At 35.2% G+C, this 72,089-nt stretch overlaps 1 protein-coding gene across 7 annotated transcripts; it reads right to left on the reverse strand.

The window, feature by feature from the left end:
- Positions 1–2,355: 2,355 nt before the first annotated feature.
- Rcor3 (REST corepressor 3) lies at positions 2,356–46,734 on the reverse strand. Of its 7 annotated transcripts, none has more exons than XM_027934718.3 (12): positions 46,372–46,732; positions 45,916–45,972; positions 39,179–39,256; positions 36,572–36,624; positions 35,106–35,267; positions 33,479–33,603; positions 32,555–32,633; positions 24,111–24,329; positions 19,254–19,331; positions 12,955–13,012; positions 5,435–5,676; positions 2,356–4,960 (listed from the first exon to the last, which is right to left on the reverse strand). In XM_027934718.3, exons 1-12 carry the CDS (start codon positions 46,532–46,534, stop codon positions 4,616–4,618), a joined length of 1,659 nt encoding a protein of 552 aa, XP_027790519.1. In that variant the 5' UTR covers positions 46,535–46,732; the 3' UTR covers positions 2,356–4,615. The 7 variants fall into 7 exon arrangements, with proteins under 7 accessions (XP_027790519.1, XP_027790518.1, XP_071456204.1 ...); XM_027934717.2 differs by having other exon boundaries at positions 46,369–46,732; XM_071600103.1 differs by lacking the exons at positions 45,916–45,972; positions 46,372–46,732 and adding exons at positions 35,428–35,502; positions 38,637–39,013 and having other exon boundaries at positions 39,179–39,260.
- Between the last annotated feature and the right edge of the window lie 25,355 nt (positions 46,735–72,089).

Raw genomic sequence — 72,089 nt, forward strand, 5'->3', positions numbered from 1 at the left:
ATCAAAAAGTGCAAACAGAAAAGGCAAGCGTCTGCTAGCAAGATAGGGATCCTAATATAATCTAATCATATAAGTAACATCCATCACTGTTTCTGGATTCTGTTGGCTAGAAGTTAAGTCACTAGGTCTATCCCTATAAAGGCATGAAAAACAAAGAGGCAGGAATCACTGGGAGCTGCTCCACATCTTTGAGGTTATTAGGGGATACTTTAAAAAGTGTGACTATTTTCCCATGCTATTGTTTACCTTTATGGAATTGGGACATTCTCTAATTCTGAAAGATTTTGTTTTAAGTTTGTCCCCTACTTGCTAGTAGGATCTCCTCTGGATATCCAGCACTGTTAAGGATTGGATTATTTCAGTTTTTGTGTTTATTTCAGTGAGACTTTGGGAGAAAAGAAAATAAGTATGTTTAACCCATCAACCTCACCTAGAATTCACTTAATTCTTTGCACTGAAAAAAATATATCAATGTCAAAATATACATTTTCCTTATTAAGAAGGCAGTAAGACACATATAGTTTTCTAAGTATACTGGGCAATTATAGTGTCTCTCAATTTACAAATGAAGAAACTGAGGCTCAGAAAGGTTATGTAACTTTGTTCAGGGTGAAATTGGAAAAGAGACATCCTGTAAGAGGTAGAGGGGCAACCATGCAGTATATGCAAACCAAATGGTGTGAAGAGCCAGCACGTGAACAAAAATTTGTTTGGGTGGGCCTAATTTTTTAAAAAATATATTAGTTGTCAAAGGACCTTTATTTATATGTGGCACTGAGAATCAAACCCAGTGCCTCACACATGCTAGGCAAGCACTCTACCACTGAGCCACAACCCCAGCCCTCAAGCCTAATCTTTGTCAAATAAGAAAGCTGTTAGGAGCAGTAAGCTAGGAAGCACTCTAAAAAGAGACATTTTATATTGTTGTATTATTCAGGATCTTATTAATTATTGGTAATCATACCTTATAATATAAATAAAATTAAATCGTGCAGAAAAATCCAAGCTTTCTTAAAATAATCTAAAGGAAAAAGACATTTTATATAAAGCATTCTGTAACATTAACTTGTATGTTGTTTACATTGTAAAGACTGCCCTTCAATCTTGCCACTTCAGCACCGTTTTTTCCTTAGATCCTGCTCATCCAAATTCCTCCTTTAGGATTCTAAAGTTTAAGAAGTTACCACAGTTGAAATACTCATTCCTTTATCAGTAGTTTAACAGCCAGTGGCAAATATCTCAGTCCAACAATAATTTCTAGTCTTATTCCCCTAAGCATATAGGGCTCAGAAAGCAGGAAAAAGGTAGATAAGTCCACATGACCTTTCAGACATAATTTCACTTTGCATTCCTTTTAATGTTTAACTTCCAAACACCATTGTTTTGCTGCAATAACATTCCTTCACAAGGAAGTTACCGAAGTTATGATAGGGATGAAAACGGGGTGAGTTCTATGTGACCTATTTTTTCTAAAAGAAAACTGTTTATATACTCCCATACATCAGCTGTCATAAAAATGAGCTAGTTTCTTTTCGATATTTTCTAATACAGTCAAGTTTCTCAAACTTGACACTTGGATTCTGTATTCATTTAGTCTATTATGTTCTTCTAAGTGATAAAATCTATAATCTCTAAGTTAAAAAAAATCAAAACAATTTGGTTTCTTTTCCTTATGTTTCCTGTAATAATAATGTATTTATAATTTATCTTTGGGAAGTATTCAGAGAAAAGCAAATTCTGCTTTGAGTTGTAAGATTATTTTCTTTTTAGGGAATCCTGATAGACCTGTGTTAACTAGTTACCAGTTTTTAATATTTGTGGGTAATGTTCTTTTGATAACAAGGAACATTAAATTAACATAACATTTAATAACTAAACTTGGTACTTTTAACCAAACAAAAGTCCTAATTTTTTAAAAATAATGACATCACATTCTTGGTTTGCTCTCTACATATATTCCTGAAAAGAATATAGGCCCATATTAAGACAGAAAATGATTCTTTCATCTTTATTTTATATTCTCATTTACTCACTTATTTGTAAGTTCACTGATGAAGAACATATTTTGATTATAACTTACCTTTACCTCTATCCATATTACACTGGAATTAAATCATTTAGAGAAAATATTTTTTCATTAATTTTACCAGATGCATCAATATTGTGATTTATTTTTAGTTATGTAATAAAACACTTTGGTGTAGATTTTCAAAAATGATAACCCCAGAATTAATGAAAATGGTCATTAAAAGATTTCTAGATTTTGCTTTTTTATAAAAATCAATATTTAGAATTTCACAGTGAAGAGGTCCTAATCCTCATACAACATGAAATTATATAAAAATAGAAGACATAGACATCTTTAAATCTTTAATCCTTTGATTAAGCAGCAAGCATATCACTCTTCCAGGCCAAACACTGCTTAAACAAAAAAGGAAAATGACGTGCAAAATATTTACAAAATATGCAAAGCACATAATAAAGACATCTCACTATATACATGTGTCATATTACTAATGAAGCTAAGATTTTCTACTGTGCGCTCTAATGTATGTAAATAAAATTACAGCACATCCCTCAGATACAGCACCTTGGCCCATGTTTGGGATAGAACAGATTTTAAATGAATCACAATATACCGAACAGCTGGACAGATGCTGGTGCTGACCAACTTGACTGACATATCCCACATACTGTGTACTGAAGGTCTACTGACAAGAGACAAGACAATAAAAGCTGTCAAGGTATAGTATGCACATATGCAAGACAATCTAAGTGCTTTTTAAAAATGTTCTAGATATTTTAAGATATATAACTGTCCCCCATGGCTTTTAAAGTAAAAATAAGTATAAATTCTATAATATTAAGAATTTAAAGTCAGTTAAATTTCATCTGGTTATTATCCAGGCCTCAACAATGATCCAATGAGAAAGAAAGACTTATCCTGCAAAATGTTTTGGTTATTCCAGAACACAGGGTGCTTAAGAAGAAACTGGTCTGAATGTGAAAAGAAAAAGGAACCGATGAAATTAAATCTATAGCTCTTTTAAGGCTGTAGAGCCAATGGAAGGGACTATTTTTCCAATATTTTGGGAATACATGACCTCTCAAAACATAAATTAAGACTTTTGAAGTTGACTATTTGGTGAAGTAGTTCTAAATGTGATGAGAATGTGAATGTGCAAACATTTAGTCTTATGTTCCACTACTATAGCAAATCTGTCCCTTTGCACAAGTCATGATTCCAATATGAAATCATTATATCAAAAATATTAGTAACACATTGTTGAAATACTATCACTTGTAAAATATTTTTTGTGGGTGCTTAATGATTATGTATTGAATTAAGATGACCTGAAGTCTTTTTCTTTATAAAAAGGGGTCTCAGTATTTAGTTAACAGCACAATTGTGACTATATACTAATACATCTTTAGATAATGCAGAACAAATTCTAAAAATTCATTTTATGAAATGTTGATGATTTAACCCTAAACCAAACCCATGAATAGGTTGGCTGCAAGGAATAAACAATTGTATCCAAATAGTACAATAGAGATTTATCAAGAAAACACCCTTCATATTAAATGCAAACTCTATTAATAAATATGTGGGTAATAACCTAAACACAAAAAGGGTAGTGGAAATAAATGCTTCCAAAACCATTGTCTCTACATAACTGACAAAATATAATTCTCTTCTAAAGACCTCAATTGTAGGCAACAACTAGTTAAAAGCAAATGGCATTTAGAAATATGAATTCTTTTCAAAATGAACTACATTTTCAAGGAACTTAAAGACATTATATTCCAATAAATTAAGTCCTCATTTGTATGTAAAATTATTATTCCAATTTAGTTATTACTACTGATAGATGACGGGGGTCAATGACCTTTAAATAAGGACTTTACACTAGGACCCTAAACTGTATGTTAAAGGGTTAGTAGATTCAGTACATTCTTTGTGATTTCATATAATTGCTTTGCAATTGATTAAATTGCTTTCTTTTAAAGGAATTAGAATTCCTTTAGAAAAAAAAGCAACACATTTTGAAAAAAGGGACATGCAGCTATAATTTCTTAAATATGAATTAAATGAACATATCAAAATCTGAAATGCAGGCTATTTATTCTTGCACTCCTAACATAGGAAAATGTTTTTAAAAAATTAAATAAAAGAAAAAAAATGCCAAACGTCCTTAACTTAAGAAACTTAAGGAGTTTTCACAATTACTAAGTCAACATTCTTGTACTAAGAGCCTTGACTATGAAGAGGCAGGAATATAAAGAACCTCAATAAAATAAATACAGTAAAAACAAAACAAAAAGACCCTTGGTATATATAGAATACTTAAATCCTTTTTTTCTTTTCCTTTTATGAGATCACATTGGTGAACACATATTCTAGAAAGGAGGCTATCTGGAGGCTTTTTGTTTTATAACATATTATTGAACTGAAAAATTTCTTAGACATTCACTTATGCCAGCCCACTGCCTCAGAACTAGTTTGCAGCCTCAGCATCTAGGAAGGATTATTCTTTCCTCTTTTGCATCAGTCAGATGAGCACTGGTATAATGATGGGGTGAAAAGTTACTGTAGCACTGTCCAATTTAATTTTTAGTGCAGTGAGGACTGTGAATCTGTCTGAATTCCAATAAGTGATGGTGGCTGTTGACCACCAACCGTGGACAACACTGGTCTTGGGTTTAGACGGGGTGGCATAGAATTAGCAGGGCGAATGAGAGGTGGTGGAGGCTGATTTAGAGTTGGCCGGGGCTGGATGAACCGAGCCTGCTGCTGGAGTGGAGGAGGCTGCCGATGAAGAGCAGGGGCAGCAGGCAGTGTTGGACGAAGAAGTGGTGGAGGCTGGTTCAGAGTGGCAATGGGGGCTGTTGGTGTTGGAGTGGATGATGGGGCAGGAGGTGATGGACCCAGAGTCCGAGGAGCCTGTGGGGTCTGTGCCTAGAGGTGAGGAAACAAAAATACATGTATGAGATGTAAGTCCTAATGAACTTAATACAATATAGATTGGGCTGTCACAGGAAAAACAAAACAAATCAAAACAAAACAAAAACATAACACCAGTGTTTATTGGAAGCACAAGCTTCTTTTATTTTAAACAAAACAAAAAACAAAATAAAAAACAAAACAAAAAAAAGCAATGAGGCTACCAAACAGGCATCTTTATTAGTAAACAGCTTAACACTGGAAATAAAAATAAGACTATGGAAGAACAATACACTCTCCATTCTGCTAGGATCAGAAATTAGCATGTCATTATGACTTAAGAGTCACGAGAGATGCACCACTGAGTAAGTGTATTGTCAACCTTTCATGCTCATTTAGCTAATCCTCTGACAAATTAACCTTACAGAACACCACACAAAATGGTGACTCCTCAACTCATATTAGCTCAAATTCCAGACACAAACACACCTCCTCTTCTTCATCAGTGCTCTTCCCTGATGGCACATTAGAAGCACTTTTTGTCTCCTCCCCTAAAGTAGAAGCATCACCATTAGAAGCCTGGGTTCCTTGTTCTGCTTCCCACTCCTGCAATACCTCCTCTAAGTTAAACCGACGCCTGTAGTTTACAAAGAAGTTCTTCACTTGGCCAACAGTCTTGTTGCCAATTACATCTGCAATAGCTTGAAAATCTTTACCATATTTGCGGACACCTGGAAGGCAAAGTAAATAATACACCTGTGAAGGATCAGTAAGGAGAGCTGTGTGTACTATACATCATGCACACACCAAAGATACCAGCAATGAAATCCTATCTGATAAACTCTGCTCATTTTTCAATTCTGAGACAGAGGCTAAGATATCAGGGTCACAGATGAAAACTATCAATTAGGTCATTTCATTGAGCCAGCCACTTGCCTTCAACTGAACAATCAGAAACTTACCATTTTTTTACATACTCAGTTATTTTCTCCAATCCTCTCTTGAACTCTCAAATACAGTCCATTTATTGTAAAGCATTGAATTCTTTGTTCCATCCTCAATTCCACATTCATTTATTTCCCTAGTAGCCAGTCACCTAAATTTGAGCAACACCGTTTGTAAACAAAACTGGATGGGAATGAGCCATCTCTTTTATCCCCTCAATGGACTGAGTGAGTAGCCTTAGGGTTCCCCCACTATAATTTTGGTCTTAATTACTAACCCACCAGGATACCAACAAAAAGAAATAAGAGTTAAAATATAAAAGTAGAATTATCACAATCTGATGGATTAAAAAAAGGGAAGGTATTTTTGAGAATCAGTTGGATGTTAACTCATCTATAAGTTCTAAAGACTGCGTGAGGAGGATTCCTAACTATGCTTTATAGCTTAAATAAGGTTAGAGTAGTGCTCTTAGAAGCAATGTGTGTACTCTGCTATTTGAGAACTTTTCATTAAGAAAATTTCATTATAATGAAGGATAGTAATTGATTTATGAAGCTCAGATTATGCTATAGAATTTAAAATAGATACTAATTTGCTCTTAAAGGAATTCTAAAAGAAGTTTATGGACCCATTTCTAGAAACAGATGCACTTAGCTCAAAATATAAAATATCCCAGCAGAAAGGCTAGTTATATTCTTACTGATATCAATTAATATGAAATCCCCAATTACCTGAAAGCACCCATGTGACCTGATTCTGTTTTTAATTCTGCTCCTGGGGAACAAGCATCTCTGGCTATATTCAACTAGCCAGGCTTGATCCACAGGGAGTTCCTTTCTTTACCTTAGAGAATTTGGAGGGAAGTCTGCCATCATTTACCTATAATTATATCCTATTTTAAATGCAGAGCTTTGGGTTTGTAAGCTATGCTCCTTTGCTTTGTTCTCATATTATAACAAAAAATAATAATGACAGACATTGTTTGCAATATTTTATCAACACAAATGAATTTATTTCCCTTTAAATCTCCAATTTGAACTTCACAGATAAGAGGAATTCTAATAGTGACTAGGTTTACACTGAGGGCTTATTGGACAATAGATTCCAGATTACTTCACAGTAATAGTTACTATTAAGATATTCAAGTACTTCTCCACTACTTATACTTTAGAGAATAGCAGCTTGTAAAAGACCAAGTTTCTGTGCTATTTCTAATTTATAAATTTGAGAGCTGTGCTGAAGAATATCTATTGATCAGAAATCAGATACTGTGCTCCATCAATGTTCTAATTTTTATAAACAATACTTAATTTATATTCTAGAAATGGCCAAACCTGAATATGGGAGATTACAAATAAAAACTTTAAATAAGAAAAGGGTTAGATCTTAAGAATAACTCTTACTCTAAGTCTGCAGATATAATACCTATCTGGTTTACAAAATATATTCCAAATATTGCAAAATAAATTCCAAAGTTGTCTCTTCCTGACTATCTTCCTTTTGCTCTTTTACTTCTTAATTTTCCTTGCTCAATGGACCTTACCGTGTCACCAATATTGTCATATTTACTTTCCATAAGAGCTTTAGTTTTTTCTGGAGACCTGGATGTGAAGGACCTCTTCCAAGCCACCCAGGTGTGTTATTATTAACTCCTGTATATCTATCTAAAACCTAAGGACTCAGATCATACGCAGACCTCTGATTTGGCTGGATCCCAATCAATGTCCTGAGAACAAGCATGCACAAAAAATAATCCCTTTGACTTGCAGGATGGCTGGCTAGGGGCTGTAATAGCCAGAGCTCCTAGGCAGTCTTAGGACTGGAGCAGCCTCATCTGTTTATCTGTGTTCTGACACATTTTATAATTTTCATCTGTATACACGATGTGAAAAAGGTTGGAAGTACTGACCTATGGGATGCAAATCAGCACAAGCATTACTGCAATGCTAAGTCTGCAAAAAGTGTTCAGGAAATATGATTTTTTTCTATTAGGCTTTATTTTATATTTTTGCCCCTTAAACCACAATAGACATGATAATCTTCTTTATCACCTTCACACTCCTGATGACTCTGTTCAACAATATGTTTTTGCTAGAAAATAGATGTAATTCTTAAAGCTCTATACTGTGGTCCTCAACTAGGCAAAGTCTAGTGAAATGCCAACTTGCTGGAACTGCTTTTTGAGAAGAAATCCCCAATTAAGCTTGTAGAGGACACCTATCAGGGGTAGTGATGAGGAACAAATGACTTAACAACTACAGCATCACAGCTATCTGAGTTCCGATCTGTACCTAGGGACAAGTGGCCCATTCTTTTTTTCATAGTTTTTAATCAAAAAGCAATCTGATTGCTTTCTCAACAAGGGAGTTAAAGATGATGATTAAGTCAATATCTTCCTAAAGATATAAAAGGTCCGTACATGTGAACCATAATTGCTAATTAAAATTTTCAAGAGTCAGTGGAATATACATTTGGAGAAACATAAATTTCCCATGAAGAAAAAAAATGGTATTTAATCAAGTTTCTAAACATCACTTCAAAGTTAAAACAACCTGACTTCCTATGCTGGCAGATGATATTCTTTACTATTTAATATATATTTTTAAAGTTTTGGGAATTAACATAAAAATATTCTCATTAAGATATTTTGTTATTTTATGAAAGCTCACATTTTCCAACCAGTATTCTACATTACCCAACATAAAACATACATAATTTTTTTTACACTTGTTGTTTATACTTTTAGTTTGCCAAAGAAGATATTGTTATTAATAGTAAAGACTTTACCATAGCCATTATCTACATTATCTCAAATTTTAAATTAGTGGAGTTTGTCCATTCATGTTTTGAGCTTTGGCTAACAAGATGGTACCTTCAGGAACATTTATATGCTGTTTCCCAAAACTGGACATGGAATCTGAATTTGTCTTTTTATTTAGAAGTGACAGTATGGACAGCTGCTTTTGTATGTTTAAAAAGCTAAATTTGGACTTAAAAAAACACTCCACACAAAAAACCAAAGCATTAACTGCTGCAAGCTGCTTCTAGGTATTAAAATTTCAGGGAATTTTTTTTCTTCCTATGCCAAAATTTCTTAAATGAGCAAGTACTTAATATAGTTGGGAATTATAAATAATCCATAATTATCAATAATCCAGTTTTAAAACAACAGTAATAGAGTGACATCTAGAAAGTAGGATTGTGGTTCTTTTCAATCACTAAGACATAAATTTTAATCACTTGGGAACATGAGTTTCTTTGAACCTCCTGTAAATCTCTTCATATACTCAATGTTAAAGAAGGTAGAAAATATCAATAGCAGCAGAACAATGAATCCTGTATATAATTGAGAGTTGAAAGTCAAAATCATGTATTTTCTTTTCAATATCTATCTTTTCTCTTCTAGGTCTCTTCTATATATGTATTCTCACCTTCCCTTGTTATAAGTTAAATTTCATTGCAAAAATGCTGGAAATTTTGAATTGTTGATTGTTTGAAGTAAGTGCATCAGAGGGTTTACAGTTCTATTTTTTAACCTTCATTCTTGGGGGATTTGTTATAACAGAATTATCTAAAGCACAAGTGTGCCTTTCAAATGCAAAGGTATGAATCTCCTATTTCCACCTCCTTTTGATCATTCATGTTTACTATCCTTACATTATTATCAAATGTCAAACGAAAGAAGCAATTTCTAGATCTGCAACTTTATTTCTTCTTTAAAATGATCTAATGTATAAACTATAGAAAGAGAATGTAAATTTTACTGTAAACACACCACTTGAACATAGTTCTGTCACTTTCTGTTTTAAAAGAACTAAAAATTAAAATTGGGATCTTGATAAAATTAGAGCATAAAAATTTTAACAGGGGAGTGTGTATGTGTATACACACACATATGTGCATATCTACATATGTATATTTTTATTAGCACTAATAACCAGGAAATGAATACATTTAAGAGGTGGCCTAAAATAAAAAACGGCAAATATTGTTTAGCATGCTTCTACCCCCTTATAAACTTTAAAAGAGTGTTTTGTACTATAATTTAAGATATTTATATATAAACATTAATATATGAGACACATATTTATATATATGATACAAACAGGGATAATAGTTTACCATTAACAAAAATATGGGAAGATCATGATTGGTCTTGCTCTTATTAATTTGTTATAATGTAAAATTTAGATATCTAAGACTAGAACAGATGACAGAAATTGTATAACTATTCTTGATAGATACTTTAAATGAACTAAATTAGCAGCATTAATGATAACCCACTTGGGGATCTTTGAACAATGTTACTAAAATTATAGGCAGAACTAAAAAGAGCATAATAAATCAATAGATTACAGAAGTATAAGCAGACATTACTATTCAATCTAAGCTTGATTCCTCACTCCCCTTTCAATTAAGAAAAAAAGAAAGAGAAGCTTACTCAAATGGTTATCATTTACTTGACAAAAATCTAAGTAGATAGGTTAGGAAAGTAAAGTGATAAAGATATATTTAAACCCTAGGAAAGAAAATGAACTTAATGTGTTTGGTTTTAAAAGAGTTACAACAAGAGAGTTTATGTAACAGTTATAATTATTAATAGTAGCACTAGAGTCATTATTTCTTTCTCCAGGTCACTGTAAATAGACTACTATGAGCAAGAAAATAAAGCATTTTACAAATGAGTGTCAAGGCAGAATACATGTATAAAATGTCTTAAATATAAAATGCTCTACAAATTAAAATGTGTTAATATCAAAACAATTTATTATTGCGTTGCAAAAGTAAAGTCATTAGTGCAAAACTACATAAAAATTTCTCATAAATAAAGATTAAAGAAAAATAATAAAAAAGAAAATACTGCCTGATAAATAGCTTCTTAACAGCAAACTACACATTAAGCTAGACACTGCAATTATATAACCACCAAGACTCAGGTACAGTCGATATTACTATATGAATTATACTACTTATAAGACATAATTCTGGGCATTATGTGGGAATATAAGACAAAATGGAACTTTTTAATTCACTCAAAACAACTATTTTGGACACAGATAGCTTCATATTGTTGTCTTTTAATATTTATTTTTTAGTTTTAGGTGGACACAATATCTTTATTTTATTTTTATGTGGTGATGAGGATCGAACCCAGTGCCCCACGCATACCTGGCGAGTGCACTACCACTTGAGCCACATCCCCAGCCCAGCTTCATATTGTTTTATCTCATGTAATAACAATAATAAAAACAAAATGCCCAAAATGAAGCAAAAATTCCAGAGTCAAAATAAATAAAAACGAGACATTAACACATTATTAAAAAAGATTCTTTGAAATTCTAAGATCAAGTATACTTCTATACAAATGGCTGCATTAGAATAATTTATTTAAAGGGTTACTTTTAAAATAAGCATTAATAATAGTGAATATGCCTGAATACAGAGGAAATGTTTGATTAAATGTGTTAATACTCTGTTCTTCCATTTTAATAAGCTATGTCCACATATATACACAAATCTTACCACTGCCCTTTCCTTGAATGAAGCTTTTCTTAATATCCAACCCAGCCGTAATTTTCAATGGACTCTACCACTTAAGTAGTACTGTACAACAGAATCAAATCCTGAGTGCTGAACAGAGAAATATTAGCCCAGGTTTTCCTAGAAAATCCTATTCAGAAATTGCTTTTCACCAGGATAATTTCTTATATTACAGTACAGAATTAAGATGGAGGGAAACAGGGTTTACTTGAATAAAAGGAATGTCTATTCAAAATAACTATGCTAGAGCTGTCAGTCATAGTTATAAAGGAATATGAAGCAGCCATTGAAAATGCTCACTAATGTTTTAAACGAAATTTAAATTATCAGAGTCTAATTTTAAAGCAGCTATTGTTGAACATTATAAAGTGACTAAACCTTGTTCTGACTCATTCAGAAACTTAGTTCTATGAATGTGCTTGATACTCACGCACAGCTACCTGCTTTCAGAGCATCAAGTACTTCTCTTTATGGGCTAATTCTCACGTTCTCTATTCCAAACTGTAGAGTCATCTATTAGTCAATCTTTAATTACATTACTTTCATATCTGAATGATGCTTGCATGGCATTTCTACAAATATATTCTGCCATGAACATTTGGAAATATTTTAAAAAGTGTACTTGAATATTCGTTTCATTGGGACCCTTATAATAGTTAATCTAGGTAAAAATGCTATAGATACTCAACACAAAAAGGTTCAGCACCACCACCACCCAAAAAAAACCCCAAAATGTGTAGACCATACATACTTAAAATGACTCAATCAGAGTCTGCAGATAGTTCTGCAGATAGTTCATCTTAAAGAGGAAAAACAACAAAACACCCCACAATACTGAATAAAAATATACAATTTGCTCTTAGGTAATTCAAACATGAGAAAATACAAGTTTAGAGCATTTTAAATTTGCCCATAGGCATTCAGAACACAAAAGGTCTTTTGTCATATAACTCAAAAAAGTTATACATAGTACATTAAAATGTTATATGTATAATTTATACCTCTTCAGTCTCTTTTTAAAAATACAAATACTTAAAGCCAGGGTTCTAAGCATTCAGTGGTACATCTCTTAAGTAAGGTATGATAAACTGAAAGTTAAACATACAGTACCTGACACTTATAAAATAGAGACTACTACACAGAGTGATTAGAAAAACCAAAAACATTATAATTTATGCTTTTAATTATAAATCATCAATGAGTGATACAGGAAAAATGAGTCTAATTGCAAGAATACTGAAGCAGACACCGAGCCCACATGACTTGGTCATGCTTGTCACCAACATCGATTATTCAGTGCTGAGAATGCATTATGTGCTGTTCTGGACCCAAAATGTACATAGACTCAGTATGTCACATCCACAAATACAACACAGAATTCCTGGTCACCAAAACTTTGTGATTAATACAAAATCCATTTTCTTTCTTGATCCACTTCTAAAGGAAGGGAAGAACTATGATAGTCACCTTTCATGACAAGTTAAATAATTATTAACAACAGTAACTGCTTATCTTTAATATACCTTGCACTGCTAGAAGCTGCTCCTCTGTGGTCCAACGGGCATTAATTTTCTGATTTGACTACAAAATTAAAGAGAATTTCCTAATGAGGATATGAAGACAGACATTTTTTCAAAGTGCTTATTTTTTTTTTAACTTTTCACCAAATCACAGACATGAGAGTACTAAAACTGATTTATGAAGACTCCATTTTTAGAAGGATTAAAATTTATACTGAGTTACTTTTTACCCACACAGAAAGGTAATGAAAGGGAAATGTACAAATCTGGAATGTACAACATTAACATTTATGCTCTGTATCAAAGATATTGAAGCCTGAGAAAACCTATTAGTTGTCAATTTTCCAACTACAATGTTCCTATCATTCATTACAAATGTTAATTTTAACCTTGTTTTTAACATTTAAGATATTTTATTTTCTTTAGAAAAGATCTGTGACTCTTAAAATTTCTTCCCTTCAAATTTATATTAAATCTAGCCTTTCTCACCCTAAAACAGTGTTACAAATCAGCACAGAATGTAGAATAGGCCTAAGTCCTAAAATATTTTTTTTAATTTCTAAAGAAAGTGACGGGCTGAGAAGAATGGATCTTTTTCTCCCCAAATCTTCCAATGTTCCTCCCCAATTTTTTGTTTAAAAAATTCTAGAATTTTGATATTGTAATATCAATCAGATTTCACTAGTATATATCCACTGACCAGTAATATCAAGGACCTTTGGCGGTAGATAAAGGAACTTTTTGCAAAGATAAAGTGACTCTATGTAACACCTTGACATGAACAAGAAAAAGGGAAACTGGAAGGATTAGAAATTGAGATGGATTTTAGGAAAGAAGTTTCTGAAAGGAAAACAGAAGGTATTCCATGTATAGGGAACAATAGAATCTATCAGGAAAAAGTGATAAATAAGCCCAGAAAGTTGGTAGTATTTTACTAAACTAAAATGTATTAAGGGTCACTAATCATAGAAAAAATGGCAAAAAACCAAGGGTGATAAGCTTGCACTAAATTTAATAAACAATGGTTGTGTTTTTGATGGTAAGAGTATATGTGAGAAGAGTATGATTTTATCCATAATAAGATTTTAACCCTGGAAAGCTGGAAGAAGAGCTATGCTGTTAAGAATCTAGAAGTCAAGAAATGTAGATTTGGGAGATGTAGAAAGGTAAAGCAAAGATGCATTTAATTTGGGATATGCTGAAAATGAGATACTAGGATAGGACACTCAGGGAGAGCTCAGGTGCCCACTTGAGGGTAAAATAAGTTTATTCCAATAAATTTTTGAAGGGTCTGGAAAATTTTCATAGGGAAAATAATGGAGTTATACCTTACTCAGGACTTACTTATTGGGCTTCTTTTTAAAAACTGTGGCATCCCCATTGCCAAATTACTCTTGAAATGTGCTTATTAGTGTAGCCACTGATAGGCACACGATCTCTCAATAGATCCATACAATCAGGTACTTCTCTCCAGCACTGAAATGCACCACTAGTTTTTCAGCTGAACCCCAAATACAACTGCCAATCTGTATAATTATATGTATGTCTGTGTATATTTTATATATATTTAAATACTAGAATCTCTCTCAGTTCAAAGAGTCATGTAGAAGCTAAAACAGATTGAAGGAGATGGATTCATAATTCTCAATTCATGAATGTTCACTCTGGGGCAGATACTCAATAAATGGGAATCAGGCAGAATTGCAGCAATACTATACTTGCTATGGCTAAACATTCTGTTTCTCTCTCTTAAATGGCTGAACGTCTATCCAGTTGAATTTGAATCATTTAAATGCACATAGGATGCAATTTTAACATAGTTAAATGGTGAGATTCTATCTTCAAGGGAGGAGGAAAAAAAGGAATTTTGAGGAGAAACCCTGGACAATGCCTACATTTATGTAGAGAAAGGAAAATCATGCTGAGAAGGGAACATAGTAGCTATAAAAGAGAACATAATCTCTCAAAAGTTAAGGGAAGACAGGTCCAGTGGCACATGCCTATAATCCCAGTGACTAGGGAGGCTGAGGTAGGAAGATCACAAGTTCTAGGCTAGTCTTAGCAACTTAGTGAGACCCCATTTCAAAGTGAAAAATAAAAAGGACTGGGGATGTACCTCAATGATTAAAAAAAAAAAAAAATGCCCCTGGTTCAAAAAACAAAAAGAAAAAAAACACCTGGAGGGTAAAAAAAGAAAAAAAAGTTACAGAACAAAGAGAAAGATGGGTAGTCACCTAAAACAAGAGCTCAGGAAAAGGTATGAAGAATAAAAAGTTTTGTCTTCAGTGACAATGTCAACCTTTAAGAAGCAGTTTTGTTGGAAAAATGTAGGAGGAAAGAGCTGAAACCAGATGGGATTAAATAGTTACTATATGACAAAATGGAAGCAGTAAAAAGAGAAGGAAGGAGAAATAGGGTCAAAAATTTTAAATAGACAGGATTCTTGTTAAGTTATTCATTTTTATAGTCTATTTTAAAGCCATTTACACTTTAGTAAAGATTTAATTTAGAAAAAGGACAATTCGAACATAACTAGGAATCTAAAACTGTGTTGATATCAAAATTAGCTGGGTGGTACCACAGACTATATCCTTCTACACCAAACCCTGATCTGAAATGTTGTTATTTAAAAAATAATAATATACAACAATACAATCTAATCATTGTATGAAAGATACTTCTAGAACAAACAATTCATGACTTCCTTAGTGAATTCAGCATTCTTACTGCATCCTTTCCCCAATAAATCAATTTGCCTTCAGGTATTTCTCACTTTTGTCAGCAGTATTATATGTATGCATGTGTATATTATATATATATATAAAGTCTGAAGAGCTGGAAATGATTACCAAGTTAAACCTTCTACTCAATGCTGAAAATTCTATCCAACATCCATAATAAAAGGGTTACCCACCTTTGCAAGAAAACATTCATGGATGGGAAATTTATAGCTTCAAAAAGCACTCATTTTTCCAGTTATATTATTCTTTCTTCTTGGATTAGTCTCCTTGTCTCCATCTACCTACCTCCATCCAAAACAAATCAAAGCATAACAAAAATTGCTACCTCTACCCCTAATATGCTCACAAACTTGAGGAGATATAAATTTATTTCCTACTTTGCAGTGTTATCATTTGCTTCCATTCCTATAACTAATACCCAACTCTATTCCAACCCTTTTACCATTCATCACTTATATACTTAGAAATAACAGGGTTTTTTCATTTGACTTAATTTGCTTCTTTTTTGCAAGGACTTCTGCACTTTGCCTCTTGCCCACTGATCTCTATCACAAAGAAGTCCTCACTCAACCTCATTAATATCTCACTCATATGGTTTTCATTATTCCTCCACATCCAAGTTTGCCTTCCTAAGTAGACAATACGATTCTTGAGAGAAGATTGTTTTATACTTCTGCTGAATTCCATACAGCAATTAGCCCAATAATGAGTTCATAGTAAGTGAATACTATACAGAAATATTTGAAATACCTGTTGATTGGTTTGTAAGAGTGCTTTTTATTTCCAGACTGTATATATATTTTGAATGTATTATTCAACACCTCATCATTATTCCTATCATTCTCTCTGCCTGAAATGTCCTCTTCTCCATTTTATGTGACAGTAAAACCTCCACTTATCTTTCAAGCCTCAGATGAAACATTCCTCCTTAAGGAAGTCTTTCCTGATTATCCTAGCCAGAATGAATAATGAATAATGCTGCTATTTTCCTGTAGCACTTTGTTTATAAATCTACCGTATAACTTTTATCAGTTTGTCTTACAACATCTATACGTAAGTCCTTTTTTAATAAAAGGTGAAAAAAAATCACCTCATTTTGTCCTTTTTCCTACCCTCCCCCACCATACTTCTCAGAGTGCTTCACACCATTGTGCCTTACATCAGATTATCAATAAACACTTGTGGAAGCAAATGGATTTTCTTTCCCTAAATGAAAATATCAAATAAAGCCAAATTAACAAGTAAAGCTCCTTAGTAATTATGAGGTAATTCTTTTAATGACCTATTATAATTATTCTGAAGGTTATTAGCATTCTCTGATTAGGTAAAATCTAACCTAAAGGTAACAGGATGGATGATAGGATTCTAAAGGTCTTTACTGTGATTATGAATCTAATATTTTGAAAAATATCCATTCAAGTTGCCCTCCTCCTGAAAGGAACAGGAAAATATGATAAATATAAATATACCCTGGGGACTTTCAATATAACAAAACATATAATATTATATATACTATTAAATCATAAGTTCAATAAGTCACCCCAAATACTTAAATTTCAGTGTATGAATGACTAAGTGATTTTATCGTGATCATTATTTTTATAACAAGATTTTAGAAAATGCTTGATAAAATTTAACTCAATTATTAAACTGTGAGAATCAAATAAGCAATTTTGCTCTTCTATGAAAGTGACAGCATAATATATGCTAATCAAGGACGAAGCAGGACTTTAAAAAATCTAAAATACAGTCAAGCATTCCAATGATTTACTACTTGTGTGACCTTGAGTAAGTCAGTTAAACTTTCTGAGTCCAGTTTCCTCATGTAAAATAATAATACCTGCTTTACCTACTTGTATGAATTTCTGTGAAATCAAGGAGGTAGCAGGCAGGTAGGATAAAATACTACTGTACTTGCAAATCTTACTTTATATAATTTTAATAACTGAGATGGTCCTATAATTTTATGATATTTTGGAATTAAGACTAACTTTTCATTAAAAATAGGTAGACTTTTTCTGTAATGTTACTACGCATGGTATATTCTTATGAGAAAAATGTTAATTATTCCATTATTTTATTTAATGACTATAAGTTATTTGGTTTTTTCTTTCTTTTTCAGGCAATTTTGGTAAGATATTTTCCAACAAAGTTCTATGTTTTAATTTTTCAAACTTATTGGCACAAAGTTCTTCCTGGTATTCCCATAATGTTTTTAGTATCTGTTGTATTTTAATTTTATTTTGAAATTATGGGAACTTTAATCTTTTCACTTTTATGAATTTAAACTCATGCTTAAACAAAAAACTAAACATTTCAATACAAAATTTAAAATAATTTTTACTGTCATAATATAGCAAAATAAAGCACTATTTTTTTTTTATATTATACTGGCCTTACATAAATAAATGCTACTAGAATGTTTGTCAGTTTACTCTGGGTTTAGAACATATTTTTCATAACCTAACCTTGAAAGAGATTATTAAAAACAACAACATTTTTTTTTAATAAGTCTTCCTTTCTGGAAGAATAATTCTAATGACTAAGATGCCACACATACATTATTTCTGAAGCACTATTGTTTTTTTTTTTAGTTGTAGTTGGACACAATACGTTTATTTTATTTATTTACTTTTATGTGGTGCTAAGGCTCGAACCCAGGACCTCACATGTGCTAGGCGAGCGTTCTACCGCTGAGCCACAACCCCAGCCCCTGAAGCACTATTCTTTTGTCTTCCCACAGCCCCTCACACATATTTCATCTGTAGATAGCTCAGTCAGCCTGTGATTTGGAAGGCGGGAAAAGAGTCCCATTATTAGGACCAAATAAGATTATTTGATTATCACATACACAGGAAGGCAAATCCAGGATATGAAGCATAACATAAAGAGTATTAAAAAAGAAAAAATATTTTATATAAGTAGAAACTTCTATAAAAAGACTTGACTGGTTCTTACAGGGCATTTAAGGAGTCCTATAAATACCACAAATACCAAAAAACATTTAGGTTTCAATTAAAATACAAGGCACAAAAATAATGGTTGATCTATATCTTTTTAGATATTTTTATTTTCAGGGACATAAGTACAAGAATTTAAATCCACATAGGAAAATCCTCATCTGAACTGAAAGACAAATGTCTGAAAATAAAAATCTGTTGAAATGAACTCCTTTTCTTATGATTTATTCTTGCTGTGTTACCAATTCAAATAGGCAGTAAAGGGCTTTGAGAAAACACTGCATAGTCCCAGAAATATATCAGCTTGTTTACGGATGACCTTCTAGTTTCACATACACTGTGCTTGCTCCTATAGCTATTTTCCCTAAGTATTTTCTCTATATGGATTGCTAAGGGCAGTAATAATTTAAATAAAAAAGCATTAGCCAAACCTCAAAATATCAACTACCTAAATGAAAAAATATATGACAAATTATCCATATTAGGAAACCTTCAGAGTAGTTACCAACACAGGTCACCAAAACAGTACTTAAACAATGACTGGATAACTGAAAGAATAAGCTTCACTATGTTTAATCACATGTATTTTTCAATATCATACCTCAGGAGGTTTGAATTCTTCAATTCCACCTTCCATTTTCTGTTTAAGTGCACTGTTTACTTGCTTAGCATTCTGAACCTTCAACAAATAACCCAAAATATAAATCAGATCATGTACTTAGGTAAATTTTTGAATACTCAAACAAATGACAAGGATATATATCAAAACTCTGAAATTTTATTTCAGGAGAATAAATATACTTATCACACTTAGGCTACTTATACTGCTCATTTAACTAATTAATACACACATCAACTAATATACACATTTAATAGACTTGAAACTAGATTTAAATATTTTTAAATATCATAAATCATAGTCTCTGAATACCTTTTTAACAATGTCTCTTATAACCAAAGGCAACCAATGTTTAGGGATTCATTTCCATCAAAAGTTCTCATTACCGCAGTGTTCTGACCAAATAACGATTATTCTAGTAAGAATAATGATGGTGACTAATATTAGGTATTTATGTATAAAAAAATCACTCTCAGTACTCTGGACAAAAAAAAATCATTTAATTTTTCACAACCTCCCTGTGAGAGAAGCACTATCTGCTATAACTCAACATATGCAATAAAAAATCACAGGTCTTATGGGGAAAAACAGGTGGGGATACAGCACTCAAAAACTTCAGTAATGACAAACAGGAAAAGAAAAAAACCTAACAAAAATGAGAGCACAGTTATATACATTCTAAATTATTAAGAAATTCATAAGTATGAGGCCAAGGAATTAATTGTAGAACATTAGCGTAGCATGGTTAAGGTCCTGGGTTTGATCCCTAGCACTTGCTACCGCTGCCCCCAGCTTGTAAGTTACTATGAAGCAGAAGAAAGGCTATTTGAAATCAGATCAAAGTTTTAACACTAGATGTATATGGTTCATAACACACAGTGAATTGAAGTAGCTGGTACATGTCTGAGGTATGTGTTTTCTCAAGTCAGCTGGGTGCACTTTTTGCTGACAAACTCATACTTGAGCGAACACAATTCATGTTATGTTTAAATTGTTCCCCAGTATATCAAGTGCAATGGAACAAATGAAAGCTTTCAAAACAAGAGTTAGTGTAGAACTGATTCTATTTCTATTACAACCATTTGGAGATGAAGAATAAAGGGCACAGAGAGGTTAAGAAACTCCTAACACCATAAATATAGGACGTACAATCTGAATTTAAACCATGCCAAGTTTTAAATAACTATTCTACTGGCAATACTGTTATTTGCCATTTAGAACATTAAGGGTCAGGACTGGTTACTTTAATCCTCTTTTATTTTTTTTTTTAATTTCCCCAGTGTGGACAACCAAATGATTTATAAAAGAATTTGTGAATTTTTTTTCACTAGAGATCTTAAATACAGCTAAAATATAAATATCTATGATGGTTCAAGGACAATTAATTGGCTACGTTAGACAGACATATAGATGTAAAATATAAAGTGTCCCTGTTCTCAAGGATTTCATAGATTTGTGGGAAGATAAATAAATATAAAAATGTGATAAATGCTAAAACGCCTAACGTAGACTTGGAGAGAAAAAACAGAGAAGAAAGAAGTAGATGTGCATGTTTGTGTTGTTGGATGGAGGGTGGTAGGGAAGATCAGGGAAAATGTTCAAGAGAAGCTGACACCTAAGGAGTTTTAAAAGATTAGCAAGAATTAAGCAGGCAGACAAGGTTGGGGGAGGGAATGCATTCAAGGCAGAAAAGCATTTAGGAAGACAAAAAGCCCAAGGGCTTGGGTAATAAATAAAGCTGAGGCCAGATTATAGAATTTGAATTTTGCCTAAAGAATGAAGGAAAACCATAGGATTTTTAAGTAAGGGAACAACATGACCACATTTGTCTCTTAGAAAGACACTTCTGGTAATAATATGGAGAAGTGAATGTGGTAAAGAGGATGGATTAACTTAACAATCTAAGTGAGAAATATTAATTAAGAAAGCTTTCATTAAAACAGAAGGTATGAAGGAATGATCATGGCAGTACACAAGGTCGGATAAAGAAATAACCCAGAAACAATTAAGATCTCTTTTGTAAACACTCGATTGTGGAGAATTAGGGGGAATCAAGGACAACTAGTTAGCTGAGTGAGTGTATATGGCACTCACCACTCACTGAGACAGGGAATACAAAAAAAAAAAAAAAAAAAAAGAGAGAGAGAGAGAGAGAGCACAGATAACTAGGTTAGTTGTGGAAATCAGTCTGGGCAATGTAAAAGTAGTAATAACTTATGAAATTATTAATGTAAACTTTTACTATGTCACACTAATGAATAACCAAGGAAGCTTAAAAGCTGAAACCAAAGTACCTTTATTAAAAAAACAAAAACAACAACAAAAAACTGTAAGAGGATGGGTAGCTCAGTAGGGAAAATGGTTGCCTAGCATGCATAAGGCCCTGTGTTCAATCCTCAGCAACACACACGCACAAATAATCCATATGTATAGCAGTAGTACTGAGGATGAAATATAAGCACAGGTACCAGTATATTTTATTCCTCCGTTTTCTTGAGAACTTTGAAAATATTATAGGTAAAGTGTTTTTGGAGTTTTCTAAAAAGGAGAACTGTGATTTGGAGGATGGGGAATCCTGCAAAGATGCATGGTTTGACTAAAGACTAAGCACTCCTCAAAGACATATTCAAGAAACTCAAGAGAGACCAGTGTCATAAGTCAAGGGAAAGAAATTCCAAGAAGAAAGGAGTGGTTGATAATGTCAAACATTACTGAGTAGTAAAGGGAGATAAGAACCAATAAGGAAGCATTAGCTCTGACAATTCTTTCATAAATGATCTTAAGATAGTCTTCAGTGGCACAACTACAATGGGATATGAGACAAAAACTAAATTGGAAAGGGTCAGAAAATAACTGGTGGTAAGAAAACTGAAGTAATTTTTTTGTATATATTCATTCAGGAAGTTTGCTAAGGAAAGAGAAACAGGATAACTAGGGTCAAGGGATAAAGAAGTCTGAAAATGTTGGAGAATCTTAGTCCTACGCTAAACAGTTACAAAGTTCTTATATTAAGTGTGAAGAGTTATATTAATTTCTATTTTATCAGTGATATTATACATTTACTTCAGAATTTCAATGTTTTTAAACTACTAATAAATGTCTTAATATTGCATAATATGAAAAGATAATGCATCAATTTTTCTAAAGATCAAGAGTATGCTAAATTCACAGTGATAACATAGGGATGCATCTTGTAATTCCTAGAACCAGTAGAAAGAAAGAAAGGGGGGGGGGAGGGAGGGGGGGAGAGGGGGAGGGAGAGAGCACACACAGGTGGAGCGAGCTGAAAAATGTAAATATGACATGACCATGGTACACCTCTTCTTAAAGTCAATCAGTTGTTTCCTAACTCAGGATGAATTTCAAATTTCTTAATATTGCCTTTTGATAAATCAGTGTCTACTATTACCTGCAAAAGACAAGTAGAAATTAATGATAAGCTTTATAACTGACAACTGTGTGTGTTGCATGGAGTTAAAAAGCAGACAGAAAGAATAAACAAGAGATAAGTTGTCAGACATGAGGTGATAAGGTCAAACAAGGTATAGTATAAATGAGAGCACCGATTGAAAAGAAATTTCAACGATAAAACTCATATAGCTGGGTTACCCCTTGGGATTATGTGTGTTGGGGGAGAGATAATGACAGAAAATGAGGCAAAGAAGTTCTGATGAGGTAGGCGTGGTGGCACATATGCCTTAATGTAATCCCCTCCTGTGACTCTAAGACAGGAGGATCAAGTTTAAGCAAGACCCTTAGTAACTTAATAAGACCCTGTCATGAATTGGGGGTATGTATGTATACTCAGTGGTAAAGTGCCTCAGTACTCCCCCACCCTGCCTAAAAAAGATGATTCTGGTATTTCAACAGAGAGGGAAGAGGAAAAAAAAGAAATCTTTAGGTGGAAGATCTGGCAGGCAGCTGTGCTACAGCTATTGAGCTTGGGAGAAAAGTCACAGCTTGAAAAATAGATTCAGAAGTCACTGGCATGTAGGGTACAGGGCTGGATGATATGAAGTAAGAAATGACAGATTTATAAGTACATCTAGATTTAAGGGATAAAGAAAAATAACAATGAAAACCAAAAAACAAAGAAGCTGGAGAAAGGCCAGAAATAGCAACAACTATTCATTGAGGACTTATTATGTTAGGCACTGCTTTTAAGCACTTATCATACATAATCTTTAAATAATCTTGTTTAATTCCTTCCAATCACAATATTTTAATTCTCATTTTCAGATGAGAGAAATGAAGCTGAGAGAAATTAAACAGCTCCCCTAAGGTTATACATGTAGAAAATGGTGTAGCCTAGATTTAGAACTTATAGGTTCCCTGATTCTAGGTCCTGCCTCTTAATCACCTGATTATGATGATATTTTTATTACAAGACTACTGATAATGATGAAAATGGCAGTCATCACTGAATATTCAAAATGTGCCAAACACTGCTGAACAATATATATTACAAACAATTCTCAATAAACTGCATGAGAATTTTGATTATCTTCAATTTCATACACAGAAAATTAAAGCTTAGCAAGGTAATACAGTCTGCCCAAGATCACAGAGCTAACAAGTAATAATGCTGGGATTCAAATCCAGAAATGGAAGACTTATCTTCCACAAATTTTAAAGAATGAAATTGGGTTGGAGTATAGCTCAGTGGAAGAATACTTGCCTAGCATGCTGGAGGACATGGGTTTGATGCCCAGAACCCAAAACCAAGAAACTTATATAAATGGGTGCTAAGAAAATCTGCAAGAGTACAGTACAACCTAGGTAAAAAGTAGATAAGCAAAATGGACAGAATCATTAAATATACTATTTTTATAAAACTACCTGACGTTTCAGAGAGATCAACTCCATGTCCAGTTGCCTCAGAATGGTGTTGGCTGCATTGGGACTACAAGAAACAGCTACCACATCTTCCTGGGTTAAATACATGCCCTTAGGTGGACGGCACTTAGAGCGCTGAGAATGATGGCGATGTTGTAAACTCTGATATTCTCTCCTTCCAAGTCCAATCTTGCTAGTTTGGACAGGTTGTTCAGTGTTTCCCTAAGAGAATAAAGATAACAGTAACAGGTCATTTGGTTTTTATAAATATATGAGCTGAAAACAGTTTCCAGTAGAAGTATTTGCTTCACTAAGTATACCTGAAAAATACTTCTAACTAATTATATTATTATGTACAAGTTCAAACCTATATACAGTACTCATCAACTGGAGGATAAGGGAAAGACTATGACACGATGCATCCTTGATTATTTCACTCAATCAAATGCTTAGTTTCTAGGCCCAGAAGACTACAAAAAAATTAAAAAATAAGTTTTTAACTCTAAACTATTCCTACTGCTTCAAGATTGGATATATTTTCCCTAAGCAACAGAGGGGGAAAAATAAAAACAAAAACAAAATCAAACTATAATTTACTAAATACAAACTTTTTCAAAAAGTATAAATAAGAAAAAAAAAAGAGGTAACTTAGGAATTCTGACATGCAGATTAGGCAGCTGGAAAAGATGTAACATTTCATCTTCACTTTAAAGTTGTTGAGCTGAGCATGGTGGCACATGCCAATAATCCCAGAGACTCTAGAGGCTTAGGCAGGAGAATTGCAAGTTTGAGGCCAGCCTCAGCAACTCGGCGAGACCCTAAGTAACTTAGTGAGAACTTTTCTCAAGATAAATAAAAAAAAAAGGGCTGGGGATAGGGCTCAGTGGTAAAGCTACCCTGGGTTCAATCCCTGGTAATCAATCAATCAATCAAAAGAGAAATATACCTCTAAAGGTTAAAATTATCTTAACCTTAACAATAATTCTTAAGTTTCAAATCTGTGAATAAAATATCAGTTTATACCTCAGAAAGGAAGAATTAAACTCAGTTCAGGAAAGCTATTCTAATAATGATGACCATGTTGTCTTAAGCAGTATTTCACTATTACCTGCAAAATTCTTAAAGTGTGATAGAAAAATACAATGGTATTCTGTGCTTCTGGGAGGGGAATCCATTTTTTTTTTTTAATGTGTCTATTACATGGAATTTTATTTACTGACTAGATTCAATAATCCAGTTCTTTAGGTATTAACTAAAATTCATAAAACCATTGTATAATGAAACATAGTTTTGCTTTATTTCTTAAAACTCAAAGTAATACATGACAGATTTGATATTCAGAAAATTCTTTCCAACATAACACCCCTTAAACTGCAGGGTCAAGTATTTTTTAAAAATCGTTTAAAATTCGTCTCTGAGCTGGTAGGGAGGTGAGGAAATTCCTTAGCGGCCAGAAATGATGAGAAAGCAAGAATCCAGAGAGATAAGCAAATATGCAGGAACTAGCATTTGCCTAAAGCCCAGGCTTCAAAGAACAACCAGTGCAGGGCATGAGAGACAAAGCCAGAACACTGAAAGGGGAATATCATCATTGTGTAAAGTAGAAAAAATACCCCTGCTCTGCAGAAGGAGAGGAGATTAAAGGCAGTCATGCCTATCTCACCCTTGGCTGAGTAAAAAAGAAAGCAATATTAAAAAGTCTCCCTTGAGAATCCCTAACTACAGGCCTCCCTTCAGGCAGATTTGGGAACTAAATTTATATGATCTTCTACCTGAAAAGTCTCAAATCAAAAATTTAAAGTGTTTCAGGTTGGTAGTGCTTATAGACACTAAGCAGAAACAACCACAGGCCTGCCTTCAGGCAGGTTTGGGGCCTAAGTTTATAAAATCTTCTAGCCTGAAAAGCCCCAAATCAAACATAGTTTAAAGTACCTCAGATTGGTAGTGCCTATAGAAACTTAGCAGAAACAAATGCAAATCCTCTCTATAAGAATACATTTTAAATTCAAGTCTCAGACATGTGTTTACAACCCAGAAATCCTCACTAAATAAACTCTAAAGGAAGGATGTATTTCAGGAAAAAAGGGAAATTATCTTAAAAGAAAGGACTAAGATTCAAGAAAGAATGATAAGCAAATAAAACTTAACACATAGGTAAATCTAAACAGTGGCTATATGTTTAATTTGAGGCATTTAAAAACTAAGATGTGACTAACATGATGGATATAAATCAGGAGGCTAGTGGTTAAGAGTGCTTTGTATTAATCAAAAAGCCATTAACAACATACCAATATTAGATTTTAAGTTAAACATGCAGGATAAAGTCTCTAAGAGTAAATAGCAAAAATAAAATTTAGAAACACCCAAACTAGTAGAAAGTAGAATAGAATAAAAAACTAGTAGAATAGAATTAAAAAAACAAATTCTTAATCCCGAAAAATAGACCATGAAGCACAACCAGAAAACTAGAAAAAGTTAGAATGTAAAAATAAGAAAAAACAAAAATATAAACATTAATGATCGTGATTAATGAAAATGTAAGTAGGCTTACACTCTTTAAGGCAAGATTTAAAACAAGAAATGAAAGATACTACATATTGATAAAAGGCTCAATTCAGCATCAAGTACATAAATTCTAGATTCAGATACACCTAATACAACAGCCTCAAAATATAAAAAAGTATTCTCAATAATTGATTAAACAAATAACAGATTAGAAGAATAGACAAAAATAGTCAAACTAGCAGGACAGGCAAGCAATAAGAATACAGAGTTCAACCACAAAATAGACAAGCTTCACTTAATACATACATGTAACTTATACCAATGGAGTATAGAATATTCTTAAGAACACATGGAAAAATATTTTTGAAAATTGCATATTCTTATCTTGGTTTAAAACATGTGAGCAAACTCTTCAACATTCCTGCCACTGAGAAGCAGGGATTTATGACCCCTCCCTTGTGTCTGGGAAAACTCTGATGATTCATCTATAGGCAACAGAATGCAGTAGAGGTGACACCGAGTAATTTCCAAGGCTGGGCAAGCTGGGTAGCCACACAGTGCTTTAGGGATTAATTGCCACCATTCCGTTAAGAAGCCAAACAGACACTCAAAGACGACCAGTTTACAGAGTCCACATGAACTGTTCCAACCAATAGCTACCATCAACTATTAGCAATGGGAATGAGCCAAAACATCCTACTTGATGTAGAAATATAAAAATCATTCTTTCTAAAATCAAGACTAAAAACAAATAACATTTACTCAGTATTACACTGGTGATTTTAACCAGTAAAAGAAATAAGGATAATGACTGCAAAGAAAAAAAAATTGCTATTATTTTCAAGTAACATAAATCTCTACATAGGGAATCTAAAATAATCCATAAGTATATTATAAAAGGTTTCTTTTCTCCTATTTCTATACATAGTCAATGCAACATCTAGTAAGGCTGTCCTAGGGATGTGACAAACTTGAAGCACAAGGGCCCAAAAATAGCTAAGGAACTTATTACTTAAAAAGAAAAACCGGGCTGGGGCTGTAGCTCAGCGGCAAAGTGCTCACCTAGCATGTGCGAGGCCCTGGGTTCAATCCTCAGCACCACATAAATAAAGATATTGTGTACAACTATAACTAAAAAATAAATGTTTGAAAAAAAAAAAAGAAAAACCAAGTAGTGGAACTTTCTGATAGCTATCAAGATTCAAAACAGTGGGCTGGAGATGTGGCTCAAGCGGTAACGCGCTCGCCTGGCATGCACGGGGCGCTGGGTTCGATCCTCAGCACCACATAAAAATAAAATAAAGATGTTGTGTCCACCGAAAACTGAAAAAAATAAATATTAAAAAACTCTCTCTCCTCTCTCTCTCTCTTAAAAAAAAAAAAAAAGATTCAAAAAAGTAAACTATAGTGAGTGGGACAATGTAGACTTGACAAGGGATATTTAACTGACAAGAGGAGTACAACACAGAGTCATGCATATATAGAAGCCTCATATATGACATATATGATAAAGCTTGTATTGCAGACTAGCTGAAAAAGATAGAATCACTTCCATATTAAAAATAATAATAATGGATCTCTACCTTACATAATTTACTATTAGCTTAAGAACTTAAATGCAACAAGGAAAACTTTCAAAACAATACAAAAGAATATAGAAATTTGAAACTTGACATGCTTTTGATAAAACAGTTGTTTATCTAAGTCTGTAGAGAATAAAAAGATCAAATACAAACTGCTAAATGATCTTTGCAATACATTAACTAAAAGGACTGATATCCAGAATGTGCAATAATTCATATTTTCTGTCTTTAAGACAAAAAAGAAAAACGTCCAATACAGTAGTAAAAATACAAAAAGTACTTAAAAATGCATAATAGCCAATAAACAAATGGAAAAATGTTCAGCCTCATTAATTATCTGATAAATGAGAGTCCAATGAGATAAATCTCTTATTGCCAGATTTGTAACATTTTAAATCTGATCAAATCAAGTATGGGCAAGGAAACAAACAATGAGTGCTCTCACAGTTCAATGAAGTATTATCAAATATGGAAAATATTTTGTCATTATCTAGGAAAACCAGATATGGCTATGCCCTAAAAGAGAGTAATCACACTTCTAACAATCCTGGGGCACTTTAGGACAGCTGTTATCCCTTACTCTTGCCCACTCCATGACAATGGTGCCCTATGATCACTGTGAGAACAAAATATACCTCCATAATTTCTAAATGCTTCTAATGGGGGCAATACTAAACCTTGATGAAAATTACTATCCCAAAGGATCTCTTATACATGTGCAGTCAGGACTTTTTTCTTTTTGTAGTAGTGAGGATTGAACCCAGAGACATTTTACTACTTAGCTACACACCCAGCCCTTTCTTTGTTTTATTTTGAGACAGAGTCTCACTAAGTTGCCCAGGCTGGAAACTTGTGATCCTTTTGTCTCAGCCTTCTTAGTTGCTAGGATTACATATGTGTACCACCACGCCTAGCCAAGGACATATTCCTATTAGCATTACTCATACTAACAACTGGAAATGATGCCCATCATTTCCTAAAACAGAGTAATAGATAGGCTATAGAATACGTATACAATGGAACACTATAATATAGCAATGAAAATTAATTGCCAAAATAACAAAAAGCAAGTCTTAAAACATTTCATATGATTCTAATTAAATAAAGTTTGAAATAGACAAAACCAAATGATAATTAATCACAGATACATATATACATGATATAATGGAGTGAATAATTAAAAAAATTCTGGATGGAGACTCCCCCTGGAGAGAAGGGAATGGGTATGCAGTTGAGGAAATATACACAAAAGACTTCTATTTCTTAAGATCAGGGATGGATAGACTGGTGTTTACTATTTTTTAAACTGTATATATACTATCATACATATAGTTCACAATTTTTAAAAGTCTAAAAACCTTCTATGTAGTATGTTAACAATAGGCAATAGCAAGAACAAAGATTTATGTTAAAAGCCATAATGTAGTACTTCCCTGCCTAGTATTAGGGCCTCACTAAGTTGCTAAGGCTGGCTTTGAAATTGTGATCTTCCTGCCTCAGCCTCCCAAACTGCTGGGATTACAGGCATGTACTCTATAATTTTTGAAGGAGCAATGAAGCTCCTGACATATAGTGCTAGATCTGGAATGCAGCCCTAACATATCTTTTTTAATGCATTTAAACTCACATTCATCTCATACTGTTTGCTAAAAGGATGAGAACACAGGCAAAAACAAAACAAAAACAATCCCCTCAAACAACAACAACAAATGAGTATACATCATCTTGCATAGTTGGGCAAAACAGTATATATATATGTATGTATGTATGTATAGTAATCGTATTTATAAAATGTATTCTCATTCATTATAATAATTTCACCAAATGCTTACTATCTGACAGGCTCTGGGAGTAAAAAGAGAAAACAAAGTTCTTAGAACTTACTAACCAGGGATAGGCAGGTGGAGATGGTAAAGGGGGATAAAGAATAAACCTATTCTGATCAGAGCAATCAGCACTGCAACAGATTTAAGAAAAATAAGGTTGTCAGTTCAAGATAAGGCACAAGAAGATTTCATTAAAAAGCTACATCTTGTAGAGTTGTAAGAAATTTCCTGGGAAGATTTGGGTAGAAAAGAAATTCCAGAAAAAGGAGACCAAAATAACAACAGGACAAAAGCAAGGAAATTAAGACACTGTCAATTTGAAATATATAGGGTAGGTCAGGTATGCCTAACTGGAGAGTTTGTTTGATCCTATAGATAAATCCATAGAAAGGTTGCAAGGAGCAGATTCAATTTTAAAAAGACTGCTTTGACAACAAGGTAAACAATGGACTGCAATAGGACAAAAAACAGTTGTGATAATTCAGAGAAGAGATGGACAAAATTCACAATTATTTGAGAAAGACAGTGACAAAATGAATACAGTAAATAAGAAAGCAGGAAGAATGTCAGAAAAACTAAGACACATGGTTAACAAGAGAAACAGAAATCAGAGGAAGATGTTACAAAAGTAAAAGAGTTTTCAAGAAGAGAAGGGTCAAAAACATGAAATTTGATAAAAAGCACAAGAATACAATGAGTAATCAATCACTGGATGTGGCAGTTAGAGGTCTTTGGTTACCTGTGCTGGCAGTTTCATTGAAGTGGTGGGACAGAAGTATAGTTCTTTCTAGACTGGTTGAGAGATGGTTATACTTTTAAATGGAAGACTTAAACATCTGGGCTGTAGTGGAAATATGGTTAAGAGAAGGGATAACTGATGAAGAAAGTCTGATGAACAAAGTCTGGAATAGATAAGAAGGGATGGAGAGGATCAAACAAGCAGTGAAACTATATAGAACAAGAGTAGAAAACTTTGATAGTGTGAGAGAGAGGCATTCAGGCACAAGAATGTTCATTCAACAAACATTTATTGAATATCTGCTATATATCAGATACTACATGAAGTTCTGGGGGCTATAAGATGAATAACTTATGAATAACTCAGTTCCTGTGAGTTCAAAGAGCTCATATTTTAGTGGACAAAATAAACTAAATGTAATATGATGTTTTACACACAAACACACTTAAGATGAAATGGGCAGAATTTAAGGGAACAGCTCTAATGCAAGGCAGCATCTGCATGTTATTTTCTCCATGAAATAATCTGCCAAGTATTCTAGGGGGTCAGGGCTTTCAGGCAAGGTGAAGAAAGGGATAATTGTTCAAAAGAGTTGCCTGGATAATAAAACAATAGCCACTGGTATTCAAGATCCACTGTCCCTGTATTCTTCAAAACAATCCTATTCTTTTCATTTTACCAAAGAAAAAACTGAGAAGTTAAAATTTGAGAGGCATTAAATATTTCCGTGATATTGGAAGCTGTTTTTGGTAGTAACAAAAATCTGCATAATATTGTCATTTTTCTCCTGAAATGCCTCTCAAGAACGCAACTGATTCAGCATATTGGATTTACAAGCCTATGGGACGTGTATGGGAAGAGGAAACGGGAAGTTGAAGAAATGGGGAAGAAAGCAATTTTAGTAATTATTCACTGAATCTATGGCTTGAAGAAATAAAGGCAAGGCAGATTTGGAGGAAAATGAAGGAATCAAGGAACTTTGAGAACATTTAGCAGTAGAAAGAATAGTAAAACATCAAGTTGAAGTAGAGTAAGATTTTAAAAATTTTATTAATGAAAGAGTTAGTGCTGACAAGAACCAGAATGGGCCATGAAACTGAGTTCAAGGGAGTGGCAGTCATTCAATTAGATGAGGTCACACATTTAGCATATGATAAGATTGAACAAACTCAGGTCTCCAATTTCAAAGTTACTTCAAAGCTGCCTATATCTCATAATCCTTTAACAATCAACATTAAACTATTTTCACAACCACAAAATTTCTTGCCTTATTCAACAGAACATGTATACCAATTTAGCCTTTTCTTAATGTTATTTTAAGTTATCATTATCATCATCATATTGAGGTATATGAGTATTTTTTTAGTTGGGTATTCTTCCACCTCTTCTTTGAGACAGCTTTCAATTTCCCCTGCTGTCAGTATACCTGCTACTACTTTCTAATTTGCTATAACATAAAAGAAGCAAAACTTTTCCAAGGAAAACCAGGAACAAAATCAGAAAGTTTAATTTTACAAATATCAACTAAGGGTAGTTTTATTTCTTTTCTATGTATTAAAGGCTGGGGATTTTGGCAGTGGGTTTGTATCTCTGACTAAAGGAGATGTCCCCAATTATTTAAAACATTGGTTAACTGAGGTTTTTGATATTACTTTATTTCCAAAACCCTCTAATTGGCACTGATATTTACTATCCCCTAAATCATTATATAAAAATTTTTTCTTAATATGAAGTACTACTCATTCTTTTATAGTGGATTTGTAGAGAAATTATAAGAACTTCTAATGATCATACCTCTTTTTTGGCTTCTTTTTTAGGATCGTAATCACTATCATTCCCATCCATTGGGTGTGTTTCTTCCACATCATCATCACTGAAATAAACAAAGATTAGGACATTTAATTCTTTTTTTTTTCCTTTTATTCCAGTGCTCTTATCAAGCTGATCTATCACCTAATAATTTTACTAAATATTCTTCAATAGAATGAGACTTCTTGTTGGGAAGATGAGTTCATACTTTAATTCCTTCAGTTTTTAGAAACATTAATCCTTTGAAGCTTACAGAATAATTTTAGCAACATTTATAGTTAAAAAACCAAAGGTTCAATAGGAAAGAAAATACATATAGTTTGATACAATACTTACAATTTCAGCTGGCTAGAGAGTAAAAACAGACAAAAACCAGGAAACAAAATGATTTTATACTACCACTAAGTTACAGTCATAATAATGAAGTCTTCAGTTACGCAGGTAATTGCTGAAAGGACATCATCCTCAAAATATATTCTTAATATATGTATTGAGTATATCAATACCGAAAGGGAGTTTAGCGTGGTTCCACATGCCTGTAATTTCTGCGACTTGGGGAGGTTAAGGCAGGAGGATCACAAGTTTGAGGCCAGTCTCAGCAATTTAGTGGGTTCCTAAAGCAACTTAGTGAGACCCTCAAAATAAAAAGTAAAAATAAAAATGGATGGGAATGTACCCAGTACCAAAACCAAAAACTAAAAGGAAACATTGGTAATTATACTTAAAAGAGTTCAACGGAGTTCTTACTATTAAGACTCCTGACCACTTGGCTTTTCCTATCAGAGCAGAAACATGAATGTAAGGATAGGAGATACTTAAAATCTGTTGTGCTAATTTTTTGCCTTAAAAACAGAAGTGATCCAATGCTATGTCTTTAAAAGTATAACTGCAAACGAGCATTAAACCTACCTGTCACCCTGATTATGTCTATTGGCTAGTTTACGAGCTTGACGATCCATCAAACTTGTTCTAGAACGGGTTTTTTTCCAAGAATAGTAATATTTTACGAGGCTTGCAATTGTCTTATCTGGAAGCTTAAAGAAAACAAAACAAAGAATGTTGATATTCCAAGTTTAATCCATGAAATTTGATTAACAAGATGAGTATCACTGATATTGTTCTTTGATAATAAAGACACAAATGAAAAATACTTCATAGGTATCTTTATAAATTATAAGAGTTAAAAAGTATTGTTCAAATCATAGTACCGCACCACACTAATATCACTGACATTTCTGAATATTAAAGTTTGTTCTGGGTTGAGGGAGGTGGATGGAAGAATGTCACAAATTAACTTAGAATGTCCCCAGAAGTCGCAGCATAGCCATATTAGTATTCAGTATTAATTTTAAACATATAATCGTATATCATCTAAAGACCCACTCAATTCTTTATCGTTTCTATAAATTGAAAATTTTTAATATAATTAAAGTAACATAAAAGTCAAAAATAAGTGAACAGCTCAGTGGTTTTTAGTATATTCACTAAGTTGTACTTTACCGCTATCTAATTCCATAACATTTTCTAACCTCAAAAAGAAATCCTATACCCATTAGGAGCCATTCCTTATTCTTTCCTCCCTGGTAACCACGAGTCTACTTCCTGTCTCTATGGATTTGCCTATTCTAAACATTTTCATATAAAGGGACTCATACAGCATATGGTCTTTTGAGTATGGCTTCCTTTCATTTAGCAAAATGTTTTTAAGAGCTAGCTCCAGCCAGCCATGGTGGTGCATGTCTGGAATCCCAGCAGACTGGGAAGCTGAAGCAGGAGGATTTCAAGTTCAAAGCCACCCTCAGCAAAAGTGAGGGACTAAGCAACTCAAATAGGGCTGGGGATGTGGCTTTAGTACCCTGAGTACAGTCCCTGTTACTATAAATATTAATTAATTAATTAAAAAAATTAAGAAATAAGAAGAGCTAGTTCGGTTCTTAATACTGAACTTTTTGAATCACTTGGTTTTAAATCCAGGTCTTAACATGGTAAATAATGCAGACTTCAGTCATGGAATAAAGTCTTTGAATATCAAAGTTAATTATCATACACTCAAATGTTATACTGGCAAGCAAGGATCACTCAAACTTCCCCCAAAAATGTTCTCTTCAGTTATGGAAGATGTCTAGAAATATTTACAAATATCATCTAATTTTTATTCACTTTGGCTAAATTAGTTTAATCAGTAATTTCTCAGACATTGATTCATTAAAAATTTAAGAACTAATTCTAATGTCATAAAATGAACATTTAAAAATAAAGTTGAAATTATGATTTTTTCCTCTGAGAACAAACATACTTCTAACTATCACCACATAAAATTTAAGTCAAAACAAAACTAATTTATTAAATAGAAACAGCACACAACTGTCATGCATGAATGGTTTTAGAAAATAGCACGATATGGAAATATACCTATTTTTAAATAATTTAAATTAAAAGTTGGAAATTTTTTTTATATTCACTAATTAGGAAGTATTCAATAGTAGCATAAGATGTCATTCAGGTATGAATTGCAGAAAGACCAAAATCACCATACCATTTGTTGAATCCTGTGAAAGCTCTTCCCATGAAAACTAAAGGCTTGTTCAAATAGGACTTTATCTTCAACTGTCCACTCATCCGGAAAGGGAGTGAAATTAGGGAGATCAGCAAGGGACTTCTCAATGTTATGTTTATGCCAAAACAACATGCCAAGTGCCTTTGAAGAGAAATCATTCCTCTTTGGTTTTAATGGACTTATGTTCTATCACATTTAAAAAAGTTAAACACAAATTACATAAAAATATTAAGCCTATGACTTCAACTGAAGATATAGTCACAGTTTAGGGCTTTTAATCAGAGGTACCCAGGTAGCATACCTTGTTTTGTTTATTTCTTGTAAATCAGAGCCCCAGAACAGCAAATGTTCATACATCCCATATTTGCTGCATCATCTAAAAAATTATTTTCTTTTAAATCAGCGTGTCAGAACAACGAATATTCACACATACCATATTTGCTGCACAATCTAAGAAAAAGAGTGAGCTGAGGATAACTTTAATTTCTAAAGCAGATTTATAGGCTTATACCATGGTTTTTACACCACCAAACTTATTAATTTGTCAATGTATAGAAAAAAATATACTAAAAGGAAAATATCAAGTATATCAATACTTGAATGAAACTATCGATTTTAACACAAAATCAGAAATATTCAGTTGGGACTTAGTAGAGAAATACTTAGAAGTATAGATAGGCTAAACACTTCCAAGAATTGAACTTCCCCTGCAATTTTAACAAATATTTTATTACATATTTTTAAAAGTTATATTATTATCATAATATATACATATAGAATTATTAGAAGGCATATAAGTAATATTCTTAGTCACTAAGTCATAAGCCTGAAATGGCCAATTTCTAAAATTTCTATAACTTTCCACTCTATTGTTAAGTAGTAGGCCAACTCCTTTAGGGGATAAATCTTTGAAGACTTTAAAAAGAGATACAGCATAAAAAAGTTAAATAAGGGGCTGGTAAAATAGCTTAGTTGGTAGAGTGCTTGCCTTGCATGCATAAGGCCCTGGGTTCAATCCCCAGCACCACAAAAAAAAAAGTTAAATAAGAAGCTTAGATATACAGATAAACACCTCAATAAAATAATATTAATTTACCATGCCAGACTATAGTTAGTCCTCGATAACCTAGGTTATAAATGCTTTACCTTTCTCACTTCTCTAAAAACAAATCTACCTAAATTTTCTCTAAAACAAATCTACCTAAAATTTTCTCTAAAACAAAATTTTACTGTTGATTCTGATAAAAGATGAAATGCTACTTAGTTGAAATGAGATTTAAGAACCTATTTCCAAGCAGAGTACAATGGTGCATGCCTATAGTCCCAGTTACTAAGGAGGCCAAGGAAGAAAGACTGCTTGAGCCCAGGAGTTTTAGACCAGCCTGGTCAACATAATAAGAACCCACATCTTAAAATAAATAAATAAATAAATAAATTCTCTATACCTGTTCAACATTGTAGCCATGTTTTTCCTTTGCAATTGCAATATATTCATCCACTGTAATGAAACAATGTTAGATAATTATTTTCATTTACTTAATATGCCCATGTATATTATTTTTTTAAACACCACAAAATACTTTATTTTTTCTGGGGCAAAAAAGTAGCCAAATCCATCTTCTACAAAATGTTACAAAAAGAGACTTATATAAACAGGATCAGAGGTTTGCCTGGTTTAAAATTTTATTTAGTATGCCATCTCTTTGACCATATATCATATACTTATTAAATGCAATGGAATCAGTACAATTATTTTTATATGCAGAAAAATACCAATCTGTGAGTAGACAACAGAATTTAATTACAATGTAAATGCTAAAACAAATTCTGGATTTTTCTATTACTCTTCATTTGAGAAACTTAACTATTTAAAACCCTTTCTCATGTTTTAGAGTTGGCTCAAAGCCTTTACAATCCCATTTCTGATTGTTGTATAAAAGATGATTTACCTATGATTTTGCCAGTTCTATAGAATAATAACAAATTTAAGTATGCTTCAGTATTTCTGAAATTTTCTTCAGTTTTCCCTGCTTGTTATATAAAGAGAATCTGAATATTTCATTTTCATTCATCCTTCATATGTAATTAAGTTAACAAATTCTTCACTTAAGCAGTTTTAACGATGATACTATTTCAAGGCCTCACTGCTAAGAAATATGCCAAATTCAGGACTTGGTTTTATGTGAAGTCCAAACCATCACTTCTTCTTAACCCTTTATACTTCCTTAAACATACTTCTCAGAAGCAGTGGTTATAAATTTCGGTCCTGAAATAACTAGTCTACCTAGGCTTGATTTTCTGATTACCAAGTTTTCTGACTTGGTCAAGTAACTTGACCTTATTTACCTCAAGTCCCCACCCCCCAAAATGGTGACAAAAATAATGCCTTCCTCTTACAATTAAATGAGTTAATATATGGGAAGTGCTTAGTGCAGCATTTGGCACATCATTTTAAGTATTTAAGAATCTGCTACTAATATTGGTCAGTACAGTTTAATATTGTGCTATATAACAATATGCCATTATAACAGCAACTATTTTTTATGAATGCTACTATTAGCTCCCCCAGTATAAATTTTTGGTGCAAAAAATCCAAATATTACATTTTGCTTAGAATCCACAGCATTTAAATACATTACATCTAAATATATGCTGATTAAATTTAATAAAAGTATTTTATAGTCCTATAGATAGAAAACTAACCAATACCAACCAACCAGTGGTTCTCAACCCTGGCTATGTATTAGAATCAGTGTGGAAGCTTTTAAAAAGTAAGATGCCCAGGCTTCACCTGTGAATATTTAGATTTAATTGGTTTAAGAGGAATGCTAGACATCAGTACTCTTAAAAGAAAGTTTCCGAAATGATTCCAATGCACATCCAGGATTTAAGATCACTGCCCTAGACCTTTACTGGATATTCTAAATGGACACCACACTACTAAGGTCATGCTAGCTTTCTGGATTTTGTTTTCCACTTTTCTAAGAAGTGCACCACTGTATAAAACAAGGCTAAAACAGCAAAATGCAATGACACCCTGATGATTTTTGTGAATGAAAACCTTTGCCTTTAATGAGAATTAAACCTGAGAAACCCAATCTTTCAAATTCTCAGTACACAACTCCAGACCAAATGAACAATTTCATGTTTTCAATTAAGAATGCCACAAAAGAACATATTCCTAGATTACCAGCTAGACCTTTAGCTGGTATTCTAGAGTTCTTAAATAGGAAGAATTATCAGGTATGCAAAAGTATACTCAGTTTTCAATTTTTAGTTTTCTTATTGCATCAATAAGCATGATTAGACTTACTATGCACATGATACATAGGACATCATTAATTTTCTTGACACTGAAAGCATGATACATCTTTATGATGTTAGTAAATATTTTAAAAAGACAAGCTATTTTATAGCTTCTAGAATGTCTGTTCAGTGTTGCTGTTGCTGTTGTTATTTAATAAGTTCAATGATAACTGAATGGAGGGACGGGGATCTTAGTGTTGTTACCTGCACGTTTCCTATATCTGATGTGCCGCAAAGGATCAGGTCCGCTACATCACATTGAAGTCTAAAGCCACACCATGATTCAAGAAGTGCATGGTCAATGATCCAGAAGGTCTCCGTCCAGAAATGGAGAGCACAAAGATGACCTGATGGCTGCTGAAGTCAGTTCTTTCCCCTTTCCTCTTTAAAATGGTAATGATAGTGGGCTCTTTGAAGTTTGAAGGCATTTCTTTACAGCTCCATATACTGAGGAAAAGCCTGTGCAGAGGTCTATATAGTAACTCCCTCCCCTGCTTGAGGATTTAAGCAGCAATGCCATCAGATCCTAGGTTTTTCATTCTTCATGGGCCTGACACAACTTGGAATGATCAACCCACTATCTTTCAAAAGGAAAAACATTCTAATATAACAACCTCCATTAAAAAAAAAAACAACAAAATTGTTTTCTTATAAGAATCTAAAAGACTCAAAAACAAACATAAGTTGCATTTTGAACTGGCTGATAGATCCCTGTTAACCTTAATGTTCAATCTCAGAAAACTTACATTTGGCATCTGGGATACTGTGATATGGAGACCATACAAGCATCCCTCCATTGTCTTTATCTGTGTACTTTGTAGCACCTGGGGAAAAAATTAATTACTTTGAATATTATGCAATTTATTTACATTGAAAGTAAGTGTAACATTACCTGCAAAGGTGGACAAAGAAAGTACAGGAAAACAAAGAGAAGAAAAATACATTTAAAGACAGTGATATCCATTTATGATAACATAGGAAATTTTGCAAATTCTGTTGCTTAGCCAACTTAAATTAAAAAGACTTTCTGAAGTAGATTACATATTCCTATTTCCTAACAGAATCTGATTCAACCTTCTACATATTACTACATATATTAGGAATCATCACTAAGAATTCTGAATTTTTAAAGTAGAGAGAATACCTCAGGTATTGTTTTGTCCCACTCTAAATCGGCCAAGATTGCTGTAATTTTTTAAATAGTAGGGTCTGCTTTTGTCAGACTCCCATGTAAAAATATAAATGCAAGCTGGGCGTGGTGGCACACACCAGTAATCCCAGTGGCTCAAGAACTGAGTCAGGAGGATCATGAGTTCAAAGCCAACCTCAGCAAAAGTCAGGCCCTAAGAATAAGAAACTCAATGAGACCCTGTCTCTAAATTAAATACAAAAGAGGACTGGGGCGGAGGCTCAGTGTTCAAGTGTCCCTGAGTTCAATCCCTGGTACCAATAAACAAATAAATATACCTACATATACAAATGCAAAATAGTCAACCCATTCAATGGAAATAAAACAGAAATTCTATCTATGTTGGTCAGAAGCCTTGACTTAATAAAATTTAATCCGGTGAATGTCCTAAACTTGAATCCTTTAACATGGAACTGATTCTTTTTGCATAATGGATTTTAACAATAACATCAGTTAAATCATATATAATAGAAAATGAAATACATTGTCTCAAGTCTTAATAGCATATCATGCTTAACAATTAAATACATTTCCTTGCAACTCACTCTTACATAAAGTGTAAATTATATCTCATTAAACAAAAGTTGAACTTTTAAAGAAAAAATTTCCCATGAACAATATCAATCATGTTTTCCCCCAAATTCCTAGTATTGTAATGAAGGGCTTGATCTGATAGAAACTGGCATCTAAGCTGTGGGGACTAATAGTTCTTTTGACACAGAGGTTAAAAGGGGTATGAGTAGAGGGCAATTCTGTCTGATAGCAGAAAATGCCTAATCAGGCATTTTAGAATGTTTCCCTGACCCTGGACTCTAACATTTTCAATTGTATGTGGGTCAACTAGGTCCAAGAGAGAACTGATGTTTACACAAGTGGATCAGAGTCAGACTCCCAGAATTTGAATCCTAGCTCTGACACTTGGTAGTTGTGTCTCCTTGGGTATATCCACATAATCAGTCTGAGCCTTAGTTTTCCTCATCTCTAAAAATAGCAATGTTGAGTACTTACCTACTTCATAGAGTTGTTCAAAAACTGAATTAATGTAAGTGCTAGACACATGATAAGCATTATAGAAGACTTAATATTACTGGCATGTTTATTTAAGATAGTTTTTACTTAAGTTCCCTTCTTTATCCTGGAAAGGCTTCTTCTCATCTTATCAACCATTACCTAAAATAAATAAGTAAAACCTCATGGGGATATAACTCAAATGGCTAATATTCTCTCACCCATCCTTTGAAAATAAGACTGAATAACTGAAATGACTGAAAAGACTTCTCATCTTATTCAGAGAGTAACTTGTCCTATTAAAATAATTATGCTTTAGAAAACTTTGCATCCAATAAAGCTTTACCCATCTACTATAAAAACTACACTAAACAAATACTTAAAGGATATAAATAAGTTTAATGCTTAGTTTAACTGTAAAAATATTTAAAAGCATACCCAAATACTATCTTCACATTCAGAAATAGTGAGAATCAAACCTGATTCACCAACAAAGTAATCAAGCCTTAGAAGAATATTATCTTCTGAATATATTAAAAGCAAACCAAAACCTATATTGAAAGCTACCATAATTTTAAGACTATGTAGTACCATGTCAGTTCTGAAAATAGCCTGTTAAAGCAGTATTTAAATAAAACATTTAAAAGCTTAGTTTTTTGAAGTCACTTGGATCTCTTTTAAACACAGTTGGTAATTTATGAGGCTACTGGGGACAACCAACTAAGAAACCATAATACAATTTGACAGGCTAAGACTTCTTATCAACAGCAAATTTCAAAATATGTAAAAAAAAAAAAATCTAAGTTTTTTTAGATTTCCTTTAAAGTATTAAAATTAAGGACTGTGATGGAAATCATGGAACAGACACACTAAATAATGAACTTAAAAAATGAAGAGTGAGATAGTCTGAATATTTAAAAAATTCTACTATTTATATATAGTAGGCTTTAAATAATATACTTGATATACCAACTTTAAATTGGGGTCAGCAAAGACTCCCAGGGATACATAAGAATAAATAAATTTTAAGGGAATTAATTTTCAGACTTTGAACTCTGTTTTCTTTCCCAAGACAATCTGCCTGACAACTCATCTGTCAATTATGTTACATAAAGTAGTCCCCCCTTACCTGAGGTTTCACTTCCCATGGTAACTGTGATCCAAAAATATTAAGTGAAAATTTTCAGAAATACACAATTCATAATTTTTAAACTGCACACCACCCTGAGCAGCATCATGAAATCTCACCCAGTCCCACTCAGTCCTCTCTGGGATGTAATCATCCCACTTTGTCCCACATATCTATGCTGTATGCACTACAGCTTGGCAGCTGTCCTGGTTATCGGATTAACTGTAGTAGTACTGCAGTCCTTATATTCAGGTAACTCTTATTTTACTTAACAATGTCCCCAAAGTGCAATAATAGCAATAGTGACAATTCAAATATGCCAAAGGAAAGTCACAAAATACTTTAAGTGAAAGTTGGAAGTTCTTGACTTAATAAGGAAAAAAAAAATATTTTGAGTTTGCTAAGGCCTACCTTAAGTTATTGCATATCCCTGCAGATATTGGGGGATTACTATGTGCTCCTTCTAGTTCTGTCATCCCTCTTTAAAAAATGCCCTTCTCTTAAACAAAACAACAAAAAATGTCTTATCCATTCCAAATATTACAAGAACACAACGACCAGAATTTTAAAACTTAAAGGGTTCCAGACAAGGTATCAACAAAACCCTCCTTTAAGATATAACTACAATTTTAATCAGTGATGCAATACTTCAAGTCAGAAGAGCTATTCACGTAGCATCTTATGTTCACAAGAATATATATTATGAAAAAAAGTTGGACATATTGTGAAGAGAAGTAGAGAAGTTGGGCAGGTGATCAATAAAATACTTCCAAGCATACAAATATATTATGGAAGATAAAATTCTGTGGGGAAAATGCATGGAAATGATTTCAAAGACAAAAGAGGAATAATATAAACTTTCAGACTTTAAGGAATCTACCAATGTATTTTACAAAAGAGATAAGAAAGATCATATCAATAAAGTATATTTAATGGATGCATTTAATATACCACAGATTACATTCTTCAATTACTTAAACTCAGTTACAAATAAGAGATGTCAACTTTAAAATATATGAATCTGTTGCTCCAAAATATGTTTATGGGTATGTAAGCAAAATATTTTGAAAACTCCTATTGTGTATACATTGATTTTCACTTAATCTTGTGATACACTTAACACCTCCCTTTTATGAATAAGAAATTTAAAGCCTAGAAAAGTCAGATAGTTCACCTAACATCACCATCCTTACTAACGGCATATGATCAGAGCTAAGATTCACTACGGAAAACCACTCTTCATGAAGTAAGATGTCAGTGACCACTAAATAAAAGGAAGAACTAGTAAATGATTGAAAAATAATCAGAAATCTAGTTTGTAAATTTTAAAGACTTTATTAGCAATGATTCCTTAAGAAAGAGATAGTGTCCTTGACCTCCTAACTTTAGTTTTCCAACATAAATCTACATATCAGTAATTTATCAGTAACTATTTGTCATTGATAAATTCATTATGTGCTCAATTTCTATCACAACCATCATATCTTTCAATAAAAATACCCTTCACAAATAATCTTCTTATTTTTTCTACATTTTATCTTAATAATTTCAGTACCTAAGTAATTTTCTCTGTCAGATGACTTATTAGGGTTATGGGGAATAATCTTCACAAAGGTGGGCTGAGTTCAGGTTTATGAGATGCTCAGAATGAAATGGTAGGAGAAAAGGATAGTGTAGCTACTTCTCAATTTCTGTCATAAGTTAATAAGTATCTCTTCCATTATTATCTTTTCAAAATGCAAATTCTCACCTAATTATTTTGAATTGATAGAAAATGAAAACTCTGAAGTATAGTTCCACACTTGGAATAAAACAGAGCAGCAAAAAGTATATTTCCTTACTAAAACAATGTCTGGGGCTGGGGTTGTGGCTCAGTGGTGGAGCGTTTGCCTAGCATATGTGAGGCCCTGGGTTCAATTCTCAGCACCACATACAAATAAATAATAATAAAAAAAATTTATATAACACACACACACATACATATATATTTATGTTTAAAAAATGTCTACAAATTGATAATATACATTTAGTTGGCAGAACTGACCTACGGTCAGAACAGAAAAGCCTATCTAAGGCTAAATGGTAATTGTTTTTTTAATTGTATGCTTGGACTGGAGATTATTCTACTTATGTTCAAAATAAGCAAAGTATATTCAATTAAGTTGGTTAGTCCAAATAGTCATCATGTCAAACCACCTAAACAATATTTTGTTTTAATGAATTATTCTTTAAATTTTGAAATTCATTCCATGGTTTATTATTTTTAAAAAACGCTTTACAGTATAAGTTCACTTCAGTATGATGTCTGGTTCTTAAACACAAAACCCCTAATTAACCTGTACAGGAAACAAATGTTTACTCACATTGACCTAATGGGACAAAAAGATATGCTTATTAACTTATGAAATAATTCTGGCTGCTAAGTTCTAATTTGGAAATAACTTTATCATATCAAGAGAAGCACAGTGTACTAATGAAAGTTCCAAGTGAAAAAGGTGTAAATATACTGAGAACAATTTCTCATAATTATGAAATTTAATCTACTGAATAAGAAGAGCCATATGCCCCATCATTTAATCCTGGCAAGAATACCATAAAATAGTTTGGCAAACAGATTCAGGAAGGCCAATGACTTGCTCAGAGCTCAAAAACAAGAGTAGGTAAATTAAGTCTATCCTAAAGCCAAGGTATGCTTTTTCTAAATGTCAAGCTAAACCCTGAGGTACATGGTGATGTTCAAGTGCCATTCACCTACTAGTTACACGAATAGGAAAATCAGTTTCACAAAAATGTTTAAGAATACTTGAAACCCACCAGTACACATACTGATAGCCTTTGCATAAAATGAACTAACAGTCATGTCATTTCAACCCAGATCTTGTGAGCACTCTTCTAACATTGTTTTCACCTACTGGATAAGAGACTGTCTTGACAATCCTTTTAACACTGATTATTTTATCCTCTTCCCATGGGAGAAGAGCTGCTACCTAAACTGTTCAAATGGTTGGTAAATATAATTTTGCACTGTTCTAACAGGGTGGAAGAAAACGAACACATCCATCCCCATCTAATAATTAAACAAACATGCTGTCTCCCTCTAGAAAATTCAAGTAAGCACTATTAATATCTAACATAATTCAAGAGTCAGACACGATGTTGATATGAATGGGCACTGGGCAAAAAATGAACAACTAAGAAAAAAGGGGAGGGGGCTTTTCTAAGCCTGTCTAAAGCCTGAACTGAAGAGAGTCTGGGCGGGGTAGGGAGGAGAAAACGCGCTCCACTCCTGAGAGGCTCCAGCAAGGGCGCCTCCATATGCGGAACTCTCGCCCAATCCCCGCGCAGGCTGAAATCCCGTGACCGTGAGGGAGCCTGTTTGGAGAAAAGTAGACTGGGAGCCCGCAAGCTGGGTTGGCAGAGGACGCTGGAACCTGGCTGCTCGGGGAGAAAATGTCTCCTTGGCAGCTGCAGCCACTGTCCTGTGGTCTGACTTCCTAGGGCTGGCTGGAGAGCGAGGTGTGCCGCTGGCGTCTCCCCACTCCCTTCCCCCACCCCTTTTCCTCCGCGGCTTCAACACTCCGCAGAGATGCCGCGGCCAAAGCCACACCACCTAGCCAAAAAGAAAGAAAAGAGACAATCCCGGCTGCAAGGGGGTGGGCAGGGCTTGCCCTTGGCTTGGGCGGGTGACAGGCGCCCAGGCCTTCACAGCCTGTCCTTGCAGAGCGCGGCCAGGGGTTCCCGGGGGCCGGTTATGTGGCAACTGACATTTGCAGGCTCCTCTACACGTAGCCCGTACGCCCTCTCTCCTCCAGCCCCCGGCTCCGCAGTCCCTGCTTCCCCGGCCTCGGACTCCTCCGACTCCACTCACCCCGACCCCAGCTTCGTGCTGCGGGGGCAGAAAGGCGATGCCATCAGCGGGCAAGTGGTCTCCAAAGGAAACCATGTTAACCTTGCAATGCACACATCTGCCCACACGCCCTGTGTCACTGCCCGGCCAAGCCTGACAGCCTCTCCGCCAGAGATGCCTTCCCTTGCCCTGCCCAGCCCAACCCAGCCCCACAACCCTCCCAAGCCCCACGCCCGGACCCCTACCCCGGCCACCCCAAACCAAGCCCAGAAAAGGGGAGACGAGATTTTCCTTAAGCAAATATATCTACCTGGATCAAATTCAGGGATCCGAGCTTGGTATTCAGCTCCGACTCTCATCCCAACATCTGCAAAGCAATGCCAAAAAATAAAAAAATAAAAAATAAAATAAAAATGAAAAAAGAAGAAAAAAATAAAAATTAAGAGACACTTAATTAAAAAAATAAAAATTGCTGTAGGAAGGACAGAAGCGGCGGTGGATGGGAAGATATTAACTCGGGGCAGTCCGGGAGATGGCAGCGGATGGGGGGCGGGGAGCTGGGGGGGGCGAGGGCGGAGGATTGGTCGAGGGCGGAGGGACGGGGGTCGCGGGGTGCTGCTGCACTGCACCGGGAGTTCGAGGCTACCGCAGCGCCCGGGCTCCGAGGGGAGGGAGGGCGGGAGCGCGGCGAGGGGAGGGGGCTGGGGGAGGGGAGGAGGGAGGAGGGGGGCAGGCGGGCTGGCGGGGAGGAGTTCGAGGCTACCACCGTGCTCGTCGTCGCTGCTGCAGCCGCTCTCGGGCTCCGAGTAGTGCAGCCCGCCGTTGGTGGAGGAGGCGCCGCTGCCGCCGCCCGCCGGGCTTTTGGCGCTGCCGTTGGCCGATCGGTTCTTCCCCAGTAACTCGGGCCCTTTCTCCATCATGCCGGGCATGGTAGAAGAAGGGAGGGGGAAAGGTGTGGGGAAGAGGTAGGCGTCAGGGTGAAGGGGGAGATGGCTTACGAGCGCGGGCGGAGGGAGAGGAGGAGGAGGAGGAGGAGACGGCGGCGGCGGAGGAGGAGGGTGTTAATATGGAGCCGCCATAACCGCCCCGGTCCGGCAGTAGCGCAGTCGCCTCACAACAACCCGCCCCGGCCCCGCCTCTCTCCCCTCCTCCCTCCGCCGCCGCCGCCCGCCCAGCGCAGTCCCGGGCGCCCCTCACGGCCGCGCCGCGCTCTACGCCGCCGCCGGTATCACTCCGCCCCGCAGGGAGGTTCCGGCCGCCAGAGGGGGAGGGGAGCAGAGTGGAGGGGGAGTGGAGGGGGAGGGGCGGGGAAGCCCCGCTCGCCGCCGGGCCACCCCCATCGTGCGCTCGGAAGACCGCCGTCGAGACGCAGCCGCCACTCGGCGTCCTTCCTAGGGGGCGCTCAGGAGCGCGGGCGAGAGGTGCTCGCGGGGGAGCGGGACTCTTTGCCCTCTCAGGGCGGAAGGAACGCGGTCAGCCTGAGAAAGTCCGGCTAGACCCGACCGCCCTAGTCGGGGGGGCGACCTCCGGTCTGGTGTGCCACCGCAGGTCAGGCGATCCGCCAGACCCCGGCGGGAGCGCGGTACTCCCAAGGTACTGCCGCCGCCGGCTGCTCGGCTTCCGCGGTCCTCCGGCAGCGACAAGCTGGCGGCGCGCGCCTGCCCGTCATGCAGTCGCGAGGTCTAGTGTGGCGGCCTTGAGTCCGCCGTCGCCCAGCCAGCAAGTAGTTTCGGCCATAGCGACCTGGAGCTACATTTTTTTTTTTCCTGGATCTCTGAATTGGGGCCCAATACCCGAGAGAGGCTGAGGGTGGCAAGATGAGTTTCTCCAGGCTGAGAATGCAGCTGTGTTTTGCTAAAACACCCTCCCGCACGGGGAGTGGGGACACGTTCACTCTATCTTCCGCTACCCATCACTCCGTTCTATTTAATCTCTCTTTAGTAGTTGAGGGATAAACGCCGTGAGTGGGAAAACAAAATTTAGACGAAGTCCTTTCCCAGTTGGCGCTTTCTCTGTCCGCCCTGACCTATGGTGGTAGCTTGGAGCAGATCCGTGGGCAGGCAGAGTCCTCAAGTAGAGGTGAGGAAAGAGCTGCATTCTGGCAGAGTTTCCAGCCTGAAAGGAGAGGTGCTTTGTAATGCTTTTCTCAGCTGCATTTATTCGTTCACCAGAGTTGAGAGTGTCTGTTGTTTGCCAGGCTGTGTGGCATCAGGGGCTATTCATGATAGTCTCTCTTGGAGTACAAGTGAGGACTTACTGTGTGTAATATGCAGATGTATGCCGAGCAATATTTAGGAGTACCAGTGAAACAGTTTACAAACACTTGAAAATAAAGATTGTCTGGATGAAACCAGAAATGAGTTTCTGGTCAGAACAAGCTTTTACTGATATAACATACCTAATCAGGAATTGAGCCAAGAAAATCCTGGGAAGCAAATATTTGACGGACCCTGTCTAAAGGACAATGCATCATACCCAGGTATAGAACCTCTGGTTCTGATAGTGAAGATAGTCTCCTCGCTATCCAAGTTGATAGGATTACATTAAACATTTAAATCATACAACTAAACTATTAATTCTTGTTTCTTTTCTCAACAAATACAGTTCTGAATAATATTTTAAGTGCCAATACGGTTTTCTACAAGGAGAGAATGTCCTGGTCAAATGAAGTGAATAGCCATTTCCTTTGATGGTTATGTTTTTCATTGTAAATTAATATATTGGTATTTGGGTTTTTATAGAAGAGCTTCTAATCAACATGACTCAGCTCCTTTGGTCCTGTAACACAAAGCTAGATCCTGAACTTAGGAAGTTCACCAAGATAAATGCCACTGAGTCCTCTAAGCAGCCAGCTTTCTTAACACTCCAACTCTGCACTTTTCTACAAAAAGGAATCTACATGTAGTTCAGGAACCAAAACACTGAGAAGATTTGGGATCTTTGTGACTTGATTTCATGTTTATTAGTAAAACCTTTGAAGTGAAAAGATTCTTCGGGAGTACAGCAAATAGGGCAGAGCAGAGAAGACTACATTCCTCTGCTGGGGAAAGAACCTGAGAAAGGAATGTTTTGCTCCTGAAGAAAAGGAAAGCACCTGAACTTGGCCTTGGTTTGAAGAATAACAATGGGCCTTAAAATGATTTCTGGAGAGTTGACAAGGACAGGGAAAAAAGTTCTAGGGAGAAAGTCTTGGGAATGCCAATTTTGAAAAGGGTTAGAAGAAGAAAAGCAGCAGAGCGAGGAAGAAAGAAGTTTTGAGAATTGGGTTAAAATAAGCAATGTCCAGTGATACAGCGTCAGAAGAAAGGTTTAGAAAAAGTTCTTTGGGTTTGTTAAGTAGAAGGTTGTTGGTTATTTTTGACTAGTTTGTTTTCTGGGATACATATATGTGTGTTCTGTGTTTAATTTTTCACAATTTTCTTATTTTAAATTTGGAACAGCTAATACTATCTCTTAGTTCTAGAATCAAAAGTGTGTCATTATTGTACTGAACATCCCAGCAATTGCAAAAAAATAATAATAATAAAAAATAAAAAGGCAAGTAAAAATTGAAAAGATATGTCTTTTTTTTTTTTCTTTTGAAGAAAGCATAATAGTCTATCATTTTCACACATAATCTACAAACTGTTAGTAGTAAGTGAATTTAATAAGTTGCTGGATACAGTAACAAAAATATGTAGCTCTAAACAATTAGAAAATGATTTTTTTAAAGTGATACTGCATTCAAGTACAATAAAAATATCTACTCTATTCGTTTCCTGCTGTAATAAATTACCTTAAACTTGGTGATTTAAAGCAGATCTATCCTCTCACAGTGCCAGAGCCCCTAAGTCTGTAATCAAAGGGCTACTATCCCTCCAGAGGCTCTAGGGGTGAATCTGTTCCTTGCCTTTTCCAGTTTATGATGTCCCCTGGCATATCTTGGCTTGAAGTCACATCACTCCAACTCTGTTTTGATCTTTACATTGTCATTGTTATATGTACGTCTCAAAATTGACCCTACCTCTCACATAAAGGACAATATGATGTTTTTTAGGGACCACCTGGATAACCTAGAGTCATTTCCTCATGTCAATTTCCTTAATCACATCTACAAAGACCCTTTTTCCAAATAAGGTAACATTTAGTGGTTCCAGGATTTAAGACCTAATACCTTTGGGGCTATGATTCAGTCTACAACACTTAGGAATAAATTTTATGAAGCATACAATAAGAACACTATACTGAAAATGATGCTATTGAAAAAATTTAGAGAAAACTCAAATGAATGAATGAATGAATGAATAGGCTATGCTCATAAATAGGAAGACCCAGTATTGTAAAGATGTCAGTTCTGTTAGTCTATCCCTAGGTGTATAATCCCAGCAGGTTGTGTGTTTGTATAAATTGACCAGCTGATTATAAACTTAAACAGATACTAAAAAAGTTAATAACATCCAAGACAATCTGGAAGGAGAACAAATTTGGAGGATTTGTCCTACTATATTAATACTTAAAAAAAAAGCTACAAAAAAATAATTCATTATAGTACTGGCATAAGGATAGTAAGAAAACCAATGGAACTGAATAGAGTTCCCAAACATATTGATTTGAATATTTGTTTCTACAAAGGTGACACTATAGTATTGTGGAAAAAAATGGACACTTCCGGGCTGGGGTTGTGACTCAGTGGTAGAGTGCTTGCCTAACATGTGTGAGGCACTGGGTTTGATTCTCAGCACCACATGTAAATAAATGAATAAAATAAAAGGTTCATCAACATCTAAAAAAATGGACATTTCAATAAATGCTACTGGGGAAATGAAATATTCATGTGGAACAAAAAGAAATCTTAATGCCTATTCATTAAAAAAAATTCTATATTTATTGTGGGCCTAAATGTAAAATATAAAACAGTGACTTTATAATTTTGGATACTTAAACATTTCTTAAACAAAATATAAAAACACTATTTGTAAAAGATACTATTGAGCATTCCAGGTACAGAAAATAGTCTGGGAAAGGCAAAAAGTCTTTAATTAAAATGTTACAACAGAGAACTAAAAATAGTTGGTATATTCCTAGAGCGTTAAGTAAACACAGAGGTAGAAGTTCTGAACCACATGATTGCTTTTATGATATTCAAAGAATAAGGCAAATTACTTTTATAGACATGAAAAAAGACATCTAATCACAGGAGACACTGGGTCTAATTTATGTTTTAGTTTTTTTGCTACTGAGGATTAAACCAGGGTGCTTAACCACTGAGCTACATCTCCAGCCCTTTTTTATTTTTATTTTTCTTGTTTTTGAGACACAAGCTTGCTAAATTGCTGAGGCCTTGAACTTGTAAACATCCTGCCTCAGACTCCAGAATCCAATTTGCATTTTATTTTATTTATTTTGGTACTAGGGATTAAACCTCAGGGGCACTCTACCCCCAAGGTACTTCCCCAGGTCTTTTTATTATTTGTTTGTTTGTTTTGAGATAGGGCCTCCTAACTTTATTTAGGGCCTCACTAAATTTGCTGAGACTGACTTTTAAACTTGCCATCCTCTCACTTTAGCTTCCCAAGTTGCTAGGATTATAAGCATGTGCCACTGGGCCCAGCCTAATTTGTATTTTAGATGGAAACAAAATTTGGCAAAGAAATCAGGCTATTGATGTAGTCAAGAAGTGATGAGGCTAAAATTACAACAGTAATAGCAAGACTAGAGGCAAGGACAAGTATTTAGTAAGTAAAATTAGAAAAATTGGGGGATGGATTAAGTATATAAAATGGAAGAGGGCTGGGGATGTGGCTCAAGCGGTAGCGCGCTTGCCTGGCATGCGTGCGGCCTGGGTTCTATCCTCAGCACCACACAGAAACAAAGATGTTGTGTCCGCCGAAAACTAAAAAAAATTAAATATTAAAATTCTCTCTATCTCTTAAAAAAAAATGGAAGAGAAGATTCTTAAGCAGATGTTAGGATCTGGGTTTGGATACCTGGGTGGGCAATGTGTCAACAACTGAATACTGAAGACTTATCAATTTGAGGCACAAGGATGAATTCATTTGAGGACATGTAGAGAACTCCATGGGGAGATGTCCAACATGCAGATGGATATAATACCAGGATGGAGAAAAATTTCTTAGTAATCATAGCTAAGATCAAGACCCTTCTTAATCTATTTGGTTTGCTATACCAGACTTTTAGACTGGGTGATTTACAAACAATAGAAATCTGTTACAGTTGTGGAGGCTGGGAAGTCCAAGATCAAGGTGCCTTCAGGTTCAGTATCTAGGAGAGCTCTTTGCTTCATAAATGGTGCTGTATTGCTGCATCCTCATAAGTCAGAAAGGGCACTAATCCCACTCATGAGAGCAGGCCCTCTTGAATTGATCACTTCCCTAAAGTGTCCACCTTTAATACTCTCACATTGGGTATTACATTCTACCATATGCATTTTGAAGACCCAACATCACACAGGAAGAGCATATGAAATGAAAAGCAGGGGAAGCCTAACATGGAGCCCAAAAAGAGGAAAAGAAAACCATAAAGGAGATTTGGGGGGTGTAGCTCAGGGGTTGAGCACTTACCTAGTGTGTGTGAGACACTGGGTTTGATGTCCAGTTCTGGAAAAAAGAAAGCAAAAGGAAAAGAGAATCCATAAAAGAAGAAATAGAACGAGGAGAGAGAGATTTACTGAAACCAAAGATACAGAGCTATCCAAAGAGAAATTGCATCACTGGGCAAGAGAGAAGTTCAGTAAGATAAGCCTCAAATGCTTACACAAGTTAGAGGTCATAAACAATTTTGGTAGGAAAAATTTTACTGTAATGTATGCACTAAATTGCCAAACTGCAGTAGATTTGTAACAGGGGTCCACTTCATGCTTTGACTATATCCATTGTCACTTTGAAACTTACATGTTTTTTTTCCCCAAACTACTTCTCCCTGATTTTCTCCTCCCTGATCTGCTTTTCCCTAAACTTCTCCTGATCTTCGCCTCTCTATAAGATCAGGTGCCTGTGATCAAAAGGAGGCATATTATAAACAGCTGAACAAGGCCTTATTGAGATTCGCTCCTGGGTGAGACCCTCCAGTTCAACAGAGCAGGTCCCCAGGAATGGCGCCCAGGCTCAGCCGGATTGGAATTTTATTGGGCTTAGGGCAGGAAGGGAGGGCTCGGAACAGGAAAGGGAAGTTTTTAGAATCTCTTGTCCTCCTGGGGTTGGTCGGGGGAACTTGCTGAGATCCATGTCCTTCCAGGATTGGTCAGGAGACCCTGCTGATTGTCAGGTGGTTATGAGGCACATCACTGCTTGTCTGCCAGCACCGGTTTGGTTGTTCTTTTGCACGCATGGGTTGCCTGGTGCTTTGTTCCCTTAGCCACCTCAAATCAACCTAACACTCTGTTTTCTTCTTTTACCTTGATCTTCTCCTTCCTGGTCTTCTTTTCTTGATCTTCTTCTTCCTGATCTTCTTTTCATTGCTCTTCTCCATTATGATCTCTCCTCCCTAATCTCATTTTCTCTGAATCCCTGCTACCCCACCGCCGCATCCGTTCCTGCTGATAGGCAGAATCGCAGCCTTTGGGACAGGAGTACTCTGTGTTTCTCCTTTGCTAGCAAAGCAATAAACCATCTTTTTCCTTTTTCTCAAAACTCTGTTGTCCTCATTGTTGGATTGGCATCAGGGACAAGGACTGAGCTTTCAGTGACAGATTGAGCTGTCAAGAAGTAAGGAAATAGGAACAAATAAAATAATATGAGCCTACTCTAAAGAAGAACTCACATGGATAAAACAAATTGAAAACCACTTAGTGTCTTAAGCAACGTAATTGTAGAGTTAGAAACAATATGTACATATGTAAAATTTTAAAAGTTGAAGGGCCAAATACTGCTATTTCTCACTCTCTGTCACTATTATTAGATATCAAGCATAAGCTGTGGCCTTATGCTAAAGAAGAGAGAATAAAGGTAGGTTCATGCACATAGTACATGCTTACTAAATGTTTGCTGAACTGAAAAAAAAATGAGTTCTAAATTAAGCTTTTAAGAATTTTGTCTGTAATAAAATATTTTTACTAGTATTTTTTGTTAATGCAGTGGTTGATTTTTAGTCAATAAAATTACACACATATGTATAATGGAATATACACGACCTTTTCAGAAAGAATGACACATAACTGCTTATACCTATACAGAACAATCTTGAAGACATTTCAAATGAAAAATTCAATGTGCAAATAGTAATAAGCATTCACATATGCATTTGTATATTTGTGTATATATATATATTTTTATCATATAGTTAGAGATATACAGATAGCTGTCTATATATGCTTAGAATATTTCTGCCAGACGACATAAAAACTGGTTGCCTTTGGGGAGAAGGTGTAGAAATCTGGGATGGAAGGGGGATTTTATCTTCTTTTGTATTTCTTTGCACCGTGTGCTGCTCCTAACATGTGTATAGATTATTGTTTTGAGGAAATAAATGTTTAAAGAACCAACTAATAGATAAAACACAGATAATTCTAGTTTAACAAAATAATATTAAAATGATATAAAGTAGAGTTACAGCTAAAAAAATTGGAAAGTAGAAAGGAAAAGAGCAGATGGAAAAAGGGAAAGGCCATCAGTATCCTCATTTTTAACAAGGCTATAATTCTAACTAAACCTTGATTTATCAACTTTTCTAGGCACACAAGAAGGGCCTCAACAGAAGTCCTATTATTTTATCAATTTATCCAGGCTCATAATGATTATAACACCAATTTACAAGAGTTTATCAATTCACTGTTTGGTTCTTCATTATTGTTTCAGTATTTCTGGTCTTAAAATAACTTAAACTCCAAAAGGTAATCTTGTGATGCTGTAAAGCAAGGTTAGTAGACTGCTCATGTTGGGCCCAATGTGCTAATGACATCCCAAACATATTTATAAAAGGGAGAAAGAGCTATTTAAAAAAAAATTAAGAGCCACTGATCTACAAGGTGGAGGAAATCATATAATCTTAAGAGCTGTAACTTTTTCTTTATGGTACTAGGAATTAAACCCAGGGGTGCTTTACCACTAATCTATACCCCAACTTTTTTATTTTTTATTTTGATATAGGGTTTCCCTAAGCAACATTGGGCTTGAACTTGCCATCCTCCTATCTCAGCCTCCTGAGTTGCTGGGATTACAGGCATGTACCACTGCACCTGGGTTGAAAGAAACTTAAAGAGGTCTGGTAACCACTTTTTTCATCATACCCTGGAATATTCACCATTTCTGAAGCCAGTCTCACAATCTCCATTTAAACAGACGTAGAATAGATAACTATCATTGTGGATCATTTAAAAAATATGTCTTAACTTTTAGGAAAATCTCTCTCATAATCAAAGTTCAGCTACATGTAAGGGAAACTCCAAAAAGCTGTGTCTTATAAAGGAACATTTTTTTTCTTTTTATATAGAAGATATCCAGAAGTAGGTAGTATCCAGCTGAGATGATAACTGCCCTGAAAGGGATCCAGGATCTTTCTACTTACCCTGACACAGTTCCTGGGGTGTAAATTCTGTGTTTGGGATCCAGGGTGGCTGCTGGAGTGCCAGTCACACCCATGCTCCATTGTAGCAGGACTGAAGAAGAAAGGTAAGGCTCTTTAAGGAGATTTTTCTGGAAGTACTATATACCATTTATATTACTATATCCATGTCCTGAATTTGGTCCACTGGATCTCACAGGAAGCTGGGAAATGTCAAAATTCCCACTAAAAATTAGAGTTCTTGGGCTGGGGATGTGGCTCAAGCGGTAACGCGCTCGCCTGGCATGCGCGGGGTGATGGGTTTGATCCTCAGCACCACATAAAATAAAGATGTTGTGTCCACCAAAAACTGAAAATAAATATTAAAAAATTCTCTCTCTCTCTCTTTAAAAAAAAAAAATTAGAGTTCTACCGCTAAGGACAAAGGAGGAAATGTGTATTGAAAGACAGCTATCGAACTCTGTCACAAAACTATAAATATTTGAAAATAGCAATCATCTCCCACTTAAGCTTCTTTTAGAGATGAAACATCATTATTCCCTTTGACAAATCTTTATTGATATTATTTCCGATCCTTTGCCTTTCCTATTGTCCTATGAATGTGCTCTAATTTGTATTTCAAATAAGCCACCCCCTAACTCTCTGAGATCTGAGTGTTGTAAAATCAATTGAAAATATGTTGGCCCCTTTTCTTTGCATATTTTTATTAATCTGTCCTAAAATGAGAGTGCTTAGCAACCATTGCACATGGTTATTAAACTTGGTGTCATTTGCATCCTCTGGGTCTTTTTTGTATCTGGTGGTGTTTAACCTGGTCTTTCTGTACTTTCACTCCAGCAGATTTGTTGCCTTCCTCCCTTCTGAATGGGTAGAAATATACTGCTATGTAATTTCACCTGGTTTGTTTTGAACCTTGTGAAGACTCTTGAACTTGTGAACTTTGTGGAAACATTTTAAATTCTAACTTTATTACCCAACATATTATGTCTCACCCCTAGGCATCTCCACTTATAGTAAGCTGAATTTCTATTTAAGGGTGGGGACTGTATTAGCCAGGGTTCTCTAGAGGAATAGAATCAATAGGAAGTATGATTATAAAAGGGGATTTATTAGATTGGCTTACATGACCAAAACCTGGATAGTCCACAATGGCTGTCTGAAGGCTAAAGAGCTGGAGGAACCAGGAGCTGCACAGTCCAAGAGACTGAAGCCTCAGAACAAGGGGAATTAATGGTGCTACCCTAGTCCAAGACCAAAGGCTTCTGGAAAACTCCCTGGATAATCACTGACAGAGTCCACTCTGAAAGAGTGAAGAAGTGAGAGTCAAATATCCTCAGGCAATCACAGCAACAATCAAAAACCTATTCAAGAAGAATCAGTTTGCAGCTGTTGCTTCCTTGTTTTTCCAAATTTTATTCCATCCAAGCCACCATCCTATTGGATGGTGCTGCCCAGGCTTAGGGAGGGTCTCTGTTTCAGTTTGCTATCCCCTATGCCAATCATTCCTAGACACACCTCATTGACACACCCAGAAGCCTCTTAATCTTTGGCATCTCTTAATCCAATCAAGTCTACGATTCAGAGTTTTAACTTACATCCTCAGCATCAGGCACAATGTCTGACACATTGTAGGTTCCCAGTGTTTGTTTAGTGAATGAATATTGCAGTTAGAAATAACATTTTTTTTTTCAGAAGATTTTTTTAAAATTCAGAATTATTTATGACAGGAAATTATGAAATCTCCCTATAATTTTCAAATAAGGTACTTTTATCTGTCTGGGAGAATCATATTTGAACATATGCACAGTGTTCTAAACAGGCCATTTAACAATTTTACTAAATTTCTTCCTATTATATGATGTTATAATGATTTATTTTGCTAAATATGAAGAAAAGCTAGATTATGAAATGATTTCACATCTTAATTCTGTCCCTGATACACTGTTCCAGTACTTATTCTCTTCTTTCCCCTCATTTTTCCAAGTTATAAAATAGAATTGTCTTTTTTTTCCTGTTTAAAAAGACTTTTAAATATAGTACATTCCCTAAAAATAAATCTTTAAGGAATGCGGGGATCTAAATTATGAAGTAATCTGTGGATGTGTGAAAAAGATTAGATGTGTCAACCACTAAAATGGAAACAAAGTATAACATTAAAGTGATTTGTGTAAATAATCCTAGAAAATAACTTTAAATTGTTTTGGAAATTTGCTGCTCATGAGATTAAGGGGCTCCTAAAAAACTTTCTTGTAGATTGAAGATAGTAATCTAAATATATTGTGTAGAATAGTACAATTTGGCTCTTAGATGTTAATCACAAAAATGCAGCTGCTGGATGTAGTATTCAGATGTTAATTACTATTATTAAATGTAGAGATTAGAAATTAAATCAGAGCTTCTCTAGAGGTCACCAAGGAGATGCCACCCTGGTGGTCTCCTTAGATGAAAATATTCCCAGAGACAACAATACAGAGAAACAGGCTCTGAAGAATCTCATTTAAATATAAGAAGGATTTTTTTTTTTTAATGAACTGTTCCCCAGCACTGCAAAAACAAACAAAAACTTGCCCATTGGCTGCCTTTGGCACACATACCCATATACCGCTGCCACCTGCATACAGGGCTTTCTCAGCTACTTCTGCATCTTATTCTGTTACTTTTGGTTATCAAAACAATGTCATTCTATTTAGCAAAGGTCTAACTTGTGGCTCTTGGGAATCAGAATGCATGCCACGCCCTTGCCTCCTCTTCTCTCAGCCCTTACAACTCTGATGTCAGCGAGGAGAGGAAGAAGGGACATTATCTTCTTACTCCACTATTCATAACACGCAGCATACAGTCTTCATTCTGTTGGTTGCTACTGCTTCTCTGTTTAGTACTCACTGGGTACAGCAGACCCAAAGGCATGGGATGTTTTAGTTGGCTGTGCAGAAGGTCCTACTGGATTCTTCACTTGTACTCTTATGCAGCCTCTCCCTCTTCCACTGTGCCTTAGCCCTTCTGTGGGTGAGTTTACTATGATTTCTCACCCTGTGGGTAGTCCTCTTGGATGGAGTACCAAAAACATAGGAAGTATAAAGTTAATGAATAAGAATTATTGATGTATTTATTAGAAATAATTACCCTTGAGCCATGAATTGTATTTTGAAAATTAAGTTTTTTAATGTTAGGATATTTGAAACCTCTGAAGCAGCCAACATTTCAAGGTTGATGTGTAATAGCAATAGTGGGGTAGGAAAGTATTAGGTTGAATTAAGTTGTGGGAGAAAATTCTTGCTCTAATTTTCAGTATTTAACTTTATATGCTCTTCAGGTAGGCATACTGCAAGGAGGTGGATTATAAATAGAATTAATATATGCCAGTGTGAAAATCAGGACTTAATACTATTTACAAATACAATGCTATTAATTAAGAAGTTGCCATTTATGTTGCAAGTAAACAGAAACCTTTCTTGAAATAGCTTGAGGAAAGCAGAGGATTTGTTGGAAGACACTGATAGTTCAGGGAATCAAAGAAAAGGCTGCAGTAAACAGTTTCAGGAAGCTCAGAATCTAAAATAGGTGTTCATTGCCAACAAATCCAACCGTGTTTTTCTCTCTGTCTCTACACACACACACACACACACACACACACTCACACACACTCCCTTCTCTTCATCTCATAGCTCTATCTTCTTTCTGTGTACCTGCATTCTTTACAAACAGCCACTCTTGGACAGGATCTTCTGTTAAGCCTTATTAAACAACAAGAGGTGAAGGAGAAACATGGAGCTTTTCTAGACCTGTGGCTTTCAAATCTTTTGTAACTCACTGCAATACACATTATGTTGTCAACCCACTACAAACATGTATAAATAAATATTTATCAGTCAGCTATTTCTACATAATAAAACAATTAGAACATCTCGTGAACATTCCAGAATAAGCATTTATTTTCTTTCATTCATTGTTGTGGGTTAGTTAGGGCCAGCTGATCTATGCTGGACTCAGCTGGGTAGCATGCTGATCTTGGCAGAACTTGGTTTATTTGCCTGTGGGTGGTTGGTGGTTGGCTGACATAGGCTTAGCCTGGCTGGGTGGTTTAGCCTGGGTGGCTCTGCCCCGCATATCTCTCATCTTATTATTGCTCTCTGCAGACTAGCCTGAGCATATTTTTCTCCTGGAAATGGAAGAAGTGCAAAAGAGTAAGTCCAGTTGCACAAATATTCATGAAACCTTTGATCCTGTTACATCTGCTAACATTCCATTGGTTAAAGCAAGTCATAAGGCAAGCCCAAGGTCAAGGGAAGAAAAGTATACTCTACCCTTAGAGATTAGGAGAATGAATCTTCTGAACAATAATTTAATCTCTCAAAGATTATATATAAACATAGCTAAATCAGAAGTTCCACAAAATAATTCTTACCAAGAAATTTGTGATGCCTGTTAGTATTTTCCACTTCAATTCCTTGAATTTAGCTGGTAAGGCCACTACACTGATTTTACAAGACGTTTTTAGTTCAATTTGGAAAACAGTGTACTAGTCAGAAATTAATTCAAGCACATGTGATGCTGAACACCAAGCAGAGAAAATTATGACAGTTCTCTCTCCAGCTTCACTTAAGTGGGTAGGCTGTTGGTGTGGAGAGAGATAGTTACATTAGGATTACTCCAGTGTTACTCAATGTGTAGTCCACAAATGAGTTGGTTCACAGATTGGTTGCAGTCCACAAACATTCATTGCTAGGACATAGTGAGATAAGAGGCCTGGGCCAGAATGTAAATCAACACACTACCTTCATTGGTAATATCTTGCGAGAGAGAGAGAGAGAGAGAGAGAGAGAGAGAGAGAGAGAGAAATGAAGCTGCTGCATACATACTGACATAGTTACTTTACATTCTGATGAAAGCTCCTCATCAGAATCTCTGACCGGTAACACACAGTTCACAGTCTAGCACTTTGAGTAGCCATTGTCCAAGGAATACCCAGAATCCTCTAGATAGGAATCTCCACAAAATAGTTACCTTGTATCTGAGACAAAAGTAGAATGTTTTAGAGACATAAATTCTTAAACATTTCAGAAATATCATGGTGAGGGGCTGTAATGAGAAAGGGGCCCCCAAAATAAGGAGCAGTGAGGGACCAACTGATAGAAAAAGATTTTGGAGATTGCAGGAGGGATAAGGGACAATGTGATTGGTCTTGAACAGGAGGCCATATACCTCACCCTTTGAGACTGGAAAAAATAAAAATGGAGGTACCTATAAATAAGTTTCCAGGTAAGGGTGGTGAACAGTAGGGTGTTTTATGCCTGATGGTATCACTCTTGTCAGTGAAGTAGAGAGGAAAGCTATTTGCTTGAGAGTGGGTGGGGGTAATGGTATTAAAAGTAGTAGTAAGTTATTAAAAAATACCCTACTTTATGATGCTCTCTATTCTTGTTAATGTCATTTTAAAATTGGGAGGTGTTTTAGCTTCCCATTTCCTGTTGACAAAATACCTGAGATAATCAACTTTTAAAAAGGAAAGATTTATTTTAGTGCATGGTTTCTGAGGTTTCTGTTCCTGGTTGGTTGCCTGCGCTTTGGGGCTAATGTCAAGGCAAAAGACTATGGTGGAAGTGTGTGGAAAAAGAAGCTGCTCACTTCATGATGCTCCAGAAGCTAAAGAGAGGGAGAAGAAAGGCCTGTGGTCCCAATATCCTCTTCCAGAGCACATCCCAGTGTCCTAATTTCCTCCCACTAGATGCCATCTCCTAAAGGTTCCACCACCTCCATCACAAGTCACAACCAAGCCTTGAACACACAGACCTTTTGGGAACATTCCAGATCTAACCTATAGCACCTAGCAAGATTTTACTACTTTATTCTATTAATTTTATAAACATTTTCTTATTTAGTATAAAGATTTTTTTCCCTCACAACTTATGCATTTCAAAGCAATTTCTTTTTCCAAATTGTCTTTTTTTGTCGGGGTGGGGGTACCAGGGATTGAACTCAGGGGCACTCAACCACAGAGCTCCATTCCCAGCCCTATTTGTATTTTATTTGGAGGCAGAGTCTCACTGAGTTGCTTAGCACCTTACTTTTGCTGAGGCTAGCTTTGAACTTGAAATCCTCCTGCCTCAACCTCCAGAGCCGCTGGGATTACAGGCATGTGCCACCATGCCTGGCATTTCCAAATTTTTTTTTTTAATGAAAATTATCAAAGAAAAGTGGTGATGACTTATACAGGGAGAATTAAGTTACCCACTGCTTGGATTCCACAATTCAGTTATACTTTATGATAATTTCAATTTGAAGCCTAATTAGGAAGTGGATTGATTATAATTTTGTTTACCAAAATCAGCATATACTTGTGAAGGATTGGAAAGGGAGTCATTTCTAATTCGACAGGTCAAGCATGAATGTTCTGGATCTCTTTGTTAGTATTCTCCAGAGTGGCAAACCAACAGAGTATGTATATTATAAGGAATTGGCTCCCTTTGGAGACTGACAAATTCTGAGATCTGCAGGATGAATCAGCAGTCTGCTGATTCAGGAGAACTGATGGCATAAATTCCAGTCTGAATCTAAAGGCCTGAGAACCAAGCAAGCTAATACACTGGTGCCTCTCAGAAGGCTACAGGCTTGAGACCCAGAAAGAGTCAATGTCCTAGCTCAAAGACAAGCTGTCAGGTGGAAATAATTCTTTCTTATTTGAGGAAGGACACAGCCTTTTTGTTCTGTTGAGGCCTTCAGCTTATTGGATGAGGCCCACTCACATTATGGAGGGCAATCTACTTCACTCAATCTACTGATTTAAATATTAATCACATCCAGAAACATCCTCACAGAAACACCCAGAGTAAAGCTTGACCAAATATCTGGGCCACCTGTGCCTAGTGAAGTTGACATATAAAAATCAATCATCATAGTCTTTTTATGCTGTGCTTTCTTCGGAGAACAATAGTCATTATCAATCTACCTCTCAGACTGCTCCTTCCTCACTCTTCCACATGAAAATCCCACATTTCTTGAAGATGTGCCATTTTTATTCTGTAGCCTTATGAATCCCCAGCTCACCACTAAATATCCTCAGTCGTTTAATACCTCTCTGTAAATAATACTGTTTTAAATGAGCTTTATGTAATTTTACTTTTTGTATATAAATGCATAAAACAATTTCAAATCCTCATGGAATATAAATATACATGCAATTGTTTTTATCAACCAAATGTTCAGAAATTTAAACTATTTTTCTTATAAACTGAAAGACTGAATTTTAAGGTGTTAAGTTGTTGGGATTTCAGGCTAACTCATTCTTTTTTTTTTTTTTTTTTAAGAGAGAGAGAGAGAGGGAGAGAGAATTTTTTAATATTTATTTTTTAGTTATCGGCGGACACAACATCTTTGTTTGTATGTGGTGCTGAGGATCGAACCCGGGCCGCACTCATGCCAGCCGAGCGCGCTACCACTTGAGCCACATCCCCAGCCCCCTAACTCATTCTTAATATTTCTCTCCCTATTTGTTAATAAAACAGAAAAGGCTTTCCTAATTATTCAACTTTTCCCCTGCCTGTTCATTATTTCCTAGTTTGAAGGAGGGAATAAGCCCAAACCAAGTTCAATAAACTTAGAGGTTTTAAAATTCACTGTGTCATTTATCTCACAAATATTTGCATGTTATAAATTTGGGATATTTGGGGACACAAAGATGAATAAAGTATAGTTTATGGCTTTCAGGGATTTGTTATCTTGCAAAAGAAAGGGTCTTGCCAAAAACAATCCTGGAATGTCAGATTATAAATTCTGTCTAATCATACATCCCTCTTCATTTCCCTTTTACAGGTAGAGAGATGTAAGCACAAAAATAATCTATAACAAGATGGGCAGATTATAACGAGTGGGGCAACCAGTAGAAAAGACTCCATCAAGGTGATCTGCTTTTAGGAATCTTCACCTGGATCTAAGCACAGCTCAAGAGAATCATACTGCTGGACAAACTTCTATGCAAGTGATTGACTGGCACCAACTTCATTGAGATCTTCCATGCCTCCCAACAATTGTACTGTAGTCAGCCTATTTTCATGTACATTTCCTCAAGGACTGTTTCAGAGTTTCTCCATTTTTTCTCTATTCTCTAACTTCACTACTCATTTCTCATTAATCTTTAGAAATAACCTTTGTTCTTACTTCACACCTCTTTCCCCCCTCAAAACCGCAAGCTATCAAACCATTCTACCACTGAATTATAACTCAAGCCTTTGGGGAGGTTGGAATCATCTCATGTAGGGATGGTGTGAAAGCTCCGGTCTTATACCTGCCTTAAGCTGCCCACTCAGGACCTCTTCGAGATACCTATACTTATCCCTAGTTCAGCTGTGTGTCTTCGCCATCTGTACTGGCAGACACTGAGAGGACACCTGGGACTTGGTGCCCTTCAGAAAGACATGGGGCTGGGGAAGAAAGTCTCTTCAGTTTATCCAGGACCATAAGTTAGAATGCAGATACATATGAATCTCTTTACTGATGGATTGGCCCAATTTTGGCAGTGGAATTACAGTGTGAGGGACAAACTAAAACTCTGTTCCCTGCATGTTCTTTCAGTTTCCTGTAGGTACTATCTGACCATACCTACTTCCTACCTGCAGGGCTCACTGCTCAATCACTACCTGGGGTTGAGCTGCTCTGCTCCCATTCAGCTATTGTAGAACTAGGAGCTTTTTTAGCAGTTGGAAATTTCACACAAAAATAAGTTCACTATCTAATAAAGACTAATTGATATTCTTAAAGACTATAATATTTCATTTTTGATTTTCCATAACTAATTATGTTTTCTTTATTTTATGTAGTGTTCAGCTTACCTTGTTTGTGATACATTATTCCTCTTATCTGCCAATAACATATTTAGACTGATGATTTATATTTAATATTTAAACTTTCATAATTTTTAATTTTATGTAATGTTTAATTTTTATTTATTTATTTATTTAGAGAGATTTTTTTAATATTTATTTTTTAGTTTTCTGCGGACACAACATCTTTGTTTGTATGTGGTGCTGAGGATCAAACCCGGGTCACACGCATGCCAGGCGAGTGCGCTACCACTTGAGCCACATCCCCAGCCCATGTTTAATTTTTAAACATTATTTTTAAAAATTGTATTAAATACTTATTCTTACATTTTATTTTATGAACTAAAAAGCATTAAAAAGGAAAATACATGTATTTCAGCTATTAAGTGAATTAAATACTTCAATTCTCGTATTATCTATATCCTCTAGTATTACAGTCATTTTTTTTAACAGCTTTACTGAAATGTAATACAGCTATCATACAATTCACAAATTTTAAATATATAATTCTATGGTTCTTAGCATATTCACAGAGTTGTACAAGCATCATCACAATCAATTTTAGAACATTTTCAACACATAAATTCCATAAATCTTATTACTTATTACTCACTTCTACCTCCTCCCTTCACCTCAGCTATATTGATTTTTTTTTTTAAAAGATACTGTGACTTTCTGTTGCTGTGACAAAATAACTAAGAAAAGGAAACTTATATGGAGGAAATATTTATTTTGACTCACAGTTTGCCCTGTTGCTTTTGTGGCAAGAAGTATGTCATGGTATAAGTGCCTGGTAGAGGAAACCAGTCCACCTCATAGCAAAAGGAAAGTGAAAGAGAGAGAAAGGAAGGGGCCAAGGTCTTAATATCCCCTTCAAGAGCTCTCCTCCAATGACCTAACTGCCTTCTATTAGGCCCTAACTCTTCAAAGTTCTACAACCTTCCAGTGGCTCTACAGGCTGGTGATCAAGCCTTTCACACACGTGCCTTTGGGGACCATTCCAGATCCAAATCATAATAAATGCAATTCTTTCATAGAATAATCTCTGGGTCTATGCCAAGGAAATTGTGCATTCAGTCCCCTTGATAGATTGTACAGATCCTATGATAATAACCATAGCATATCATTGACATTAGGCTCAATTATGCTACCATATCATTGAGATTATGTATTTATCTACCTATATTGGATCACAAATTTCTTTAATATGCAGGAAACAGGAAATGTAATTCTACAAATTGAAATTGTAATTCTACAAATGAAAGCCTTGTTGTATGTTTGATCAGTAAGAGGAAGGACCTGGACACTGGACCAACTCTGGGTATGTGATAAAATTGATTTGTGAACTTTCTCAGGGATACAGACTGCATTTTACGGAGGTACAACCAGTCAGCTCTGTCTTCCTTTAACTTCAACCATGTCTAAAATTGAGCACCATTTATGTATGTAATAAAAAGTTATAGTCTTTATATCACAGTAATAAAGTATCTGAAACTTAAAGTATCTGAAGTCTATACTAATACAAATTATTAAACAAAAAAGTATTGAAATCTCGTTTAAAGTTGAAAAACTCATTTTTATTTTCTTGTTATATAAAGTGGTGAACAGCTTAGTCATGATCAAATGAGGTCATGTGTATGTGGAAGCAATATGTAACTTGTAAAATGGGATACAAAAAAATCTTCTAAACAATTAACATCTATTAAATTTTCTTACAGGTTTTCATTTTCAACCACATAAGTCGATAGTGGTTTTTTGAAAATCCATTAGAATGTAGGCAGGTATGTAGCCTCATAATTACTTGTTTGATCTGACAGATCATTTCCTCAGGCTGGGACAGATTTCTTGAGCCAGCTTCAGGTTGCCTTAGGCCTGACTTAGATTTACAGTTTTGAGATGTATGGGGTAGCATATAGTCTATGGCCACCGCAGTTAATAGTCATTTGGTTTTGATCTGCTCATCTCACTGCACCCTCATTGAGAGTAAGAAGAATTTTATGAATAATGAACAATTGGATAAGGAATATTTATTATGTACTGTAGTGCTGGGTATCAAACTCAGGGCCCTGACAGGCTAGGCAAAGGTCAACTCTACTATTGAGCTTCACTCCCTTTCCTGAATAAAGCACATTTAAAGAAAAATTCTAATCTTTGCATTATACTAAATATTGGGGAAGGAGTTTAAGCTGATCATCTTAGCCTTTACACAAAAATTTAATAATTAAATAATGTGGGATTTATTTAATAAATAAATAAATAAATCACATGTTTAAAATTCTCCCATAATAACTATAGATTGTATTATTATTATTTTTTAAATGTTTTTTAATTAATTTTTTATTTATATATGACAGCGAAATGCATTACATTTTTTATTACACATACAGAGCACAATTTTTCTTATCTCTGTTTGTATACAAAGTATATTCACGTGAACCAATTCGTGTCTTCATACATGTACTTTGGATAATGATGTCCAAATGATTCCACCATCATTTCTAACCCCATGCCCTCTTCCTTCCCCTCCCACCCCTCTGCCCTAACTAGAGTTTGTCTATTCCTCCCATGCTCCCTCTCCCTACCTCCTATGAATCAGCCTCCTTAATTCAGAGAAAACATTTGGCATTTTTTTTTCGATTGGCTAACTTCACTTAGCATTATCTTCTCTAACTCCAACCATTTACCTGCAAATACCATGATTTTATTCTCTTTTACTGCTAAGTAATGTTCCATTGTGTATATATGCCACATTTTTTTATCTATTCATCTATCGAAGGGCATCTAGGTTGGCTCCACAGTTTAGCTATTGTGAATTGTGGTGCTATAAACATTGATGTGGCTGTGTCCCTGGAGTATGTTGTTTTTAAGTTCCATTCCCAATTTTCCAAGAAATCTCCATACTGCTTTCCATACTGACTGCATCAATTTGCAGTCCCACCAGCAGTGTATGAGTGTACCTTTTTCTCCACATCCTCACCACTTATTGTTGTTTGTATTCATAATAGCTGCCATTCTGACTGGAGTGAGATGAAATCTTAGTTTTCTCTAATTGCTAGCGATGATGAACATTTTTTCTATATATTTGTTGATTGATTGTATATCATCTTCTGAGAAGTGTCTGTTCAGGTCCTTGGCCCATTTATTGATTAGGTTATTTTTTTTTTTTGGTGTTTAGCTTTTTGAGTTCTTTATATACCCTAGAGAGTAGAGCTCTATCTGATGTGTGAGGGGTAAAGATTTGCTCCTAATTAGTAGGCTCTCGATTCACCTCACAGATTGTTTCTTTTTCTGAGAAGAAACCTTTTACTTTGGGTCCATTCCACTTATTGGTTCTTGATTTTAATTCTTGTGCCAAAGGAGTCTTATTAAGGAAGTTGGTGCTTAATCCCCCATGATGGAAATTAGGGCTTACTTTTTCTTCTATTAGACTCAGGGTCTCTGGTTTTATTCCAAAGTCCTTGATCCATTTTGAGTTGAATTTTGTGCATGGTGAGAGACAGGGGTTTAATTTCATTTTGTTGCATATGGATTTCCAGTTTTCCCAGCACCATTTGTTTAAGAGGCTATCTTTTCTCCAATGCATATTTTTGGCACCTTTGTCTAATATAAGGTAATTGTAATTTTGTGGATTAGTCTCTGTGTCCTCTATTCTGTACCACTGATCTACCAGTCTGTTTTGGTGCCAATACCATGCTGTTTTTGTTAACTATTGCTCTGTAGTATAGTTTAAGGTCTGGTATAGCAATGCCACCTTCTTTACTCTTCCTGCTAAGGATTGCTTTAGCTATTCTGAGTCTTTTATTTTTTCAAATGAATTTCATGACTGCTTTTTCTATTTCTATGTGGAATGGCTTTGGGGTTTTGATCAGAATTGCATTAAATATTTATAGCACTTTTAGAAGTATGGTTATTTTGATAATATTAATTCTACCTATCCAAGAGCAAGGTAGATCTTTCCATTTTCTAAGGTCTTCTTTGACTTCTTTCTTTAGGGTTCTGTAATTTTCATGATATAGCTCTTTCACATCTTTCATTAAGTTGATTCCCAAGTATTTTTTTTTGTGTGGCTATTGAGAATGGGGTAGTTTTCCTTGTTTCCCTTTCTGAGGATTTGTCACTGATATACAGAAATGCCTTTGATTTATGGGTGTTGATTTAATATCCTGCTACTTTGCTGAATTCATTTACTAGTTCTAGAAGTTTTCTGGTGGAACTTTTAGGATGTTCTAGGTATAGAATCATATCATCAGCAAATAGTGCCAATTTGATTTCTTCTTTTCCTATGTGTATCTCTTTAATTTCTTTCATCTAATTGCTCTGGCCAGTGTTTCAAGAATTATGTTAAACAGAAGTGGTGAAAGAGGGCATCCCTGTCTTCCAGTTTTTAGAGGGGATGCCTTCAATTTTTCTCCATTTAGAATGATGTTCGCCTGGGGCTTAGCACAGATAGCCTTTATGATGTTGAGATACGTTCCTGTTATTCCTAATTTTTCTAGTGTGTTGAACATAAAGCAGTGCTGTGTTTTGTCAAATGCTTTTTCTGGTCTATTGAGATGATCATATGATTTTTATCTTTAAGTCTATTGATGTGATGAATTACATTTATTGATTTCTGTATGTTGAACCAACTTTGCATCCCTGGGATGAATCCCACTTGTTCATGGTGCACAATATTTTTGATATGTTTTAGTATTCGATTTGTCAGAATTTTATTGAGAAATTTTGCATCTATGTTCATTAGAGATATTGGTCTGAAGTTTTCTTTTTTGGTGAGTCTTTGCCTGGTTTTGGAATCAGAGTGAGATTGGTCTCATAGAATGAGTTTGGAAGCGCTGCCTCTTTTTCTATTTCCTGAAATAAATTGGAGGGTATGTGTATTAGTTCTTCTTTAAAGGTCTTGCAGAACTCTGCTGTGTATCCATCCGGTCCTAGGCTTTTCTTGGTTGGTAGACTTTTGATGGCATCTTCTATTTTGTCACTTGAAATTGATCTGTTTAAATTGTGTATATCATCCTGATTCAATTTGGGCAAATTATATGACTCTAGAAATTTGTTGAGGCCTTTGATATTTTTTATTTTATTGGAGTACACATTTTCATTCTGTAGTGTCCATTGTGATATTTCATTTTTCATTATATATGTTAATAATTTGAGTTTTCTCTCTCCTTCTCTCTGTTAGCATGGCTAATGGTCTGTCAATTTTATTTATTTTTTCAAAGAACCAACTTTTTGTTCTGTCAATTTTTTCAATTGTGTCTTTCGTTTCAATTTCATTGATTTCAGCTCTATTTTTAATTATTTTCTGTCTTCTACTGCTTTTGGTGTTGATTTGTTCTTCTTTTTTCTAGGGTTTGGAGACGTAATGCTAAGTCATTTATTTGTTGACTTTTTCTTCTTTTAAGGAATGAACTTCATGCAATGAACTTTCTTCTTAGAACTGCTTTCATAGTGTTCCAGAGATTTCAATATGTTTTATTTGTGTTCTCATTCACCTCTAAATTTTTTTAATCTCCTCTTTGATGTCTTCTGCAACCTATTGTTCATTCAGTAGCATATTATTTAGTCTCCAGGCATTGGAGTGGATTTTATTTCTTATTTTATCATTTATTTCTAATTTCATTCCTTTACGATCTGATAGAATGCAGGGTAGTATCTCTATTTTTTTATATTTGCTAAGAGTTGCTTTGTAGCATAGTATATGGTCTATTTTAGAGAAGAATCCATATGCTGCTGAGAAGAAAGTGTATTCACTCATTGAAGGATGAAATATTCTATATATGTTAGTAAGCCAAAGTTATTGATTGTATTATTAAATTCTATAGTTTCTTTGTTCAGGTTTTGTTTGGAAGATCTATCTAGTGATTAAAGAGGTGTGTTAAAGTGACCCAAAATTACTGTGTTGTGGTCTATTTGATTCTTGAACTTGAGAAGAGTTTGTTTGATGAACATAGATGCTCCATTGTTTGGGGCATATATATTTATAATTGTTAAGTCTTGTTGGTGTATGGCTCCCTTGAGCAGTATGTAGTGTCCTTTTTTATCCTTTTTGATTGACTTTAGCTTGAAGTCTACTTTATTTCATATGAGGATGGAAACCCCTGCTTGCTTCTGCAGTCCATGTGAGTGGTATGATTTTTCCTAATCCTTCACCTTCAGTCTGTGGATGTCTTTTTCTATGAGATAAGTCTCTTGGAGACAGCATATTGTTGGGTCTTTTTTTTTTTTTAATCCAATCTGCTAGTCTATATCTTTTGATTGGTGAGTTTAGGCCATTAACATTCAGGGTTATTATTGAGACATGATTTGTATTCCCAGGCACTTTTGTTTATTTTTGGTATTTAATGTGACTTGGTTTCTCCTCTGATTAGATTTTCCTTTAGTGTAATACCTCCTTCAGCTGATTTTCATCATTGTTTTTTATTTCCTCTTCATGGAATATTTTACTGAGGATGTTTTATAGTGCAGGCTTTCTAGTTGTAAATTCTTTAAACTTTTGTTTATCATGGAAGGTTTTTATTTCAACATCAAATCTAAAGCTTAGTTTTGCTGGATATAAGATTCTTGGTTGGCATCCATTTTCTTTCAGAGCTTGGTATATGTTGTTCCACAATCTCCTGGCTTTGAGGGTCTGGGTTGAAAAATCTGCTGGGATACAAATTGGTCTCCCCCTCTATGTAATCTGATTCCTCTCTCTTGTGGCTTTTAAGATTCTATCCTTATTCTGTATGCTAGGCATTTTCATTATAATGTGCCATGGTGTAGATCTGTTGTAATTTTGTACATTTCATGTCCTGAAAGCCTCTTCTATTTGGTCTTCCTATTCATTCTTCATGCTTGGGAAATTTTCTGATATTATCTCATTAAATAGATTGTACATTCCTTTGGTTTGAAACTCTGTGCCTTTCCTCTATCCCAATAACTCTTAGATTTGGTCTTTTGATGCTGTACCATAATTCTTGAATGTTCTGATTACAATCTTCACTGTGTGATCAACTTTATTTTCCAGTTTGTATACTTTGTCTTCATTATCTGATGTTCTTTCTTCCAGTTGATCTAGTCTGTTGGTTATGCTTTCTATTGAGTTTTTAAATTTGATTTATTGTATCCTTTATTTCAAGAATTTCTGACTCGCTTTTTTTTCAGAGTCTCTATGTCTCTCTTGAAGTAATCTTTTGCTACCTGTATTTGCTCTCTTATCTCCTTGTTGGAGAGATCAATTTTTTTAAGAGAGGGAAAGAGAGAGAGAGAGAGAGAGAGAGAGAGAGAGAGAGAGAGAGAGAATTTTTTAATATTTATTTTTTAGTTTTCTGTGGACACAACATCTTTTATTTTTTATGTGGTGCTGAGGATCGAACCCAACGCCCCGTGCATGCCAGGTGAGTGCGCTACTGCTTGAGCCACATCCCCAGCCCCTCAACTTTTGCCTGTATTTGCTTATTTGTATCATTCTTTAATTCACAAATCATTTTAATTATGAATCTTCTGAACATCTTCTCTGACATTTCATCAACTTTACTGTCCATGGGTTCTTATTATTGCTTATTTAATAGAAAATATTATCAATTGCTTTCTATGTGCCTAGTACTATTCTTAAAAATATCTCTTTTTTTTTGTGGAGGTTATATCTTAGAAGTAGTGGACAATGAACAATAAAATATAAATACTGCATGATCTCACTTATAGGTGAAATCTAAAAAACATGAACTTGTAGAAGTAGAGAGCACAGAATGGGGTTACTAAGGGCTTTGGTTGAGGTGTGGAAGTTGGGAAAATGTTGGTCATAGGATTCTGTTACTGTAGTGAAATACCTGAGACTGGGTAACTTTCTAAAGAAATGAGTTTTATTTACCTTACAGTCCTGGAGGTTCAAGGGCCCACATCTGGTAATGGCCTTCCAGACTTCATGCTGGCAGAGACATGGCAAAAGTCAAGGAACACTGTGTGTGTGTGTGTATACATCCTCTGGTCTCTCTTTCTCTCTTCTTCCATAGCCACTTGTATTCAGTTATGGGGCTCCACCTGATGAACTTATATATCGTATTCACCTTCCAAAGGCCTTTCTCTAAACACACAAACACGTACACACGTATACACACACTTTGAAACAACATGTGTATATGATAAATACATACAGTTTTTATTCAATTAAAAAATGAATTTCAATTATAAC

This window comes from Marmota flaviventris, chromosome 12 (genome assembly GCF_047511675.1).
Source record: "Marmota flaviventris isolate mMarFla1 chromosome 12, mMarFla1.hap1, whole genome shotgun sequence".
Taxonomy (NCBI): Eukaryota; Metazoa; Chordata; class Mammalia; order Rodentia; family Sciuridae; genus Marmota; species Marmota flaviventris.

Coding starts and splice junctions, on each gene's coding strand:
- Rcor3 (XM_027934717.2), bottom strand. CDS start 46,534: ATGCCCGGCATGATGGAGAAAGGGCCCGAGTTACTGGGGAAGAACCGA. Junction 13,013..19,253: donor AAGAATTCAAACCTCCTGAG/GTATGATATTGA, acceptor TTAATTTTGTAG/TCAAATCAGAAAATTAATGC. Junction 4,961..5,434: donor GCACTGATGAAGAAGAGGAG/GTGTGTTTGTGT, acceptor CCTCACCTCTAG/GCACAGACCCCACAGGCTCC.